General features: G+C 44.3%; 5 protein-coding genes across 7 annotated transcripts in view; 2 read left to right on the top strand and 3 right to left on the bottom strand.

The window, feature by feature from the left end:
- Window positions 1-256, top strand: part of LOC120031556 (transient receptor potential cation channel subfamily V member 6-like) — a 5,966-nt gene extending 5,710 nt beyond the window's left edge. Inside the window, exon 15 of the mRNA XM_038977360.1 lies at window positions 1-256. This exon is cut by the window's left edge and continues 18 nt beyond it. Coding sequence (XP_038833288.1) covers window positions 1-256 — 256 coding nt within the window.
- A 14,985-nt stretch (window positions 257-15,241) lies between these two features.
- LOC120031552 (transient receptor potential cation channel subfamily V member 6-like) lies at window positions 15,242-19,476 on the top strand. The gene is made up of 15 exons (XM_038977357.1): window positions 15,242-15,372; window positions 15,815-16,035; window positions 16,143-16,283; window positions 16,369-16,467; window positions 16,562-16,737; window positions 16,957-17,109; window positions 17,190-17,269; window positions 17,361-17,496; window positions 17,613-17,699; window positions 17,807-17,883; window positions 17,999-18,164; window positions 18,283-18,349; window positions 18,564-18,829; window positions 19,041-19,147; window positions 19,284-19,476. The coding sequence occupies exons 1-15, from the start codon at window positions 15,242-15,244 to the stop codon at window positions 19,474-19,476; spliced, it is 2,100 nt and encodes a 699-aa protein (XP_038833285.1).
- Window positions 19,477-23,531: 4,055 nt separating this feature from the next.
- Window positions 23,532-31,219, bottom strand: LOC120031085 (C-type lectin domain family 10 member A-like). Of its 3 annotated transcripts, none has more exons than XM_038976658.1 (7): window positions 31,065-31,219; window positions 25,850-25,954; window positions 25,432-25,470; window positions 25,108-25,392; window positions 24,740-24,891; window positions 24,473-24,570; window positions 23,532-24,343 (listed from the first exon to the last, which is right to left on the bottom strand). In XM_038976658.1, the coding sequence occupies exons 1-7, from the start codon at window positions 31,168-31,170 to the stop codon at window positions 24,217-24,219; spliced, it is 912 nt and encodes a 303-aa protein (XP_038832586.1). In that variant the 5' UTR covers window positions 31,171-31,219; the 3' UTR covers window positions 23,532-24,216. The 3 variants fall into 3 exon arrangements, with proteins under 3 accessions (XP_038832586.1, XP_038832585.1, XP_038832584.1); XM_038976657.1 differs by having other exon boundaries at window positions 25,108-25,189; window positions 25,229-25,470; XM_038976656.1 differs by having other exon boundaries at window positions 25,108-25,470.
- A 1,945-nt stretch (window positions 31,220-33,164) lies between these two features.
- On the bottom strand, window positions 33,165-36,056 carry LOC120031328 (gamma-aminobutyric acid receptor-associated protein-like 1). Its single transcript, XM_038977034.1, has 5 exons — window positions 35,806-36,056; window positions 34,689-34,778; window positions 34,271-34,349; window positions 33,929-34,047; window positions 33,165-33,662 (listed from the first exon to the last, which is right to left on the bottom strand). The coding sequence occupies exons 2-5, from the start codon at window positions 34,776-34,778 to the stop codon at window positions 33,597-33,599; spliced, it is 354 nt and encodes a 117-aa protein (XP_038832962.1). The 5' UTR covers window positions 35,806-36,056; the 3' UTR covers window positions 33,165-33,596.
- A 2,852-nt stretch (window positions 36,057-38,908) lies between these two features.
- On the bottom strand, window positions 38,909-59,756 carry LOC120031275 (trichohyalin-like). Its single transcript, XM_038976951.1, has 15 exons — window positions 59,225-59,756; window positions 54,140-58,381; window positions 52,751-52,799; window positions 52,395-52,444; window positions 43,085-43,485; window positions 42,754-42,914; window positions 42,457-42,609; window positions 42,197-42,326; window positions 41,999-42,073; window positions 41,810-41,899; window positions 41,522-41,664; window positions 41,218-41,361; window positions 41,041-41,111; window positions 40,832-40,936; window positions 38,909-40,641 (listed from the first exon to the last, which is right to left on the bottom strand). The coding sequence occupies exons 2-15, from the start codon at window positions 58,356-58,358 to the stop codon at window positions 40,499-40,501; spliced, it is 5,934 nt and encodes a 1,977-aa protein (XP_038832879.1). The 5' UTR covers window positions 58,359-58,381; window positions 59,225-59,756; the 3' UTR covers window positions 38,909-40,498.
- Between the last annotated feature and the right edge of the window lie 10,626 nt (window positions 59,757-70,382).

The following is a 70,382-nucleotide window of genomic DNA, read 5'->3' on the forward strand; positions in this document are numbered from 1 at the left end:
CCCACTGGTGCAAAAGATGCGTCGCTATGTGCAAGCCTTCTCTAAGGATGAGGACCAGAGCAAGGAGCGGGAGGAGACGGAGAACACTGACATGTCAAAAGGACCTGGAAGCCCTCTGATCAGACCCAAACACAGGGGTGGGATAGATGGAAACAGGAAGTCCCTGGCATGCTGGCAGATGATTCGCCACAGCGCTCTGGGTTTAGATGTGGAACAGGAAGAGCCTGAGGATGACCAGGAAGTAAGATACGTCTGAGGGTTAAGACAGCAAAACAGATCATTATATTGTTATTATATAATATATGTGTGATGCAATTATGTATGTATGCAGTATTATTTGTCGAAAACAAATGATTGTATTGTAGTAGCTAGTGTATATGGGCAAGACTGGGTTGAAATGTAGACTACATTAATTTTCAATCTTTTTGGACCATGTATGTCACTTTATCATTCCAAGTAAAGCACGTCAATATTTTTTTATTAAAGATGTTACAAGACAGTATATTAAACTTTATTTTTTACTGGAACCTTTTTTTTCAGGATTGTAAATCAGAACAGAAAACCTAATGATTGGTTAATGCACATAATAATGTAGATCATTATTACATTCAAAGTCATTAAAAAAACATCTCACCAAAACAAGCAAATAAGTGCAAGATATTAATCTTTAACATGTGCAAATTCTAACTGAAACTGGCAGGCTGACTTGATTGTTCTTCACAAGGCATAACTAACTGTAATGGGATTATATTTACCATCATTGGTTATACCTGGATGTCTAATGAATTATAACATAGACGTATGTCATAAAGTGTATAATCAAGGTTTAAAAGGCTATTGATAGAGATGTGTAATCGTGGTTTAAAAAGGCTATTGATAGAGATGTGTAATCGTGGTTTAAAAAGGCTATTGAAAGAGATGTGTAATCGTGGTTTAAAAGGCTATTGATAGAGATGTGTAATCGTGGTTTAAAAAGGCTATTGATAGAGATATGCAATTGTGGTTTAAAAGGCTATTGATAGAGATATGTAATCATGGTTTAAAAGGATATTGATAGAGATATGTAATTGTGGTTTAAAATGCTATTGATAGAGATATGTAATCATGGTTTAAAAAGGATATTGATAGAGATATGTAATCATGGTTTAAAAAGGATATTGATAGAGATATGTAATCATAGTTTAAAAGGCTATTGATAGAGATATGTAATCATAGTTTAAAAGGCTATTGATAGAGATATGTAATCATAGTTTAAAAGGCTATTGATAGAGATATGTAATCATAGTTTAAAAGGCTATTGATAGAGATATGTAATCATAGTTTAAAAGGCTATTGATAGAGATGTGTAATAATGGTATTAATTGTAAGCTACTGTGTTAGTGGGTTAAAAGAGTTGCCAATTAATGACCTACTCAACAGTTTAGATATGCAGATGAAAACTGCACACAACATTAATAGCAGGCTAGACCAAGGAAATGTGTCTGTAATTAAAATTCGGAACTGGGAAAACTGTACTTTCACTGTCTTTCTCTCTCATACACACACTCAGGGTGTTTCTCAATATACATTCTACCGTGCTCCACACCAACATGCTCCGAGTGCATTTCCAACCACATTCTCTTCGATACGTTTGTGAGGACGAGAGTGTAGAGAATGCATAAAACAATACATTTGAGAAGCACCCATCTCCCCCTACTGTATTACCTCACGCTTCACCTCCCCATTCACTGAACCTTCTTCCAGCCAGGACAATGGCAACAATAGACGAAACAAGATATACACAAAGCAAATATTTTACTTAATAATAATCAGCAAGATATGTGAATTGTAACAATTTAGCTAGCCAGCTAGTTAGAGTAATACAGTAAGATACATGAAAATATATGTATTTTGACGTAAATTTCTTTCTTTTCCTGGTCACTTACCTGAGGCATTCTCTGACTCTCGTCCACTTTCACCACTCTTTCCTCCTCTCAGGTGATTTCTTGCATCTACATGGTTCTTTCTCTCTGGGTCTTTCTATTTCCCTGGAAAGCCTATAAGCCCATCCAGTATCCTAAACTCCTGAATGTTACTTGTGTAGCAATTTCCTTACTCACAAATCCGAAGTGTTTACGACACTATATCAAATCAAATTGTATTTGTCATATGCGCCGAATACAACAGGTGTAGACCTTACAGTGAAATGCTTACTTACAAGCCCTTAACCAACAATAAAGTGTTAAGAGAAATTTGTGTTAAGAAAGACTTTACGAAAATAAACTGATGTAATAAATAAATTATAAATAAGAAAATAGAAAAATAACAAATAATTAAAGAGCAACAACAAAATAACAGTAGTGAGGCTATATACAATGTGGTGCCGGTACAGAGTCAATGTGCAGGGGCACAGGTTAGTCAAGGTAATTGAGTTAATATGCACATGTAAAGAGAGGTAAAGTGACTAAGCAAAGATAATAAACAGAGACAGTAGTAGCAGTGTAAAAATGGGGGTCGGGGGGGACAAATCAAATAGTCTGGATAGCCATTTGATTAGCTGTTCAGGAGTCGTATAACATGGGGGTAGAAGCTGTTAAGAAGCCTTTTGGACCTAGACTTGGCTCTCCGGTACCGCATGGTAACAGAGAGAACAGTCTATGTCTAGGGTGGTGTCACGACGTTCGTAATAATGATGGTCGGACCAAGGCGCAGCGTACTTCGAGTTCCACATATTTTAATGAAAGTGAAACTTAAGCAAATACAAAACAAAATAAAGAATAAACGAAACGTGATGACAATGCAGTGCGAACAGGCAACTAAACATAAACAATATCCCATAACTCACAGGTGGAAAAAAACTACTTAAGTATGATCCCCAATTAGAGACAACGATAGCCAGCTGCCTCTAATTGGGAATCATACCAAAAACCCCAACATAGAAAAAACAACCTAGAACCCCACATAGAAAATAGTCACGACCTGACCTACTCTACCATAGAAAATAAAGGCTTTCTATGGTCAGGACGTGACAGGTGGCTGGAGTATTTGGCATTTTTTAGGGCCTTCCTCTGACACCGCCTGGTATAGAGGTCCTGGATGGCAGTAGTTTAAGGCATGTAGTTGGTTTGGATAAATACACTTAGGGTATCAAAGAAGCCAATACATTTTAAAATGTAAAATCTTTCTTAGTCTCTGTAGCTAGTGCCACTCAAATACTAAATAATGCACCTAAACAATGTATAAAGTGATTCCTTCTGTCATTTACAAGTTGCACTTCCTAACTGATTTATCTTTTCCTCGCTCACTCTTTTATAAGAGACATTTCATCATTCCCACTCACCCTTGCCGAGTGTCAGACATGAATTTGAGTTATTTGTGGTGGGACATTTATGGAAAATAAGATTGACAAATTAATTGTACGGTACATCCAAACTGAAAATCTTTGAATCTCTACAAAATACATAAAAACTTTTCTTACATTCACAACTTTTAAAAATAGAGGATGAGATGGGGATAGTTTGTGATGTGACAATATACACACTGCAAAGGAACCTTGTTATTGTGCCTAAATAAAGATTATCACAAATGATTGACCTATATATGGTACATATTTGGTACACCTATATACCTGAATACACATACCAAACCATGGCATTTGGAAAGTGTTTTGGGTGTCTGGGTTGTTATGTATAATAGATGGACATTAAATATGTGGAAATAAAAATACTGTATGATATTCACATTCGGTTTAGAATATGTGCTTTGCTGTAGGTTTGGTTCGTAAGAAACCAAATGTACCATCTTTTTGTTAAAAGGAAAAACATACTCTGTCATAGATGGGTTAGCAGACAATGACACGAAAACGATGTGCACGCTTCAATGGGGCAGAAGTCCGTGTTTTGTTGTGATTCTGGATGGCCAGATAGCTAGCAATAATGACAAATTGAAATGTTTATATCGTAACACTAGATATTTTAACATCAAAGTTAATAAACTGCTCATCTCAACCTTGATTCAGGGGTCATTTTGTTTATGCTGTCGTATTATACTTAGATCCCTGTTTGTTTACCCATAGATTTTCCGCTGGTTAGCTGACGTTAGCTGACGTTAGCTGTCTGGCTAGCGAGAGAAGGTCATCTCGATCTAATTCGCTAGTCTTAGATATTCTAAATTGATTCTTGTTGGTCCGCCTATGTCCTTTCAATTTACCGCAGACTAGCTGGGGAGACAACCCTACCAAACGGCCCAAAGTAGCCTATGCTATGGCGATATCTACACCTACTTGGTGTAATCTCCAGGTTTGCATAAATATTCAAATGCAGAAGAATATTATAGCTGTTATATGGACGGATACAGCTCACGAGTCCTCAGTACAGTGGTGACCCGTCATTCATGTTTTGAGCCCCACATTTTTAGCAGAAAATAACTACAAATAAATGTGTTCTTTTTTTGGGCTTCCCCGTTTTGCATGTTATTTTGTCATTAATACGTGTCACATATCAGTTTGCAAATAATATATATCATTGAGTTAATGAAGCTGCATACAAACATGGTCTCTTTTTTGTTTTCTTGTGTAAGGCAGCTCCAAAATGCAGGTTTTTCAGCCGAGCTCAGTGCTTTCTGTGGTAATGGGGCAAGCCAGCAGAAAATACGGAGCGTTGCACCGTGATTGGCTCAGTGTTCTGTCACTCATGGGAACACTACGTCACCGTGAAGTCTAAGGGTAGACTTAAAAACTTCTAGCCTATTGGGTGCTGCCATAGAGTTACATTAGAAGTGCCCATCCAAGAAGGCTCAAGGTCATTGGCCACAGATAAAATGAAGTCAAATCAAGTTATATGTACAGTAGCTTTGATTAGACTGATCATGTCAACATCATACTTTAAAAATCTTAGCTAGCAGTCATCATCATGAATCAAGTAGACAATCTACTGGCAAATCCTTTTAAATCCTTGTCATATGAAGATAAATAATGAAGAGAAATTATAGATAAAACGTATCGGTGATCATCGGCCATTGAACATCAACATTACACAACAAGTTGGAAATCTCAAATTCAACAACGAGTGGTTTTGAAGGAATCAGTGACAGTGGCTGTGTGGTCCAAAAATCTGGGATTATCTTCTTGTGGCTGCAGGGGTAGTATTGAGTAGCTTGGATGAAAGGTGCACAGAGGTGCCCAGAGTAAACGGCCTGCTCCTCAGTCATAGTTGCTAATATATGCATATTATTATTAGTAGTGGATAGAAAACACTCTGAAGTTTCTAAAACTGTTTGAATTATGTCTGTGAGTATAACAGAACTCATATGGCAGGCAAAAACCGGAGAAAAAAATCCAAACAGGAAGTGGAAATTATTAGGCTGGTCGATTTTCAACCAAGATCCCATTGAAATTACAGCGAGATATGAATGAGTTTTCACTTCCTACGGCTTCCACTAGATGTCAACAGTCTGTAGAACTTTGTCTGATGCCTCTACTGTGAAGGGGGGCCGAATGAGAGAGGAATTAGTCAAGTCTGCCATGACCTGACCATGCTTTCACCATGCGCGTTCACATAAGAGGGAGCTCTGTTCCATCGCTCATCTGAAGTCAATGTAATTCTCCGGTTGGAACGTTATTCAAGATTTATGCTAACAACATTCTAAAGATTGATTCAATACATCGTTTGACATGTTTCTACTGACTGTTACTGAACTTTTGGACATTTCGTCAGCTTTTAGGGAACGCACTTCGTGACTTTGGAATTGTTTACCAAACGCGCTAACAAAAGTAGCTAATTGGACATAAATAACGGACATTATCGAACAAATCAAGCATTTATTGTGGACCTGGGATTCCTGGGAGTGCATTCTGATGAAAATCATCAAAGGTAAGGAAACATTTATCATGTAATTTCTGGTTTCTGTTGACTCCAACATGGCGGCTAATTTGACTATTGTTCTGAGCGCCGTCTCAGATTATTGCATGGTTTGCTTTTTCCGTACTTGTATTATCATCTACATTTATGATGAGTATTTCTGTTGAAACGATGTGGCTATGCAAAATCACTGGATGTTTTTGGAACTAGTGAATGTAATGTGCCAATGTACACTCAGATTTTTTTATATAAATATGAACTTTATCAAACAAAACATACATGTGTTGTGTAACATGAAGTTCTATGAGTGTCATCTGATGAAGATCATCAAAGGTTAGTGATTAATTTTATCTCTATTTGTGCTTTTTGTGACTCCTATCTTTGGCTGGAAAAATGGCTGTGCTTATTGTGGTTTGGTGTGACCTAACATAATCGTTTGTGGTGCTTTCGCTGAAAAGCATATTTGAAATCGGACACTTTGGTGGGATTAACAACAAGATGACCTTTAAAATGGTATAAGACACATGTATGTCTGAGGAATTGTAATTATGAGATTTCTGTTTTTTGAATTTGGCGCCCTGCACTTTCACTGCCTGTTGTCATATCAATCCCGTTACCGGGATTGCAGCCCTAAGAAGTTTTAAGGGGCTCTTTTCCAAGTTTAAAATGATAAACATTCAACATTGGCCATGCTGTTAATGAAGCATGATTTCAATTGATTAACAACTGTTAACTCGTAGTCAGGAATAAACGAGCTCTGACTGGGAAAATTTGTTTTGAACGGTCATCCAACTAGGAAATTGTAAATTCGGCCTCTTTCTAGAGCTACGACCTGAAGATAAATGACGTCACCATGATTCAACCTTGTTTTTTTCCAAGGTCCCAGTTGTTTTGAAAGCACCATAAATCCAGAGAACTTTGATGACAAAATTTTCCCACGAAAGTCCGCCGCGCCACCTTCCTGTTCAAGTGAGCACAGCACACCAAGTTGAGTCCAAAAATGTATTGTATGCTGCTGCATAAATGATGTAATATGCCAGGGATATATGTATACTGTAGCTAAGAAAGTAATACTAAGTGTATGTTGTGTAGTAAGATGTTAGTAGTCCATGTGCCTCACCCTAATAATTTGGTCTATTTACCCCTCTTAATTCCGCCTGCTGTTCTGACTTGGTGGTGCACATGTAGCCTATAACCTGTTTTATAGAAATGTAATCATCGAATACTGTAAGAGATTTCATTGTCTGCTTATATGCCCCCTGTATTTATCCTACGGTTCTGACTTGGTGTACAGGGAGAACACTATAAGAACGGCCCATATTCTGAATTGTGTCACTGTGTAACGACTTTCGTTGGTGGAAGGAGAGGAGGACCAAAATGCAACGTGGTACGTATCCATAATAACTTTTAATGAGAATGAATACAAAAAGAACAAGAGAATCAAAATGAAAACCGAAACAGTCCCGAATGGTGAAAACACTAAAACGGAAAACAACTACCCACAACCCATAGTGGGAAAACAGGCTACCTAAGTATGATTCTCAATCAGAGACAACGATCGACACCTGCCTCTGATTGAGAACCATACTAGGCCAAACACATAGAAATATAACGTATAGAACAAAACATAGAAAAACAACATAGAATGCCCACCCCAACACACCCTGACCAAACTAAAATAAAGACATAAAAAAGGAACTAAGTGTTAGGAATTTTTTTAATTAATGAGCATATAAAGGAATTATTAAATTCCCCTAACACTAAGGTCAGAACGTGACAGTACCCCCCCAAAGGTGCGGACTCCGGCGGCAAAACCTGAACCTATAGGGGAGGGTCTGGATGGGCATTTACCGTGGTGGCGGCTCTGGAGCGGGACGTGGACCCCACTCCACCATAGTATCGGCCCACTTATGTGGCACCTTAGAAGTGGCGACCCTCGCCACCGACCCCGGATTGGAGACCCTAGTAGAGGGCACCACTGGACTGAGGAGCGCCTCAGGACTGAGGGGCGAGCTCCGGACAGGAGGGCGAGCTCCGGACAGGAGGGCGAGCTCCGGACAGGAGGGCGAGCTCTGGACAGGAGGGTGACTCTGGCAGCTCCTGACTGACGGGCGGCTCTGGCAGCTCCTGACTGACGGGCGGCTCTGGCCTGGAGAGAGAACCTGGAGGGAGGAGACGGAGAGACAGCCTGGTGCGTGGGGCTGCCACAGGACCCACCAGGCTGGGGAGACCTACAGGAGGCCTGGTGCTTAGAGGAGGCACCGGATGGACCGAGCTGTGAGGGAGCACTGGAGCTCTGGTGCACAGCCTTGGCACCACTCCTCCAGGCTGGATGTCCATTTTAGCCCGGACCCTCCAGAGTGCAGGCACAGGTTGAACCGGGCTGTGAGTGAGCACTGGAGATCTGGTGCCTACCACTCGCACCTCTCCCATAGGCTCAATGCCCACATTCGCCCGGCACGAGCGGAGCGTAGGCATAGGACGCACTGCACCCTCCCAGTGCCCCGGAGACACAGCACGCAGAGCCGGCGCAGGATACCCTGGGCCGAAACGGCGTACCGGAGACCAGACACGCTGAGCCGGCACAACACGCCCTGGCTGGATGCCCACTTTCGCATGGCACTTGCGGGGGCTGGCCTATAGCGCTCCGGGCTATGAACGCATACTGGCGACACCGTGCGCTTAACCGCATAACACGGTGCCTGACCAGTAACGCGCTGCTTACGATAAGCATGAGGAGTGGGCTCAGGTCTCCAACCTAAATCTGTCACACTCCCCGTGTTCCCCCCCCCCCAAAAGTTGGGGGCTGCCTCTCGTGCCTGTCGCGCTGCCGTGCTACCTCCTCATATCACCGCCGCTCAGCTTTCGCTGCCTCCAGTTCTTCCTTGGGGCGGCGATATTCCCCAGCCTGTGCCCAGGGTCCCTTACCGTCTAGTATCTCCTCCCATGTCCATGAGTCCAGAATCCTCTGCTCCTGTTTACCACGCTGCTAGGTCCTTGGTGGGTAGTTCTGTAACGACTTTCGTTGGTGGAAGGAGAGGAGGACCAAAATGCAGCGTGGTACGTATCCATAATAACTTTTAATGAGAATGAATACAAAATACAAAAAGAACAAGAGAATCAAAATGAAAACCGAAACAGTCCCGAATGGTGAAAACACTAAAACGGAAAACAACTACCCACAACCCATAGTGGGAAAACAGGCTACCTAAGTATGATTCTCAATCAGAGACAACGATCGACACCTGCCTCTGAGAACCATACTAGGCCAAACACATAGAAATATAACGTATAGTACGAAACATAGAAAAACAACATAGAATGCCCACCCCAACACGCCCTGACCAAACTAAAATAAAGACATAAAAAAGGAACTAAGGTCAGAACGTGACACACTGTACATTTCAAAAGTGCTAAACAAATAGTTATATTGACTACGTACGTCCTAGCTCGCTCATTAATCTCTTAATAGAAATTACGTATTGCCTCTTATCCGCTTGTCATCCTCTTATGCCATAGTTTGTACATCTCAATTGTCATTAGAAACCACATTTGTTTAAGCAAGTCAGCCATATCAGCTATGTTTTTTTTTAAAGGCAGTAAATGAGGCTGAATGAACTGTTTCGCTGCCAGACAAGGCTCCGCTGATAGCCAGGTGTAGCAGTGGTAAGATGTTGGGACTGCTGTTGGGACAGCTTTTGTGTGCACCGTTTGTCACTGTTATAGTGCAATTCATGTATAGTTTAGTGGTGTGTTGTGTAGTGGCTTTGCTGGCATGCATCCCACTTTAAATTTGTTTTATCCCATCAAGATTTACATGCTAAAATCACCACTGCAATATCTCAAGCCATGCAACTCTTGCTGGCTTTGTCTCATGGCCATCTTTGTCCCATTCTATTCAATCAGCGTGACTCTTCTGCTGTAACGGCTTTCTTCCTGGGATGAAGGAGAGGACCAAAATGCAGCGCGGTTATTGTTCAACATGTTTAATAAGACGATAAACGATGAACATTAACAAATACCAAAAGTGAAAGCCGAGACAGTCCTATCTGGTGCAGACCACAAACACAGAGACAGGAAACAACCACCCACAATCCCCAACACAAAACAAGCCACCTATATATGATTCTCAATCAGGGACAACGATTGACAGCTGTCTCTGATTGAGAACCATATTAGGCTGGACACAGAAACAGACAAACTAGACACACAACATAGAATGCCCACCCCAACTCACGCCCTGACCATACTAAACAAATACAAAAACAAGGGAAAACAGGTCAGGAACGTGACATCTGCATTGTAACCAGTAGTGGGAAAAGTACCAAATCGTCATACAGGTGTAAAAGTCAATATACAATAATAGAAAATTACTCAAGTAAAAGTGAAAGTCACCCAGTAAAATACTACGTGAGAAAAAGTCTACAAGTATTTTGTTTTAAATATACTTAAGCATCAAAAGTAAAAGTATAAATAATTTCAAATTCCTTATATTAAGCAAACCAGATGGCATCATTTAAAAAAAAAATGTTTACGGATAGCCAGGGGCACACTCCAACAATCAGACATAATTTACAAACAAAGCATGTGTTTTTAGTGAGTCCACCAGATCAGAGGCAGGGATGTTCTCTTGATAAGTGAGTGAATTGGACAATTTTCCTGTCCTGCTAAGCATTCAAAATGTAACGAGTACTTTTGGGTGTCAGGGAAAATGTATGGAGTAGAAAGTACATTATTTTCTTCGGGAATGTAGTGAAGTAAAAGTTGTCAAAAATATAAATAGTTAAGTAAAGTACAGACACCCCCAAAAACGACTTAAGTAGTACTTTAAAGTATTTTTACTTAACACCACTGATTGTAACGGTGTATTGTCGATTATTCACTACTTGTTCTAATTCCTATTTTACATCAAATGCTCTCAGCCCTCAGATAAGGTTGTTTCACTCTACAGTATATTTATGTTATTATTTTTTTTTAAATACCCACCTACACTCCCCAACATTTGGGGGCTAAACAATTTTTTACTATTAAAATGTTTCTTTATTATTCAAAGTATTTTAGAATAAAAAATATATTTTGGGGGGCATATAGGCATGTTTTATTTTATTTGTTCATTTTTTATTTAACCTTTCTTTAACTAGGCAAGTCAGTTAAGAACAAATTCTTATTTTCAATGACCTACCAAAAGCCGAAAGGCCTCCTGCAGGGACGGGGGCTGGGATTAAAAATGTAAATAAATTAAATAAAAATATAGGACAAAACACACATCACGACAAGAGAGACAACACAACACTACATATAGAGGGACCTAAGACCTAACAGACCTAAGACAACAAATGTAAAACCATTGACAGCCATTACAAATAACTATCACACAATAGGGAAGCGGGAGCTAAAGGTTCATGTTGAATGACAACAAAGAGTTTATTGAAGAATCCCTACTGTTGACCAATCACAAATGAAAGTGCATAAACTTCGGCTCCGGACTTCAGCTTGCCTTCAGAAATGTTTGGTGTGCCCGAACAGCTAAAAATAAACTCACCAAAGTCCAAAACGAACAAAAACATCACAAAATGTCGCAATAATTTACAGTACCAGTCAAAAGTTTGGACACACCTACTCATTTCAGTGTTTTTCTTTATTTTTACTATTTTCTATGTTGTAGAATAATAGTGAAGACATCAAAACTGTGAAATAACACATATGGAATCATGTAGTAACCAATATACTGTTAAACATATCAAATTATATATATATTTTATATTTGAGATTCTTCAAAGTAGTCACCCTTTGCCTTGATGACAGCTTTGCACACTCTTGGCATTCTCTTCAAAGTAGCCACCCTAGCGGTAAGTCCTTGCCGTTAGTAGCCTATAATCAGTTGGAATACCAGGTCCGCATCTTACATCATGCTTCCCTGTTTTCAAAAACTGAATCTAAGGCTTTATTTAGAATGATTAAGACAGAAGCTTATACTATATTAATAAAACAAATGATTTGAACAACAGTGCAGAAAGTGTGGTTTCACATAAATAAAACTATTTTCTAAGTAATGTGCCTACAACAGGATTCAACCTCATACCCTCACATCCATGAATAGTTTCATAGTTCCCTACTCTACTTGCTAAGCTACCGATCAGGTGAACATTTTGGTACAAAATCCTAACTATATTTGCAAGTACGGTGTCCAGAAGAGGTCAGTGTTTGAAAGCAGCTTGGAATCGAAGAAAGCGCCCAAACCACTAAGAAATCAGTGTGATCACGCATTTTGCAACACACGGTTTGAAAAAGCATGTGACCAAACAATGCTTCGGGCATCATTGATGGAGTACTTCTGATAAAGTGATATAAGCATAAGCACACCGCTTTGAAGGTAGCTGCTTAGCGATTTTGATGCATGCCTCAGAGCTCCAGTTTTAAACGTAACATCACTACTTACCAGTACCACCCATGACTGTGTTGGCTAGTGACAGAGATGTGGCTGTTGCATTCATTCACGTTCAGTTCTGTGGCCTTCACCAAGTGAGATTCTAAGTGAATATGTTGTCATTGTTTCAGAAAATACATTACATATTTCATAAATCCTGAAACTCACATTAAGCTGGCTTGCAAAGTGATGTGTAATTCCTATTGAAATCCAGCCAGATGGGGATATACAACAACTGGAATATTTTAGTCACCCCCAACCTGCATTCAGAATGACTGACAGTGCTAGGGTTGGGAAGACTAAGATATGAGACTACCTTAAACATCTAAACTGGAACAACCATTTCAGTAATGGGTGCAATAAGTCCAAGTAACAGATTGGAATAGTTTAGAAAAAATGTATGTTATTTATATTTGAGTAGCATAAGATGAATTAATCAATCAATGTACATGAAAAACAAACATTTTGAAAAAACTATTAAAATAAAATCCACCTTCAATAGAGCATGCTGGAAAATATGATAATGATGGGCGCGGTTATGGTTCAACTCTGGTTATTAACACCAACACTGGGGCTCTTTTACACCACTGAGTGTTCGTTTAACTCTCTACAGTGTTATTTTAACTTTTGAATCAACACTAGAAATGTTACAATGAACAATCAACCCTAGTTAACACTGGCCAATTTGCTGTGTGCTATGAAAGGGACACATCTGCAGGTTTCCATACATTTCAAGAACCTTTTAGAATTCTGAAGAACTGTAGATGCCATGTCAAGAACCCCACACTTAACTCAAAGGTTCTTTATCGGACAAGAGTTCTCCAAGGAACCTTAAGAGCTAAAGAAGAACCATTTAAGAACCTATATATTTTTTCAGTGTAGATTGAACTAGATCACAGCCAGTCAAAAGTAGTTTCTATAGACCTGACAGGTAAGGTGTCTATAGGATCATACAGCTGAAACAGCAGATATATGTCCAGGTAGACAAGCTCACCTCAATATGTGTTTTTTGATTACACACCAGCATTGAGACAATTGAAAGGTAGACGACTTTCGAACCAGTTATCTGAACGGTTCACTGAGAATAAAGACCAAAAAGTGTTGACTGTCATGATGTTGACATTTTTTACATGGAGGTGATGCAGGGGCTGAAAATGAGCCATGTGGGAGACCTATGGACCGTGGACCAGTCTCAGGACATAAACCAGGTCAACTGAGTGTGGCGGTCAAGCGCAAGGCCAGAGCACTCTTTAGTGTTCGAGACATTTTAGCAAAATGTCAAACAGCCTTGGTATACTGCAGTAAATTATTCCAATAAAATGATGGATCTTTCCTAAAGATAATGCTCAGTTTAACTACTACTCCGTTCCACCATTTGTCCCCTCCCTCTCTCCTCCCTCCTCTCTCATCCGTCCATCCTCATCTTGACCTCCTCTCTTTTATCTCCTCCCTCTCTCATCTGTCTTGTCTGCATATATATAGATCCCCACCTGTGAATCCTCCTTCTGTTTCTCAAATCAGCTTGGTGTTACATGTTGTCGTGGTACCTGACTGTCAATTAGGAGTAAAGGACTAACTGTTTTCTTCTGTAAAAGGTAAGTGAGTCACTCCACCATTTTGGTGCCTTTTGAGAAGTGTAACTTGATAAAAAATATATATTTCACAAAATGTTAACATTCTGTCATAATATTTTTTATTTCCCATCTCAGTTGGTAAAATTAAATTAAAAATACTATACTAAGTGTCAAATAAAGTAACAGGGTTGACGATTTCATCTTAAATCAGCCATGAATCCCCTTGTGACAGGCAGAATTGAAGCTTGTTGTTTGCAACAGGGAGTGGCAATTGAATACAAGCTTCGAATAAAAGTGTAATTGTTAAAACAATTCTAGCCTGTCTACCTATGGGTAATAGTGTTGGCGTGTTGAGCTTGACCCGCTTAGTATTCCACCACAAAACAACATAAAATGGCCAAAAAGAGTAGAACCAGCTCACCTGCTTTTACACTATGATTTGACTATTAGATGTCAAATGTTTCATCAGAAAAAGATAATTTAAAAGGAACAGTTACCAATTTTGAATTGAGAGTTCAGTTCACACAACAGGGTGGACCTTAAAATGAGGGACAGACATGAAAGAAATAATCATTTTCAGAAATAACTTTGTCATGACTACAGTCATGGCGAAAATTTTGAGAAATGTTTGGGTTAAGTGGGTAGCAATCTTCCTAGAAGTCACATAGGGTGCACAGAGGGACATGTCAAAATACTGAATTTGGGCACTTTAGCAAGTCTTTATTCATATAAAAAATCTGATATATTGAATTCTCCATGTGGTATGTATTAAAGTGATAAGTAAAGGAGAGAATGGCCTTTCTAAGGCTATGTCCCAGATGGCACCCTATTCCCTGTTAAAGAGCACCACTTTAGACCAGGGGCCATAGGGCTCTGGTCAGGAGTCGTGTATTACATAGGCTATGGGGTGACATTTGGGATACAATCTTGGATATGTGAGCGGTTGTTTTCTCGAAGTGTATCAGTTCATTTTGTGTGTTGCTCAGCTGGTAGGACATGGCGCTTGCAACGTCAGGGTTGCTGTGGGTTTGATTCCCGTGGTGGGAATTCAGTACAAAATGTACGCACTGACTACTTTAATTCGCTAAACAGAACTGTTTAGAATAGGATAGAATAGAGAAAAACTACATTATTGTGGACATGACTGGAATGAGTAGGTCTGTTTCTGGTTCAGCTCTGGTCTGTGGGATGGTGCTGACCTGAACGATCTGTCAGTTAGTTTGCTGACAGCTCACACATTCTAGATTTGATTTGAGTCCCTAGTACATAAGGAGAAGGATGTATTTCTTTATGAGTTAAGTCTGATGGTAGAACATCTCTCTGTTTCTGACAATCAATTTCTCTCACACACATGCACGTCTCTCTCCTCCCAGCCGTTTCAAATAGACTCACCATATGAGAGGATGGCCCCACCCTTGGCAACATCTGCTCCAGGTGAGCTCAACCATTGGTGGAGCCAGCTTAGGTTCCGCCTCCAGAACAGGAAGGGGTGGAAAGAGACGCTGGATGAAGCTTTTTTGCTGCAGAACAAAAGGTGAGTTTCCTATTGGTGAGTTTCCTATTGGTTCCACTTCATTTCAACCCAATAAATCTATGTGATGACATTGAATCCACATGGAAAACTTATTGGATTTGGAAAAAGTCATCAAGATAAGGGCATTTCGTCTTTTAACCTAAATCCAATGACATGGCGAAATTTTTTGTTGATTTCCTGTTGAATTCACAATAGTAAACAACTAAACCAAATGTAAATCAAAATTAGACGTTGAACTGATGTCTGTGCCCACTGGAATGTGACATCAGAGCTCAGCATGTGAGAGAAGTCTGAGCTCAGAGATGATAGACAGTTTCCCACGGGGAATTACCAGCTGGAGGGACGTTCAAGTGGGTTTTTCACAGTCGTATACTGATAATTACGACATGTTATGAATGCAGTGTTTGAATTCTAACTTGCAGACACACTCTCTCTCCCATAGGACAAATGACATCCCTCTCTTCTTTGCGGCCAAAGAGAACAGTGCAGGTTGCATTAAGAAACTTCTGGACTGTGCGTCCACTAACATCTTTGAGAGAGGTGCTCTGGGGGAGACCGCGCTGCATGTGGCAGTTCTGAATGATAACATGGATGCTGCCGTAGCTCTGATGGACGGAGCACCTGAACTCATCAATGAGCCCATGACCTCTGACCTCTTCCTTGGTACATATACTCTCACACACAATGGACAAATACACTATAATATCATAAAACGCACACAGATATTCAATCACACAATCATATATTCTCTCTCTGTCGCTCTCAATCAGGCATGACACCTCTCCACATTGCCGTGGTGAATCAGAACGTTAACCTGGTCCGCAGTCTGATTGGTCGAGGGGCGGATGTGGCCACGTCCAGAGTCACAGGCCTGTACTTCAGGAAGAGAAGAGGAGGGCTGCTCTACTATGGTAAGATGACTGTTTGTGGTCCGTAAGGAGTAGAAAAATGCATTTTGGGAAATGTGGTTATGTGATTCCATTTTCTTTACTTTAGGTGAGCACATCCTGGCATTTGCGGCCTGTGTGGGGAATCAGGACATCATCTCCATGGTGATCAACGCAGGAGCTAGCACCAGGGCGCAGGACTCCATTGGTATGAAACATTCCTCTTTCTTCTCCTCGTCCTGCCCCTCCCCTCTCTATTCTCCCTTTTTCAGCAGTTTTATATCTCCCTCTCTCCCCCCTAGGTAACACAGTGCTCCACATCCTGGTCCTGCAGCCTAATAAGACTTTAGCATGCCTGGCGTTGGATCTGCTGTTGGCACACGACGTTGAGCTGGACCAGGCTGTGCCACTGGACATGGTGCCCAACTACCGTGGCTTAACGCCCTTCAAACTGGCTGCCAAGGAGGGCAACCTTGTGGTGAGGATGAATAGAGGGATAGAGAAAGAAACAGGAGACAATGTATGAGAGGAGAAGAGGGATAGTGTTTCCCCTATTATCTTTAACTTTACCTGTAGTCATAACCTTCTCCTCTGTAATATTCTTTATACAGCATATGTTGTTATTAGAATGTAATTAACCTACACATGAATTGTGCTGCATTTCTAGGTATCTAAGGTTTTTCTATCTCTCTCCCAGGCATTCCAGCACCTGGTCAACCGGAGGCGAGTCGTCCAGTGGAACCTGGGACCACTGACCTCTAACCTCTATGACCTCTCAGAGATCGACTCCTTGGTCGCCGACGATGACCTCTCTGTGCTGGAGCTCATCGTGGGCAGCCAGAGGAGAGAGGTACATTACAGAACACAAACATGATACGGTCTAATATACACTACGGGGAAACTGATGATGAGGATGATCTCTTCCCTCAGGCAAGAAGGATACTGGAAGTGACTCCTGTTAGGCAATTGGTCAGTCTCAAGTGGAACCTCTATGGAAAACACTACTTCAGGTAACCACACATACAGTGGATCATTTTCTGATGTTGTGTTTGAGATGCTGTCATTTGTTTATGTTTAATGTTATTATTGTGTTGTGTACAGGTTGTTGCTGCTGTTGTACCTCCTGTACATTGGGACCTTCACACTGTGTTGTGTGTATCGCCCCCTAAAGGACGCTCCAGAGAATTACACTGTATCTGACATGGACAAAACCATCCGCGTGCAGAAAACTCTGAAGGTGGGGGAGACATGAAGGCATCTTTATATGACAGCCTGTGTGCAAACCTCAATCAGAGGTGTTCATATGAACCCTTTGTGATCCACGTGCCCTGTTCTCTGTCCCTGTCCCTGTAGGAGAGTTATGTGACCTATGGGGACAACTTGCGTCTGGCAGGAGAGATGATCAGTGTCCTGGGTGCCCTGGTTATTCTGCTACTGGAGGTAAAACATACATCACCCAATAGTTTTACATGTCACTTATATTTACACTGTAGATTAGATCACATTATTGGCTGTCAATATAATCTGTGTTATTCCCAATCCCTAAGATCCCAGATATGCTGAGAGTGGGGGCCAAGCAGTACTTTGGACAGACGGCCCTGGGGGGACCCTTCCATGTCATTCTGTAAGTCAACCTTGGTGCCTATCTAGCCTTTATTACCTGCCTAGTGATGTTGTTGTGTTATGTCATGTCTATGTAGCATTTATAACCTGTGTAATAATCTGTGTTTCCTCCCCAGTATTGCCTATGCGTTCCTGGTGGTGCTGCTGTGTGTGTTCAGGGTCAGTGGGGTGCAGGGGGAGGCAGTTGTCATGGCTGTGTGTCTGGTGCTTGGCTGGAGCAATGTCATGTTCTTCGCCCGAGGCTTTCAGATGCTGGGGCCTTACGTCATCATGATACAGAAGGTATGTAAGGGAAGCAGACACACACAAGCATTAGCATGACGTTACTGTAGAATGTATGGTTTTGCTGTTTTGATTCCCATATTAAACTGTTGTGGTGTTTTGTCTCATTTCCTCCTAGATTATATTTGGAGACCTGACCAAGTTCATGTGGCTGAGCTTCATCGTGCTCATAGGGTTTTCCACCTGTAAGTACATTCTGTTTAAGAGAAACTGCATTAGCAGATCTAGACGTTTCAAATAAGCAAATTGCCGACAATTGTATAAAAAAAAAATATATATATTTTTTTATACCTTGGTTGTTGTTATCCCTCCCTCCCTCCCTCCCTCCCTCCCTCCCTCCCTCCCTCCCTCCCTCCCTCCCTCCCTCCCTCCCTCCCTCCCTCCCTCCCTCCCTCCCAGCCCTGTGGATGGTGTACATGACTCAGGACCCAGTCTCTCTACCTGCGTACCGCTCCTTCCCCATCACTCTGTTCTCCCAGTTTGAGCTGAGTGTGGGTCTGATAGACCTGCCAGTGGACCACACCATCACAACGCCCCCTATTGTCCATGTGCTGCATTGCACCTTCTCTGTGGTCTGCATGCTGCTGCTCAACCTGCTCACAGCCATGATGAGTGATACACAACGGAGAGTTGCCCAGGAGAGGGATGAGCTCTGGAGGACACAGGTGTGCCACACACACACACACACATTTTGACACACACACACACATACACACACACACTCAGGCACACACACACATAGTCTCTCCTATATCAAATCAAATTTTTACATACTCCATAAAAATAGCTTAAAACCATGATGAAAGTGTATACAGCATCCCAATCAGTGCCATTCTAATGATCCTTATGTCCTTTGTCCCTGCTCACTGTGTGTAGGTGGTGGCCACTACCCTGATGTTGGAGAGGAGGTTGCCCCGCTGCCTGTGGCCCCGGCTGGGGGTGTGTGGACTGCTCTACGGCCTGGGGGAGCGGTGGTACCTCCGGTAAGACAACAACACGTCATCTAATTGGCCTATTACTGTACTCTCTGTCTTAGGTGTGGTGGTGTTAACAGTGTTTCCCCATCCCTTCATATACAGGCTTTATATTATAATGGCTCTCTTAATGTCTCCATTGCAGGGTTGAGGATCGCAACGACCCACTGGTGCAAAAGATGCGTCGCTCCATCCAAGCCTTCTCTAAGGATGAGGACCAGAGCAAGGAGTTGGAGGAGATGGAAAACACTGACACGTCAAAAGGACCTGGAAACAGGAAGCCCCTGGCATTCTGGCAGATGATTCACCACAGCTCTCTGGTTTTAGACATGGAATAGAAAGAGGATGACCAGGAAGTAAGATAGATCTGTGGTTTAAGACAGCAAAACAGATCATTATATTGTTATTATATAATACATGTGTGATGCAAGCATGAATGCAGAGGCGTCATACCCATACGGGACACACACACATTTTGACACACACACATGCAAACACACACTCAGGCACACACATATAGTCTCTCCTACATACTCCATAAAAATAGCTTAAAACCATGATGAAAGTGTATACAGCATCCCAATCAGTGCCCCCTCCCCCATATTCTTCCTAGTAAGTGGTTCCTTCCTAGGTGAACCACTGAGCAAAGATATGTGTGAAGATAGTATCATTAGTGAAGGAGGAGAGAGAGTGTTTATTGACACACAGAGTTTCATCTGATTTTAGCTGTCGGTGATGGGCAGGACTGTTTGTAAATTAACCTTGTTGATTCCTTCTTGACGAATAAATAAAACAAGCATTAATGAAGTGCACCTTCAGAGGGGATGCTAATGACACTGATGAAGGCTGAAATGTTTGTCTATCTACCCACCCTTGAATTAAATAAATACTCAAAATTAACCTTGAATCTCTTTTTTGAGTGCGGACCAGCTAAACAATTTCGGAATTCTATTACATTTTGCTACCGGAACCTGTTCTGAGTGCCGTGGTCACAATACGTTTCTCTGTCATACTAGCCACCTAGCAATTTTATAAAGTTTGTTTTAGCTAGCCAGGTAGATGGGTTCCCAATCTCACAACCTCGTAACTAGCTACCTTGTCATTTTAGGCTATCAATTAAGTTAGAATTGCCTGTCTAACTATCTTAGCTGGCATGCTAGCTGGCAAGGTTGCTAGACTTTAGAAAATACAAAAATTGCTTTAATTCTTGTCTTATGATACAATACACACCACATGGCCAAAAGTATATGGACACCCCTTCAAATTAGACTATTCCAGCCACACCCATTGCTGACAGGTTTATAAAATCGAGCACACAGCCATACAATCCCCATAGACACAAATTGACAGTAGAATGGCCCGTACTGAAGAGCTCAGTGACATTCAATGTGGCACCGTCAGAGGATGCCACCTTTTCCAACAAGTCAGTTCATCAAATGTCTGCCCTGCTAGAGCTGCCCTGGTCAATTGGAAGCGGTGTTATTGTGAAGTGGGAACGTCTAGGAGCAACAATGGCTCAGCTGCGAAGTGGTAGGCCACACAAGCTCACAGAACAGGACCGCTGAGTGCTGAAGCACGTAGCGTGTAAAAATTGTCTGTCCTCGGTTGCAACACTCAATACCGAGTTCCAAACTGCCTCTGGAAGCAACATCATCACAATAACTGTTCGTCGGGAAGCTTCATGAAATGGGTTTCCATGGCCGAGCAGCCGCACACAAGCCTAAGATCACCATGCACAGTGACAAGCGTCAGCTGGACTGGTGTAAAGCTCGCTGCCATTTGACACTGGAGAAGTGGAAACGCGTTCTCTGGAGTGATGAATCACGCGTCACCATCTGGCAGTCCGACGGACGAATCTGGGTTTAGCGGATGCCAGGAGAACGCTACCTGCCCGAATGCAGTGCCAACTGTAAAGTTTGGTGGAGGAGGAATAACGGTCTGGGGCTGTTTTTCATGGTTCGGGCTAGAACCCTTAGTTCCAGTGAAGGGAAAGCTTAACGCTACAGCATACAATGACATTCTAGATGATTCTCTGCTTCCAACTTTGTGGCAACAGTTTGGGGAAGTCCCTTTCCTGTTTCCGCATGACAATGCTCCTGTGCATAAAGCAAGGTTCATACAGAAATGGTTTGTCGAGAAGGTGTGGAAGAACTTGACTGGCCTGCACACAGCCCTGACCAAAACCCCATCGAACACCTTTGGGATGAATTGGAACGCCGACTGCGAACCAGACCTAATCGCCCAACATCAGTGCACGATCTCACTAAAGCTCTTGTGGCTGAATGGAAGCAAGTCCCTGCAGCAATGTTCCAACATCTACTGGAAAACCTTCCCAGAAGAGTGGAGGCTGTTATAGCAGCAAAGGAGGGACCAACTCTAAATTAATGCCCCTGATTTTGGAATGAGATGTTCGACGAGCAGGTGTCCACATATTTAGGTCATGTAGTATACCAGTGTAGCAGTTGAACTAAACTCCTTAAGCATAAAAGTTTTTAAAGAATCAATGTGCATCATTAATTAAAATGACAATTGAACAGGTAAAGAGGCATAATAATTATGGCTCTAGATTGCAGGAAAGCGCTGTTTCAGGTGGGGAAAAAAATACGTTCTCCGTCTTCCGGAGGGGGGCTGACCCCCCACCCCTGCATCCTCATGTACTTCTTGCCCCTTCTAAAATAATGGGTGCATGGCGTCACTGGATGTACAGTACCAGTCGAAAGTTTGGACACACCTACTCATTCAAGGGTTTTTCTTAATTTTTTACTATTTTCTACATTGTATAATTATAGTGAAGACATCAAAAATATGAAATAACACATATGGAATCATGTAGTAACCAGAAAAGTGGTCAAATCAAAATATCTGTTTATTTGAGATTATTCAAGTATTCACCCTTTGCCTTGATGACAGCATTGCAAACTCTTGTCATTTTCTCATCCAGCTTCATGAGATAGTCACCTGGAATGCATTTCAATTAACAGGTGTGCCTTGTTAAAAATTTGAATTTGGAATTTCTTTCCTTCTTAATGCGTATGAGCCTATCAGTTGTGTTGTGACAAGGTAGGGGTGGTATACAGAAGATAGCCCTATTTGGTAAAAGACCAAGTTCATATTATGGCAAGAACAGCTCAAATAAGCAAAGAGAAACAACAATCCATCATTAGTTGAAGACATGAAGGTTAGTCAATCCGGAAAATCTTAAGAACTTTGAAAGCTTCTTCAAGTGCAATCACAAAAACCATCAAGCGCCATGATGAAACTGCCTCTCATGAGGACCGCCACAAGAAAGGAAGACCAAGAGTTACCACTGCTGCAAAGGATAAGTTCATTAGAGTTACCAGCCTCAGAAATTGCAGCCCAAATAAATACTTCACAGAGTTCAAGTAACAGACACATCTCAACATCAACTGATCAGAGGAGACTGCGTGCCTTCATGGTCGAATTGCTGCCAAGAAATCACTGCTAAAGGACACCAATAAGAAGAAGAGACTTGCTTGGGCCAAGAAACACAAACAATGGACAATAGACCGGAGGAAATCTGTCCTTGGTCTGATGAGTCCAAATTTGAGATTATTGGTTCCAACCGCCTTGTCTTTGTGAGACGCAGAGTAGGTGAACAGATGATCTCCGCATGTGTGGTTCCCACCGTGAAGCATGGAGGAGGTGTGATGGAGCTTTGCTGGTGACACTGTCTGTGATTTATTTTGAATTCAAGGCACACTTAACCAGCATGGCTACCACAGCATTCTGCAGCGATATGCCATTCCATCTGGTTTGCGCTTAGTGGGACTATCATTCGTTTTTCAACACACCTCCAGGCTGTGAAAGGGCTATTTGACCAAGGAGGAAAGTGATAGAGTGCTGCATCAGATGACCTCGCCTCCACAATCACCCGACCTCAACCCAATTGAGATGGTTTGGATGAGTTGGACCGCAGATTGAAAGAAAAGCAGCCAACAAGTGCTCAGCATATGTGGGAACTCCTTCGAGACAGTTGGAAAAGCAGTCCTCATGAAGCTGGTTGAGAGAATGCCAAGAGTGTGCAAAGCTGCCATAAAGGCAAAGGGTGGCTACTTTGAAGAATCTAAAATCTATTTTGATTTGTTTAACACTTTTTAGGTTACTACATGATTCCATGTGTTATTTCATAGTTTTGACATCTTCTCTACTATTCTACAATGTAGAAAATAGTAAAAATAAAGAAAAACCCTTGGATGAGTAGGTGTGTCCAAACTTTTGACAGGTACTGTATATATGCAGTTTTACATGTCAAAAACAAAATATTTGTACATGGGTAAGACTGGGTTGAAATGTAGACTAGATTCATTTTCAATTTTCTTGGACCATGTAAGTTACTTTATCATTTTAAGTAAAGCACATGAACACTTTTTATGAAAGGTTTGACGAGACAGTATAATAACTGATTCTTTATTACATGGACAAATTATATTAAACTTTTGTTTCTTTCAGGATTGTGAATCAATACTTAAAACCTAATGATTGGTTAATGCACATAATCATGTCGGTCATTATCACATTCAAAGGCATTAAGAAAAAATATAGAAAACATCTCAGCAAAACAAGCAAATGAGTGCAATATAGAGTGTTAATCTTTAACATTAGTGCAAATTCTAACTGAAACTGGCAGGCTGACTTGATTGTTCTTCACAAGGCATAACTAACTGTAATGGGATTATATTTACCATCATTGGTTATACCTGGATGTCTAATGAATTATAATATAGACGTATGTCATAAAGTGTATAATCAAGGTTTAATTAAAAGGCTGTTGATAGAGATGTGCAATCATGGAATAAAAGGCTATGGAATAGGAGTGAATGATAGATGGAAGTCTAAAGAGAATCCGTATTGACAGGTTTCTTAGTTGGAATATGGCAGTGGCCACCAACCCTGCTGACCTACATGGTGTACAACACTTAAATGATTCAGCTAATCAAGGTGATTCGTTGACTAGCTAAATCATGTGTCTTACTGCTGGGCTGGAACAAAAGCCTGTACATCGTATAGCTCTCCAGGACCAGGGTTGGTGACTGCTGGCAGATGGTGAAGTCTGTCCTTTAGCGCCCCCTCTGGCAGATGTAGAAGCTGTACTGGTCACATGATGAGGAGCTCCAGCTTCTCTCAGGAGGATCCCTTCCTGTCAGTAACCCACAATCCCCTTGTCTGTTGGATCCTGACCAGTAACTACCAATGAGAGGAAAGGGAACAGCTCAGTACTGTCCATACTAAAACATTACAATTGTTTTCATTTCTGGATAACAAAGTCTGTTTGCCGTCTTGTAGGCCAATAAACATCATCATCGGTTGTCTCACCTCTGTCCCAGTGCAGTGTTGTTGACCCAAACCCAGTTCCTGGTTCTCTGTCTCAGGCCGATCCAGTACATCAGGTTTCCCTTCTTCGTTAGAAAGGTCTGGGAGAATACACCGTTTTTATTGGGCTATTAGTAACCTTTGTCAATCCAACTGTTATGTATGATTGTCATACAATCACTGTTGCTTTGCTATCATCATTGCATGGTCACTGTTATACAAAGAAGAGAAACAAGAGGTAGAGAGGAGTAACAATTGTAGTAGAACCACCTGCACTGTTTTGTTTGTTATGATGGCCAGATCTGCCCCTCTCTTCTTACACTCGTCCCTGCTCTCGTCCCAGTTCATTCTGTCTCTGGAGAGGAAGTAGCAGGAGCTCTCAAAGTGCAGCCAGCCTTCATCACACATGTGGCAGGCAGGGACTGGAGGAAAGGAGAGAAATTACTCTTCAAGTACAACATATAGTTCAGTTAATACATGTAGGTTCAATAATTATTATTAGCATGGTATGAAGTCAAAGAGAAAACATTGTAGTGGTACAATACATCTCAAAGCATTAGATCGATACATCGACAATATGTAGAGCGATATAGTTTAACAGGTTACATTAGACTAACACACTACAGTAGTGGACTCACCCTGGCTCTGTTGTTGGAAGTATTGTGCTTGGCATGTCTTCAGGCTGCACACCTCAGTGGACTGGAACCTCTCCTCTTTAGCCTCAATCCCTTTTTCAGTCACACTCCCCTTCTCTTTAGCCTCAATCCCTTTTTCAGTCACACTCCCCTTCTCTTTAGCCTCAATCCCTTTTTCAGTCACACTCCCCTTCTCTTTAGCCTCAATCCCTTTTTCAGTCACACTCCCCTTCTCTTTAGCCTCAATCCCTTTTTCAGTCACACTCCCCTTCTCTTTAGCCTCAATCCCTTTTTCAGTCACACTCCCCTTCTCTTTAGCCTCAATCCCTTTTTCAGTCCCATGACAGACTTGAGGCTGTAATGGAACTAGAGAATAATGAAGAAAGAAAGAATAAGAGAATGGAATCATATTACACATTTGTTTTATTCTTTCTTGCATAGAAGGCTGTTTAAACCAACATGCTGGATATTCTATCAAAATAAAATAAAATAAAACAATTTTATTTAACCAGGCAAGTCAGTTAAGAACAAATTCTTATTTACAATGACGGCCTAGGAACAGTGGGTTAACTGCCTTGTTCAGGGGCAGAACGACAGATTTTTACCTTGCCAACTCGGGGAATTGATCTAGCAACCTTTTGGTTACTGGCCCAAAGCTCTAACCACTAGGCTACCTGCCACCCCTAAAATGAGTATTGCCTGTTTCTAAATCACTATTCTAGAATAAAATGTCTATGATACTCACATTTGACACAGAGGATGATGATGACGAGCAGTAGAACCAGACAGATGACAGACAGTAGTAAACACACTGCGCGGTACAGACCAACGTTCCCCAGGACCTGCAGGTCTAGACAAGGAAAGAATAGTCTTAAGGGCCATCCACACCAAAGACGATAACTATAACAATAACAATAACATTATACACTGAGTGTACAAAACATTAGGAACACCTTCATAATATTGAGTTGGACCCCCCTTTTGCCCTCAGAACAGCCTGAATTCGTCGGGACATGGACTCTACAAGGTGTTAAAAACATTCCACTGGGATACTGGCCCATGTTGACTCCAACGCTTCCCACAGTTGTGTCAAGTTGGCTGGATGTCCTTTGGGTGCTGGACCATTCTTGACACACAAAGGAAACTGTTGAGCGTGAAAAACCCAGCAGCGTTACAGTTCCAGACACACTCAAACCGGGACGCCTGGAACCTACTACCTACCATACCCCGATCAATCACACTTAAATGTTTTGACTTGCCCATTCACCCTCTGAATGGCACACATGGCCAAAAGTTTTGAGAATGACACAAATATCGTGGCCAAAAGTTTTGAGAATGACACAAATATTAATTTCCACGAAGTTTGCTGCTTCAGTGTCTTTAGATATTTTTGTCAGATGTTAATATGGAATACTGAAGTATAATTACACGCATTTCATAAGTGTCAAAGGCTTTTATTGACAATTACATGAAGTTGATGCAAAGAGTCAATATTTGCAGTGTTGACCCTTCTTTTTCAAGACCTCTGCAATCCGCCCGGCATGCTGTCAATTAACTTCTGGGCCACATCTTGACTGATGGCAGCCCATTCTTGCGTAATCAATGCTTGGAGTTTGTCAGAATTTGTGGGGTTTTGTTTGTCCACCTGCCTCTTGAGGATTGACCACAAGTTCTCAATGGGATTAAGGTCTGGGGAGTTTCCTGGCCATGGACCCAAAATATTGATGTTTTGTTCCCCGAGCCACTTAGTTATCACTTTTGCCTTATGGCAAGGTGCTCCATCAGGCTGGAAAAGGCATTGTTCGTCACCAAACTGTTCCTGGATGGTTGGGAGAAGTTGCTCTCGGAGTATGTGTTGGTACCATTCTTTATTCATGGCTGTGTTCTTAGGCAAAATTGTGAGTGAGCCCACTCCCTTGGCTGAGAAGCAACCCCACACATTTATGGTCTCAGGATGCTTTACTTTACTGGCATGACACAGGACTGATGGTAGCGCTCACCTTGTCTTCTCCGGACAAGCTTTTTTCCAGATGCCCCAAACAATCGGAAAGAGGATTCAACAGAGAAAATGACTTTACCTCAGTCCTCAGCAGTCCAATCCCTGTACCTTTTGCAGAATATTAGTCTGTCCTTGATGTTTTTCCTGGAAAGAAGTGACTTCTTTGCTGCCCTTCTTGACACCAGGCCATCCTCCAAAAGTCTTCGCCTCACTGTGCGTGCAGAAGCACTCACACCTGCCTGCTGCCATTCCTGAGCAAGCTCTGTACTGGTGGTGCCCCGATCCCACAGCTGAATCAACTTTAGGAGATGGTCCTGGCGCTTGCTGGACTTTCTTGGGCGCCCTGAAGCCTTCTTCACAACAATTGAACCGCTTTCCTTGAAGTTCTTGATGATCCGATAAATGGTTGATTTAGGTGCAATCTTACTGGCAGCAATATCCTTACCTGTGAAGCCCTTTTTGTGAAAAGCAATGATGATGGCACGTGTTTCCTTGAAGGTAACCATGGTTGACAGAGGAAGAACACTGATTCCAAGCACCACCCTCCTTTTGAAGCTTCCAGTCTGTTATTCAACTCAATCAGCATGACAGAGTCCTCCAGCCTTGTCCTCGTCAACACTCACACCTGTGTTAACGAGAGAATCACTGACATGATGTCAGCTGGTCCTTTTTGTGGCAGGGCTGAAATGTAGTGGAAATGTTTTGGGGGGATTCAGTTCATTTACATGGCAAAGAGGGACTTTACAATTAATTGCAATTCATCTGATCACTCTTCATAACATTCTGGAGTATATGCAAATTGCCATCATACAAACTGAGGCAGCAGACTTTGTGAAAATTTATATTTGTGTCATTCTCAAAACTTTTGGCCACGACTGTACACAATCCATGTCTCAATTGTTTCAAAGCTTAAAAAACGTTCAAAGCTGACAGCCGTTTTGCACTGTTTCACTGTGGTTTTAGTCATCAATCTAGCAAGAGGTCAATGTTTTATTAATGTAGTAATGATAGTCAAAATCTGTTAAATTTGTGAATGTCTAAATCAACATTTGGGCCATTTAAACAGCTTGCGTCCCTCCTATAGACAAGGGGAGAAGGGCCATGTAAATGGCTCGATTTTGTCATTCTGAACATATGCAATGTGTCTGCCTCCGATGCAAAATGTTTGACTTCCACACAAAATTACTTCTTTACTTATTTTAGGTTTAAGGAAGTGTGTAGGTTGCAATCTTTATCATAAAGCTATGAAAGTTATGTATTTAGATCCGCCTGCTCGAGACAAATTCAGCGATTGCTTTGCCATGTCTGTGCCATGAAGCAGTCAAGCTGGATAAATGTTTTCCTAAGGACCGCACCTTTGACCTAACGTTGCATTGTAGTGATATAAATTGATGTAATGATGCAGCCGACCACCAGAGGGAGGCAAATAGCAGTTTATTCGACAGAGGATCTTGACAAGGTCCTAGGAACCTTTGTCTTCTGACTTATAAAACGATGGGAAATCAATAAAATAAGTCACGTAAACATACATATGTTTTAAGTAATTCTAGTGCCCGATTTGGAAAGAGCAGGTGTTCCTAATGTGTTGTACACTGTGTATAAAAATGAATACATAACTTCAATAACCGCTAATAAGCCTTGCATTTTGAATGCCTGTTTCATTCTGAAATAATAATAATCTAGCCTAGGCCATTTCGATCAGTAATGGGTCTTTTCTCGACAGTTTACAAGGTTCCCGAAAGGCACATTAGCAGGCCAGTCAGAGTGTTTATTTTGTCAGGATGTATTGGCATTAACATATACAGTACCTGTCAAAAGTTTGGACACACCTACTCATTCAAGGGTTTTTCTTTATTTGTACTATTTTCTACATTTTATAATAATAGTTAAGACATCAAATCTATGAAATAACACATATGGAATCATGTAGTAACCAAAAAGTGTTAAAGTAGCCACCCTTTGCCTTGATGACAGCTTTGCACACTCTTGGCATTCTCTCAACTAGCTTCATGAGGAATGCTTTTCCAACAGTTTTGAAGGAGTTGAGCACTTGTTGCTGAGCACTTGTTGGCTGCATTTCTTTCAATTTGCGGTCCAACTCATCCAAACCATCTCAATTGGGTTGAGGTCGGGTGATTGTGGAGGTCAGGTCATCTGATGCAGTACTCCATCACTCTCCTTCTTAGTCAAATAGCTCTTACACAGCCTGGAGGAGTGTTGTGGGTCATTGTCCTGTTGAAAAACAAATGACAGTCCCACTAAGCGCAAACCAGATGGAATGGCGTATCGCTGCAGAATGCTGTGGTAGCCATGCTGGTTAAGTGTGCCTTGAATTCTAAATAAATCACAGACAGTGTCACCAGCAAAGCACCCCCACACCATAACACATCCTCCTCCATGCTTCACAGTTGGAACCACACATGCGGAGATCATCTGTTCACCTACTCTGCGTCTCACAAAGACAAGGCGGTTGGAACCAAACATTTCTAATTTGGACTCATCCTGACCAAAGGACAGATTTCCACCGGTCTGATGTCCATTGCTCATGTTTCTTGGCCCAAGCAAGTCTCTTCTTCTAATTGGTGTCCTTTAGTAGTGGTTTCTTTGCAGCAATTCGACCATGAAGGCCTGATTCACGCAGTCTCCTCTGAACAGTTGATGTTGAGATGTGTCTGTTGAACTCTGTGAAGCATTTATTTGGGCTGCAATCTGAGGTGCAGTTACCTCTAATGAACGTATCCTCTGCAGCAGAGGTAACTCTGGGTTTTCCTTTCCTGTGGCGGTCCTCGTTCGAGCCAGCTCCATCATAGCGCTTGATGGTTTTTGCAACTGCCCTTGAAGAAACTTTCAAAGCTCTTGAAATTTTCAGGATTGACTAACCTTCATGTGTTAAAGTAATGATGGACTGTCGTTTCTCTTTGTTTATTTGAGCTGTTTTTGCAAAAATTTGGACTTGGTCTTTTACCAAATAGGGCTATCTGCTGTATACCACCCCTACCTTGTCACAACACAACTGATTGGTTGAAATGCATTCAAAAGGAAAGAAATTCCACAAATTAACTTTTAACAAGGCACACCTGTTAATTAAAATGCATTCCAGGTGACTACCTCATGAAGCTGGCTGAGAGAATGCCAAGAGTGTGCAAAGCTGTCATCAAGGCAAAGGGTGGCTATTTGAATAATCTCAAATATTACATATGTTTTGATTTGTTTAACACTTTTTTGGTTACTACATGATTCCATATGTGTTATTTCATAGTTGATGTCTTCACTGTAGAAAATAGTAAAACATAAAGAAAAACCCTTGAATGAGAAGGTGTGTCCAAACTTTTGACTGGTACTGTACCATCGGAAAATATAGCCTTATACTGATATGCGCTGTTTGTCATGGATCATCATTCTCCCGAGTCGTCCTATATCAGCAGTGGTGAAAAAAAGTACTCAAATATCATACTTGAGTAAAGATACCTTAATAGAAAATGACTAAATTAAAAGTGAAAGTTAATCCAGTAAAATACTACCTGACTAAAAGGCGAATAGTATTTGGTTATAAATGTACTTAAGTATCAAAAGTAAAAGTATTAATAATGTCTATTTCCTTATATTATGCAAATCAGACGGCACCATTTGTATTACATTTTTTATTTGCGGATAGCCAGAGGCACACTCCAACATGAATTTACAAATTAAGCATTTGATGTTTTATCGTCGGAGGGGCTGGGGGAAAATCGCTCTGAAAGTGACCGAAAACGATAGATAGATCTCGTTATCCACTGTTTTTGTAGTTATCGTTGTAGTGTGAACGCGCCTGTTCACTTGAATTAGAACGATTTAAATGGTTTGATGTTATAGTTCGTTATAGGTATCGTTCTTGGATGGCCCTGGCTTTGTTATGTGGCATATGGCACAATCAGACATTTTATAAGCAATCACTACGAGCAACAAATGAAATCCTGCTTACCTTTCTCTTGCTGCTCCTTCACTTCAACCGAAAACGTTGCGTTTGCCTCATGTGGTAATTTGGCATTCACTCCACTTCCTGCAATACGGCAAAACTTGATATACATTGCTGCTGTTCCTGACCCACCGACTGCGACTGTAAAGTACTGTGAAGGCTAAATGCACTGTGGTTTTAAAAAACCTCCCTCTCCGTCTCTATAGCAACGTGCCCCTTTTAGATTTATAATTAATTCCTGTAACACAATACTCAGTCTGTCCCAAAATCCTTTTGCTGCTGCTGCTACTCTCTGTCTTTGCTGTGTGTGTGATAGAGACAGAGTTCTGTACAACTGTCTGGAGAGATATCTAGTCCTTGGAGAGATGAGAAACACAGAACAACTGTCTGGAGAGATATCTAGTCCTTGGAGAGATGAGAAACACAGAACAACTGTCTGGAGAGATATCTAGTCCTTGGAGAGATGAGAAACACAGAACAACTGTCTGGAGAGATATCTAGTCCTTGGAGAGATGAGAAACACAGCAAGGCTGAATGGACAACATTAGATTGGGCTTCTGCTTGGAGATCTGCTATTATCATGTCTCAGCCTTGATTGTGAGACAGACAAACAGGTCCTTCCCTGCCAGATGGCTTTCATTATGTTACAAGCTAGATAATATTCTCCCCTAAAACGAGGCATTTTGGAACATTGCCATTCTGTTTTTGTTATAACAATCTCACCTGTAACATGCAAACTGCAAGCTGCACACCACACACAACATTAATAGCAGGCCAGACCAAGGAAATGTGTCGTAATCAAAATTCGGAAATGGGAAAACTGTACTTTCACTGTAGTACTGACCACTATTTTTCTCACTCACACACGCTCCTTCAGTCTCTCTATATTCCTCTTTTTCCTCTATTCTTCCTCTCTTGCGTATTAAAGTACAAATAAGGTTTTTTACTTTAATAGGACATTTTAGACCTCCATTTATTTAGGATTAGTTAGACATATGTAATAATATTATAATTATAATATTTGGGGTTTAGGCCAGGTATCTGTAAAGCACTTTGTGATATTTGCTTATGTAAAACAGGGATTTATAAAATGTATTTAATTGATAAAATTTGATGAATAATATAATAACTGTGCTGTAGCCTCCTGTACCTGATGTACCTGGTCTGTCTCTGGCACCGGGCTGGCCAGGAGAAGCTTCAGCATAAATGTCAACCGATGAACTCTTCAGTTTGGAGTAGACTGTAGATTCAGCTTCCTCGACTGACAGACATGCAGACACACAAATAGGTTATGTGGAAGCTTAGGACCAAATTAATCATCTCAGAACACAAAAAAAAGCATATAGCCTAAGATTTTTTTTTTTTAAGGATTGAACCTACAGTAGGAGAAATGAAAATATGCTGATGTATTCCCGAGGAAGGTGGTGCAAATTTACCCCAGTAGCTCAAGTTTGGTGATGAAGATGTTCTCTTTCTTTACCTGAGGTCTCCAGCATTCTCTGACTCTCGTCCACTTCCACCACTTTCCTCCTCTCGGGGGATTTCTTGCATCTCCATGATTCTCTCGTTTTCTGTCTGGGTCTCGAACTTTCTATTTCCCTGGAAAGCCTATAAGCCTGTTCAGCAAAAACTCCAGAAAGTTACTTGTAGCAAGTCTCCCTCACACAAACCAAATATGTCCATTTAAATTCTCTCCCTTAGTCTCTGTAGCTAGTGTCACTTGAATACAAAATAAACAATGTGCAAAGTGATCCCTCCTGTCATTTACAAGTTACACTTCCTCACTGATTTATCTTTGGCTCACTCACTCTTTTTTTATAAAAGATGATTCGTCATTCCCACTCGCCATTACTGAGTGTCAGCAATTTATTTGAATTGGGATATTTATGGGAAATGAGATTGACAAAATTAATTGCACAGTATATCCAAATGTAACATCTTAGAACTTTTGCAAAAGACAAATACATGTCTTACATTCACAACTTGAGATGGGATGAGATGGGGACAGTTTGTGAAGTGACAATATTGTGATGTGACAACACACATGCGCACACAAACTTGCTTGAATAAAACGTTGTTTTTTTAAATGACAAAACGCAGAACTAGCAAACCATGCATTTTGAATTTTATTTTCCACAAAAATTCATGATATTAATTTACAAAAAAAATACAATTTGCATTAAATACAGATGGCTGGCTGAGAAAGAAAGATAGAAATAAAAGAGCTTTCCCCTTAACACTCTTCTTTTACTGAAATCTCTTTTTCACTCCCCCCATTTCCAACTACCCCGTTACTTTTCAAATTCAGAATGCCTTACCATGGTTGAGAGTATACTGACACAGAATATGATCACCCCAAAAATACTGACAAAATGTATACAAACCTTACCCACTAACTCTCCTCCCCACCCTCTCTCCTCCCCACAGCCATCTCCTAAATACTTAAGAATAATAGTGGTGAAATATTACAAAGAGCTCTCTCCCATCTCCTCTCTTCATCTCCTGTCTTTCTCTCTCTTTCCTCCTTTTTGTCCCGTCTCAGGCACCGTAGACACTCTCGTTACTATAGGTCATGTATAGGAACAGGTCCTCTTCATGGTGCTCCTGTGAGGGACCGGGGAGGACAGGGACAGGGAGGGAAATAAGGATTTAAAATGGCAAAAGCAGAACTGTTGATAATAACTGAAGTATGTACACTGAATAAAACATGATATTGTAATTGTTTATAACATAGGCAAAACCCACGCAACACAATCTCAATGTAATGGAGTTGTGTCACTGATAGTGAGGGAATGCCTGGCATCTGGATCTGGTGTTAGGGGGTCATGGGGGTAGGATAAAAGGTTGTGTCAGTGTGCGTGTGTGTTTACCTCATAGACAGCAGAGAGAGGAGAACTGGATGGGGGAAGGGAGTTGTTGACGAAAAAGAAGAGAGCCTCCTCAGGCCTCATAGACACACGCTGTCGGATCAGGAAGCACAGTTGACCCACTGAGAGAGAAAAATAGAGAGATGGTCAGACAGGGACTTACAGAACAAAACTAACACATTATCTAGACTTTCATTTCAAAAGAAGAGGAAGAGTGGCACAATAGTGGAGAAAATAGGGAAGGTGGAGAGAAGGAAGAGAGGGAAGGGAAGAGGGTGAGAACAAGATCATGAGTTGGGAGAGAGTTAATAATTGTGAGAAAGACAGACATCTCGTCAGTTTCACCTGTGAGGTCAGAGGGCACGAGGTACTTCTTCTTGTCCAGGTCAGGAGCTCTTGACCTGGCAGCCCTCTCCACAATGATCTGGTTTAGGAGGGAACACAGTACTTGGTCAGTAATTACACACTGCACCATCATGTCCCATTCAACTGGAACCAAGAAACTTGGCATGCAAGGTTAACATCTATGTATTGAACCCTATCTGACCTTAATAACACCTTACTAGCTTCATTTCCCTTCATCCTATGCCAGGATCACTTATCAGCTGATAAAAGGGATGGATAGGGTTTTAGGCCCTGAAAATTCATTCACAATCATATGAGTGTGATGTCCTTTCAGATCAGTGGCCAATGGTCATAAGAGAAAGGAGTTAAGGAGAGGAAGCTATCCAAGACTACTGCCATTTATTCTGTTCACACTCACCGGTATCTTGTCGGGATGCTTGGCTCGCACCCTCTCACCCTCTGCCCTCCTCACCTCCAGTGGTACAGAGCGCTGGTACTGACTGTCCATCTACAGAGACACACAGGGACGGGTCAACAGTGGTTAACATTTGATAATACATCATATATGGATGCACCGTTATCATTGCAACACCACTGCATCTGTATATTGCTGTTGTTTGCAGTTGTGCAAATAATAATGCAGGATAAAATATGTTAAGTGATACGCTCCAAACAACACCTATTCTAATATGTATAGTCAATTTAAAAGTCAAATATAGCCTAGCCAGCTCTGACTGTATGTGTGAAGACTGGAGCCACTTATCAGCTGTAAACACCACCCTGTCTTGATGTCAAGGTACACATGACCATGACGACATAATGTATCAGGTACACAAAAGCAAACTCGTCAGGGAGAGTCGGATAGGCTATTTTATTAGGTCTTGACAACTCAATCATTTAAATCATGTATTGTATGTAGACGGGCCTACAATGTTTATAACGTTTCTCTATTTTATTTAAACTTTATAAATGTGATATCCATATAGTCTTATATTTGCACTTGTTGGTAAACTAAATATTGAGATTAGATATGAAAATGTACAACATAGCCTACATTGCGTGAACACACTGGCTTGCTTTCTAGTGGATACATTAATTAGCTACACAGCTTATTTACAAACATCGTGTGACAGCCAAGGTAACGTTAGCTAAAATGTATGATCATAATAGCTACAGGTTGAATTCTGCACAGCCCTGTTTATATCACAGCCAACTACTGTATCCTACTGTTGTGGTTTTTCAAACAATGGCAAAGTGGCCACGTCATTATTTACAGTTTTGGGCTTGGTCAGCTGAGCAGGCGAACCTTAACGTCAGCTACCTACAGTAGCTAGTTTACTTTGCAAGAAGATGTTATGGCTAATCCTTATCGCTGGATGAAAAACGTATTCACATTGGCATCCAAAAGAGAGCCAATACCTACCAACAAATCTTTCAAAGCCAATGAGTTATTACTGATATTTTTTGCGAGATTGAGGAATATGCTGCGCGATGTCAAAGCGAAGACAGGGAATATTAAACAGTCAGACACTCACCTTCTTTGGAAACACGTAATAAAAACAAATACAAGTGAAAATTCCACACCGATCTTTCCCACCGACTCTTCACGTAACCAACGCTATCATATAATGAGTAAGACGAACAGTAATTTTGTATTAAATTATTTAAACGAAATATATTCTTAAATAGCGGACTGTTCTAACTAGCTAGCTACTTCTTGCCCCAGAAACAACAACAAATACAGTCACGCCCAATTTGAGTGATTTAGACCAACGAACGTCCTTCGCGCTGATGGGACAAAGTTTTTAACCACTCGGGCAGAGTTGGGGGACGGCGTTTACGTTTGTTTACAATGCTCCCATTGGAGTAATAGTGCTGTTTCCCGCCCCCCTGGCTCGGTTTTTGCTTGAATTACGTTTTAGTCAACCAATTAAATTGTTGAAAAACGGGGCCAGGAGCTGTTTCATCTACGTGCCAGACGCTGCATTCATGCCAAACGTTGCATACAATTTGTCCTGTAAAAAGTACACATTAAGTCAGGGCTGTAAACGGATCGAAGCGAAAGCAACGCGAACTCTTTCAGTGGAAATGGAGTCCCTAGAGAAAGCAAGAACAAGATGGTTGTCAGGAGTAGTGCAGTATTATCATAAGGAAACGTATACTTGAAAAACGGCGGAGGAATGGAGGGAAAAGGAGAGGGAGATGAGGGTGAGCTTGAGTCGTATAAAAATGGTGGAAAAAAGGAAGATGGTTTGTTAAAGAATGGTAGAAAGTGTAAGCAGAGGGAGCTGAAGACAGGAGGAGAAATGGAAGTGAATGAGGGTGAAGTATCGGAGGTGGTAGGTGTGGTGAAGTTATCAGAGACCGAGGTATGCACCAAGGATCAGGAAAAAGAGGAGTCTGTGACAAGAGTGAAGTTTATAGAAAAAGTGGACTCTTGCCTTTTGGCTGATCCATTTGTGGTTTAACAGTGGTTGAAAAAAGAGTTGGGTACTGTGAATCGGTGAGGGTAACCAGAAGTGGTCTAGTGATAATTGTTTGTGTTTCTGTTGGTCCGAGGGAAAATGCGCTCGGAATAAAACAAACGGAAGCAAGAAAAGTGAATTGTTTCGCTCTCAAGAAAAGGGCACCAATGATTGGAGTGATTCCTGGGGTAAGGAGGAAGGTTCCTAGGTGTGTGTTACGGATACAAGTATCCTGTGTGTATTTCTGTTCTCTCCTCCCCTACTCACAGGTGACAATCATCATTCCCCAATCAGTCGCTAATCAGAAGACACCTTCTCCTTTTCTCCTACCCAATCACAGTCCCTTTCCCTTGGTTTAAAACCCCTGTCAGTTGTTTTCTCTGGAACTCAATCTCTCTGTCAATGCCATCTGTCTGTAGATCTCTTGTTTGGTTTGCATCTACATGTCACTTTGTCCCCACCTGTGAGTATTGTATTTGTTATGGTGTTTGAGTGTTTGTTTGATGGTGGGAAAAGGGGGTAACCAGACAAGTCGCCCATGGGCATACACTACCCGTAGGTAAACTTTGTTAAACACACTAGTTAGAACTGGGTGGACCACCCACTGTATTTTTGGTTAGTTAGTTAGCTGTTGTTGAAATAGGCTATTCTAGCTTAGGGGTGTTTTTGAATGCTTATTGTTTCATTCCTTGGGTCCAGCTCAGCCCCTTTTCCTGCCCCCCCCCCCCCCCCCCCCATTACCGTGTGTTTGTTAATAAACCCTGAGTTTGACGGTAAATTTAAGTTGTCGTGGTTATTTCGTTCTCACCGTTACTTTGTCACTATTACACTTTGCATGAGTTATGTTACGGGTCCCATTACCATCCCCCCTAGACTGTCGAGCCAAAGGGATTCGTAACAGTGTGAGACGTGTGCAGAAGGGCATGAGACAAAAGAATGTGTAGCATTGGGGAAAGTGGTGTTATGTGTTAATTGTAGGGGTGCCCATGGGGCTGGGGATCAGAAATGTCCCGTGTGAGAGAGGCAGGTTGAGGTTTCCAGGGTTAGAGTAGAGCAGAAGTTGTCATATGCAGAGGCAGTGAAGAAAGTAGAGGAAGATGGGTTAAGGGGGAGGAGTGGTGAGAGTGGTAGAGATATACCAGTACAGAGGGATAGGCCAACAAGTGATATATGTTTCAGTAAGATTGGATTTTTTGCATTTATAGCAATGGCTATCAACTGTACTGCAGGGATGGAATGGAAGTTGCAGAAAATTGAGGTTGTGGTGGCAGCTGCAGAGAGGTATTTGGGTGTGCGAGGTTTGACATCAGAAGAGTTACAGGGTGTGTTAAGTGGTAATGCCCCAATCTTTTCAGGATGATGGAATGAGGTAGGAATTTATAAATGTAATTAGTGGAGTAGGGGGGTGTCAAATTTATTTTATACAATTTTGAAATGAGTGAATTGTGAGTAGTGTTTTTTTTTTTTTAAAGCAACACATTTTTAGCACTCAATAACACTGAGGTATGGAGACGTTGTGTATTCCCACAACCAATCAGGAAGTGGGTGGTTCTGTCCTCCTTACCGTCGCTGCTCTGCTGGTGGACGAGAATGACCTCCGCCTTCTCCAGGGACAGCTCATCTGGTTGGTGGGCAACGAAGGCTCGGATGCACTGCATCTGTGTGAAGTCTGTGAGTGGGAGAGAGGGTCAGAGGTCAAATACAGCAGGGTCAAGATGTCCCCATTGTCTGGCCATGCTAGGCTGGATGGCAATATAGCAACTTTCAACCCACCTTGTGCTGTAGAGTAGTCAATAACAGGATGGGGCCTGGAGACAGCTGAGATCCAACGCAGTTTATAATTTTGAAATGAGTGAGTTGGTGAGTGTAGTGTTAGATTTATTTAGTACATTTTTATTTTTTAAGCAAAGTATAAGGGAGTTGTACTCCAGTCTAGTAGGTGGCAGTAATGCAACAAATTGGATGCCAACCGCCATTAAGCCTCATAGAACAAGAAGGGCTGTAAACGTAGTTGTGTTCAGTCCTTTGACCAGGTTCTACGATTGATTTTAGCCCTCAAGTCCGTGGCGTAGGCCAAGTTCTCCTGCTGTTCCGATTTCACTGTTTGCTGTCAAAAAGGAAAAAAGTATTTCACATAGGCCTACATTGATTTACAGGTGGAGGACAAGTAATATTCATGAGTATCGTCATTTATTTCCAAAGCATACTTTCTCAGTCTCCTCAACACAGACAGAACAGCTTATTTTGATCATTGCACCTCTTTTGCCATAAAATCAAATTGTGTAGGCTACATGCACAGTCCTGGAAATGTATTGCACTTACAGCCCTTTCAACATTCTTAACAATGTGCATCTCTTTATCTCATAGTCTTCTGTATCTCAAAGGGGATTAAGTATCCTTGCCTGGCTACTCAAACTCCTTGCTCCAGCCAAATGCTACGCCATGCTCACAGACATTAGTTTCTTCTCCGGATCTGAATCTGAGTACCTCCCTGACGATTTCTAGAAAGCAAACACATTCTGATTGGTCCCAGAAACCGATGGGTTGGGCCAGATCCAGAGCACACGTCGGTAAAGGGGCGTTTAAAACATTTGTCATTGGCTTTGATACTCTGATTGGTTAAAGATGATCAAATCGCTGATTAATTTGATTTGTACAACACCCCTCATTTAGACGTCACCACAAACGACTTCAACGATGGCAGTCTTAGACTGAAGTATGTAGTGAACATAGAGCAGCGGAAGTATTCAATTTGAGCCGTCAGCCAATAAGTACCCACCATAAAAGTAATTTATGAAAATCTTTGTAATATACACAAATAATAGATTTCCCTGAATATATAGAACCATTTTGTTCAAAGACAATAACCTCTATTGCAAAACACTGCCAACATGTCTTTTTTTAGTTTTTGTACTTTTTACCCCTTTTTTGTGATATCCAATTGGTAGTTACAGTCTTGTCTCATCACTGCAACTCCTGTACTGACTCAGAAGAGGCGAAGGTCGAGAGCCAGGCATCTTCCAAAACTGCTTGCTTAACCCAGAAGCCAGCCAATGTGGAGGAAACACCGTACAATTGGCAAACGAAGTCAGCGTGCAGGAGTCACTAGAGCACGATGGGACAAGGACATCCCAGCCGGCCAAACCCTCCCCTATCCCGGACGACGCTGGGCCAATTGTATGCCGCCTCATGGGTCTCCCGGGTCACGGCCGGCTTTGACAGAGCCTGAGATCGAACCCGGGTCTGTAGTGAAGCCTCTAGCACTGCAATGCAGTGCCTTAGACCACTGTGCCACTCAGGAGGCCCATACCATGTCTTTTTAAAGTCCCCAAGTAAAGTAGTTATGGAGAAACTTCTGTCCTTCTCCGGGGCCACAGGTCCTCAATCCACTGATGTTCTTAGATGGCTGATTTCCAATAGATCCTGTAACAGTCCATCGACATTCATTGCCAGGGTTTGATTTACAAGGCTACCCTAGACACTCCCAGGCACCTCCAAACCCCTCCAATCATTTACGTTGACACTCCTGTAAGTGTTAAAGGTATTCATGTCAGTCCAGTGCCTCTCTCTAAGGCACCCCCTCTAACGCCATTCATCCCCTTGCCATTCATCCCCAATAAGCAGGGTGAGGCCGGGAGGGACAACTCCAGTCTGAAACACTATGTTTCATCCACTGTCCAAATCCACAGCTCCACAGTAACTAAACCACATTGATACACAGTGACTAGGATTCCCCCAGCGCAGTCAGGCAGTGGATGGTTTGTCATACGGCAGCCGTGGCTGTCGTAATTTTTAGAGCGTCCAGCAGGTTGCGCTGTCGGACCCTGAGGCTGGCTATGGTTTCCAAATGGGACTCAGGAGTCCATCCTCTGTGTCTGTCTGACAGCCTGGTCCCCTCCACCCAACCTGAGGAATGACAGATAGAGGGAGAGAGAAGCGGGGAGGGGGGGAGGAAAGAGGAGGAACAGAAGGGAAAGAGTTTTAACAAAAAGCAACTAAAAAAGCAACACATTTTTAGCACTCAATAACACTGAGGTATGGAGACGTTGTGTATTCCCACAACCAATCAGGAAGTGGGTGGTTCTGTCCTCCTTACCGTCGCTGCTCTGCTGGTGGACGAGAATGACCTCCGCCTTCTCCAGGGACAGCTCATCTGGTTGGTGGGCAACGAAGGCTCGGATGCACTGCATCTGTGTGAAGTCTGTGAGTGGGAGAGAGGGTCAGAGGTCAAATACAGCAGGGTCAAGATGTCCCCATTGTCTGGCCATGCTAGGCTGGATGGCAATATAGCAATTTTCAACCCACCTTGTTCTGCAGAGTAGTCAATAACAGGATGGGGCCTGGAGACAGCTGAGATCCAACGCAGTTTATCACCTCTGAAAGATCACAAGAAAACACTTTTTACACACCTGTGGATTAAACTACTCTCATTCTTTGTAACACACACACAGGCTCACACACACACAACCCTCTCTGTCTTACTGTGTGTCGGTGCTAAGTAGCAGGGCTTTCTTGTTAAGGTGGAGGCGGAAAAGGTTCTTCTCTAGAGAGTGCAGTTTGACCCGACAGTTCTCAGCTCTCAGTTCTGACACTGGAGCATGGTCTATCACCGTGAACCTGCCCCCTCTAGAACGAGGGAGGAGAAGAGGAGAGGAATGGAGAGTTAATAATGCCCAATGATGAGAACATTGAAAAACTTGTCAATAAAAAGTAATATTGGTCTAGATTTCCTAATGCTTGGTTTGCTTTGGTTGTTGTGTGAGTGTGTTTGTCTGAAGGGACTCACTCTTTGTTCAGCGACAGCAGCAGGTAGTCATTGAAAAGGTGAAGGTAGACACTCCTCTCTGTCTCCTTCAGAGAGAAATCCATCATCTCAGTCACCGGTCCCTCTCTCACCAGCCTACGAGACTGACTGACCAGGGGGAGAGTCTACAACACACACACATAGGTTAAACTCGGTTAAAGCTTGCTGCTGTACTTGTATTGTGACTTGTTATTGTGATCAGTTCAACACATATGTTCAAGGGACAGAATGTAAAGCAGGGGATCATGGGAGATGTAGTTTATTACACACCCTGCATTCAAAGTCCACTCTGGCACTGAGAGAGACCAGCGACTCAATGCTCTTCATTTGAGTAATACTGTCATTGCTCTCCTGGATCAACTGAAGGACCGAGGGAGAGAAGAGAGATGGTTAACAGTTATCTCTTGGCTACATCATGTAACAGCACCACCAGGAGGAGGGGGGGGGGGTGTAACATACTCTCTCCAGTAGCTTCATAGCTTTGATGGCCTGGACCTCCTCCTCTGTGCCTTGGGCTGTTCTCTTCACAATGTTCTGAGGCAAAAATACAGAGAGAAATGGAGAGAATGAGAGAGATTGAGACGAAGAGGATTATAAGGAGTCGCATACTTAGATTGTGCACTTAAAACATACACACACACAGCCACATAAACAGACCTGCACAAGGAGTTTGATTCTTGTGATCCTCTGGAAGGGGAGGATGAGGAAGGAGCGAAGAGGAAGACGCTGACACACTGGACTGCGTTCCAACTTCTCCACTACCCGCCTGAACCCATGGTTCTCATCCCTGCAGGGCAGACAGAGAGAGAGAAAGAAGGTGCTGTTTGTAAGTCAACGTAAACACGTATAAACGTGCAGTAATACAAAGAGTGTCAGAAAGAGTCTGGCCAGTCAGTGAACCCTGGGGGAGGACTCACATGAGTCTCTGGTAAGTGGCATCCTGATATGATTGGTTGGTGAGGTAGGGCACGTAGACCTTCTTGAAGCGTTGACAGTGGCGAGCAATGATGTCGCACACGGTGAAGTGCATCATATCAGATTCCACCCTCTCTTCCAGCTTCGACAGAAAACTACGAGAACAACAAATACAGAGAAGGACTATGAGGTAAACGTTGACAGAAAAAAGATAAAGAGGGGCATAGAGAGACACCGTGACATTCAGCCTGTGGGTTTGCTAGTTTGAGGAGCAAACAAATAAGTCCCAGTCCTCTCACCTATGGCTGATGGCTCGAACATCAGCCAGCCTGGAGAACAGCCAGCTCCTGTCCTGAGTAGTCAACAGCTCCCCGAGCTGCTTAGACTTGACAAAGTGATCCACCACAATATCCAGACTACGACAGTACGACGCTTCTGAAGTTACAACCTCAAACTGCACCTGACAGGAAGAAGAAAGGAAGAGGAGAGGGGGAGATTACAAGCACTGTTCCAACTACCCCAAGGACCCATAGATCCAGGCTCCAGAAAATCAACATTAGCTACTAGGCCCCTGGCAAATGTCATCATCGACATCGCTGGTTGAAGGGTCAACTGTTTGTTTTTGTTTACCTCCTGCAGGCGTCTCTGGTCGTCAGTCAGCTCCCCAAACTCAGCACTGGTCCTGACCTCAGGGATCTCCTGCCACAGGCTGGGGGACTGGGTGAGGGAGATGGAGAGGCGGGGAGAGGGAGGCCTGCCTGGGGGTGCCTGGGGCGGCTGTGGTACGGGCAGGAACTTGGCACTGGTGCCACTGGAGGTAGAGCCAGAGTGGGACAGAGAGTGGGGGTGGATGACTGGGGGGAGACGGGGTAAGGGCCGGAGGGCCGGAGGGAGCGAGGGGGCCAGGGAGGAGGGTACAGGGGACAGGTGGACAGGGAGCTCCTCGTAGATGGAGAGGGCGTCAGAGCAAGACTGACTGAGGATCTCCCTGTTCTGAGCTGTCTCACTGTACTCCTGGTAGAGCTGGGAATCTGAGAGGGGGTGAGGGAGAGGAGGGAGAGAAAAGAGGGGAGGTGGAGGGGAGGCAAATAGAGGTGACGAGAGAGATGAGTAGAGTAAGAGAGAGAGAAAAGTTAGACAGGGACAGAATGGGTATAGATGAAGAGGACAAGTGAGAAAGAGGCAGAGAAAGAAAGCAAAGGAGAAAGTGGAAGACAGTAAGAGGACAGTGAGAAGAAAAACAGAGTTAGGGGGAGAAATAACAAGAGAGGGAAAGGTAGAGAGAGACAGAGAAGTGGGTTAGCCAGAGTATATGGTTTGCATTTTACACTTCTTGGAATGCTATGTTGTAGCAGCAACAGTTGGTATTAATTGGCGTTAAGAGATATGAATACCTGCACAAACCTGACTGTGGCCCTGGAGCGCACGCACACACACACACACACACACACACACACACACACACACACACACACACACACACACACACACACACACACACACACACACACACACACACACACACACACGACTTCCCCATTCCATACAATTTCACCATGACTCATAGATCTGCAAACCTGCTGCCATTTTGGTATGTTTAAATGATTGGGTTGGAAAATTGAACTGAAAATGAAATCCTACAGTTTATAGGTTCCATGGAAGAAACCTACAACATGTTTGAGCTGGAAAACAATCTGGGAAAATAGAGAAAGGGATCAAGCACACACTGTATACATGAGTAAGCCATTCACAGGAAGAAGTCTGTCTTGGGACTCACAGTATACTGCTATACTGTCATATCTAGTCCCAGTTTCAATCTGTCTGTGGACACGTTTGTTTAACAGCACCCTTACTGGCAGATGATATCTGTCTGTGGAAGTATCTTGTTTAACAGCACCCTTACTGGCAGATGATATCTGTCTGTGGAAGTATCTTGTTTAACAGCACCCTTACTGGCAGATGATATCTGTCTGTGGAAGTATCTTGTTTAACAGCACCCTTACTGGCAGATGATATCTGTCTGTGGAAGTATCTTGTTTAACAGCACCCTTACTGGCAGATGATATCTGTCTGTGGAAGTATCTTGTTTAACAGCACCCTTACTGGCAGATGATATCTGTCTGTGGAAGTATCTTGTTTAACAGCACCCTTACTGGCAGATGATATCTGTCTGTGGAAGTATCTTGTTTAACAGCACCCTTACTGGCAGATGATATCTGTCTGTGGAAGTATCTTGTTTAACAGCACCCTTACTGGCAGATGATATCTGTCTGTGGAAGTATCTTGTTTAACAGCACCCTTACTGGCAAATGATATCTGTCTGTGGAAGTATCTTGTTTAACAGCACCCTACTGGCAGATGATATCTGTCTGTGGAAGTATCTTGTTTAACAGCACCCTTACTGGCAGATGATATCTGTCTGTGGAAGTATCTTGTTTAACAGCACCCTTACTGGCAGATGATATCTGTCTGTGGAAGTATCTTGTTTAACAGCACCCTTACTGGCAGATGATATCTGTCTGTGGAAGTATCTTGTTTAACAGCACTCTTACTGGCAGATGATATCTGTCTGTGGAAGTATCTTGTTTAACAGCACCCTTACTGGCAGATGATATCTGTCTGTGGAAGTATCTTGTTTAACAGCACCCTTACTGGCAGATGATATCTGTCTGTAGAAGTATCTTGTTTAACAGCACCCTTACTGGCAGATGATATCTGTCTGTGGAAGTATCTTGTTTAACAGCACCCTTACTGGCAGATGATATCTGTCTGTGGAAGTATCTTGTTTAACAGCACCCTTACTGGCAGATGATATCTGTCTGTGGAAGTATCTTGTTTAACAGCACCCTTACTGGCAGATGATATCTGTCTGTGGAAGTATCTTGTTTAACAGCACCCTTACTGGCAGATGATATCTGTCTGTGGAAGTATCTTGTTTAACAGCACCCTTACTGGCAGATGATATCTGTCTGTGGAAGTATCTTGTTTAACAGCACCCTTACTGGCAGATGATATCTGTCTGTGGAAGTATCTTGTTTAACAGCACCCTTACTGGCAGATGATATCTGTCTGTGGAAGTATCTTGTTTAACAGCACCCTTACTGGCAGATGATATCTGTCTGTGGAAGTATCTTGTTTAACAGCACCCTTACTGGCAGATGATATCTGTCTGTGGAAGTATCTTGTTTAACAGCACCCTTACTGGCAGATGATATCTGTCTGTGGAAGTATCTTGTTTAACAGCACCCTTACTGGCAGATGATATCTGTCTGTGGAAGTATCTTGTTTAACAGCACCCTTACTGGCAGATGATATCTGTCTGTGGAAGTATCTTGTTTAACAGCACCCTTACTGGCAGATGATATCTGTCTGTGGAAGTATCTTGTTTAACAGCACCCTTACTGGCAGATGATATCTGTCTGTGGAAGTATCTTGTTTAACAGCACCCTTACTGGCAGATGATATCTGTCTGTGGAAGTATCTTGTTTAACAGCACCCTTACTGGCAGATGATATCTGTCTGTGGAAGTATCTTGTTTAACAGCACTCTTACTGGCAGATGATATCTGTCTGTGGAAGTATCTTGTTTAACAGCACCCTTACTGGCAGATGATATCTGTCTGTGGAAGTATCTTGTTTAACAGCACCCTTACTGGCAGATGATATCTGTCTGTGGAAGTATCTTGTTTAACAGCACCCTTACTGGCAGATGATATCTGTCTGTGGAAGTATCTTGTTTAACAGCACCCTTACTGGCAGATGATATCTGTCTGTGGAAGTATCTTGTTTAACAGCACCCTTACTGGCAGATGATATCTGTCTGTGGAAGTATCTTGTTTAACAGCACCCTTACTGGCAGATGATATCTGTCTGTGGAAGTATCTTGTTTAACAGCACCCTTACTGGCAGATGATATCTGTCTGTGGAAGTATCTTGTTTAACAGCACCCTTACTGGCAGATGATATCTGTCTGTGGAAGTATCTTGTTTAACAGCACCCTTACTGGCAGATGATATCTGTCTGTGGAAGTATCTTGTTTAACAGCACCCTTACTGGCAGATGATATCTGTCTGTGGAAGTATCTTGTTTAACAGCACCCTTACTGGCAGATGATATCTGTCTGTGGAAGTATCTTGTTTAACAGCACCCTTACTGGCAGATGATATCTGTCTGTGGAAGTATCTTGTTTAACAGCACCCTTACTGGCAGATGATATCTGTCTGTGGAAGTATCTTGTTTAACAGCACCCTTACTGGCAGATGATATCTGTCTGTGGAAGTATCTTGTTTAACAGCACCCTTACTGGCAGATGATATCTGTCTGTGGAAGTATCTTGTTTAACAGCACCCTTACTGGCAGATGATATCTGTCTGTGGAAGTATCTTGTTTAACAGCACCCTTACTGGCAGATGATATCTGTCTGTGGAAGTATCTTGTTTAACAGCACCCTTACTGGCAGATGATATCTGTCTGTGGAAGTATCTTGTTTAACAGCACCCTTACTGGCAGATGATATCTGTCTGTGGAAGTATCTTGTTTAACAGCACCCTTACTGGCAGATGATATCTGTCTGTGGAAGTATCTTGTTTAACAGCACCCTAACTGGCAGATGATATCTGTCTGTGGAAGTATCTTGTTTAACAGCACCCTTACTGGCAGATGATATCTGTCTGTGGAAGTATCTTGTTTAACAGCACCCTTACTGGCAGATGATATCTGTCTGTGGAAGTATCTTGTTTAACAGCACCCTTACTGGCAGATGATATCTGTCTGTGGAAGTATCTTGTTTAACAGCACCCTTACTGGCAGATGATATCTGTCTGTGGAAGTATCTTGTTTAACAGCACCCTTACTGGCAGATGATATCTGTCTGTGGAAGTATCTTGTTTAACAGCACCCTTACTGGCAGATGATATCTGTCTGTGGAAGTATCTTGTTTAACAGCACTCTTACTGGCAGATGATATCTGTCTGTGGAAGTATCTTGTTTAACAGCACCCTTACTGGCAGATGATATCTGTCTGTGGAAGTATCTTGTTTAACAGCACCCTTACTGGCAGATGATATCTGTCTGTGGAAGTATCTTGTTTAACAGCACCCTTACTGGCAGATGATATCTGTCTGTGGAATTATCTTGTTTAACAGCACTCTTACTGGCAGATGATATCTGTCTGTGGAAGTATCTTGTTTAACAGCACCCTTACTGGCAGATGATATCTGTCTGTGGAAGTATCTTGTTTAACAGCACCCTTACTGGCAGATGATATCTGTCTGTGGAAGTATCTTGTTTAACAGCACCCTTACTGGCAGATGATATCTGTCTGTGGAAGTATCTTGTTTAACAGCACCCTTACTGGCAGATGATATCTGTCTGTGGAAGTATCTTGTTTAACAGCACCCTTACTGGCAGATGATATCTGTCTGTGGAAGTATCTTGTTTAACAGCACCCTTACTGGCAGATGATATCTGTCTGTGGAAGTATCTTGTTTAACAGCACCCTTACTGGCAGATGATATCTGTCTGTGGAAGTATCTTGTTTAACAGCACCCTTACTGGCAGATGATATCTGTCTGTGGAAGTATCTTGTTTAACAGCACCCTTACTGGCAGATGATATCTGTCTGTGGAAGTATCTTGTTTAACAGCACCCTTACTGGCAGATGATATCTGTCTGTGGAAGTATCTTGTTTAACAGCACCCTTACTGGCAGATGATATCTGTCTGTGGAAGTATCTTGTTTAACAGCACCCTTACTGGCAGATGATATCTGTCTGTGGAAGTATCTTGTTTAACAGCACTCTTACTGGCAGATGATATCTGTCTGTGGAAGTATCTTGTTTAACAGCACCCTTACTGGCAGATGATATCTGTCTGTGGAAGTATCTTGTTCGATTTTACTGACTTTTTCATTTCAAATTTCAAGGAGCGTAGTTAACCTAGAAATACATGTGCCTTCACAGATTCCATACCTACATAGCCATAAACACAGACTAGCTCGCTCTGCTCATTGTAGCATAAAAGGTGCTATTGAACTAACATTATTATCATATTATTACATATAAAATACATTTCAGAGAAGTGGATGTGTGAAAGTGGATGTGAGTGCCTCAGGGATGAAGGAGAGAAAAGAGAGGCAGCGCAGTAGAGGTAGAGGTAGTGCAGTAGAGGTAGAGCAGTAGAGGTAGAGGTAGAGCAGTAGAGGTAGAGCAGTAGAGGTAGAGCAGTAGAGGTAGAGCAGTAGAGGTAGAGGTAGAGCAGTAGAGGTAGTGCAGTAGAGGTAGAGGTAGTGCAGTAGAGGTAGAGGTAGAGGTAGTGCAGTAGAGGTAGAGGTAGTGCAGTAGAGGTAGTGCAGTAGAGGTAGAGCAGTAGAGGTAGAGCAGTAGAGGAAGAGGTAGAGCAGTAGAGGTAGAGGTAGTGCAGTAGAGGTAGTGCAGTAGAGGTAGTGCAGTAGAGGTAGTGCAGTAGAGGTAGAGGTAGTGCAGTAGAAGTAGAGGTAGTGCAGTAGAGGTAGTGCAGTAGAGGTAGTGCAGTAGAGGTAGAGCAGTAGAGGTAGAGGTAGAGCAGTGGAGGTAGAGGTAGTGCAGTAGAGGTAGAGGTAGTGCAGTAGAGATAGAGGTAGTGCAGTAGAGATAGAGGTAGTGCAGTAGAGGTAGTGCAGTAGAGGTAGAGCAGTAGAGGTAGAGGTAGAGCAGTAGAGGTAGTGCAGTAGAGGTAGTGCAGTAGAGGTAGAGCAGTAGAGGTAGTGCAGTAGAGGTAGAGGTAGTGCAGTAGAGGTAGAGGTAGTGCAGTAGAGCAGTAGAGGTAGTGCAGTAGAGGTAGAGCAGTAGAGCAGTAGAGGTAGTGCAGTAGAGGTAGAGGTAGTGCAGTAGAGGAAGTGCAGTAGAGGTAGAGCAGTAGAGGTAGTGCAGTAGAGGTAGAGGTAGTGCAGTAGAGGTAGAGCAGTAGAGGTAGTGCAGTAGAGGTAGAGGTAGAGCAGTAGAGGTAGTGCAGTAGAGCAGTAGAGGTAGTGCAGTAGAGGTAGAGCAGTAGAGGAAGAGGTAGAGCAGTAGAGGTAGAGGTAGTGCAGTAGAGCAGTAGAGGTAGTGCAGTAGAGGTAGAGCAGTAGAGGTAGTGCAGTAGAGGTAGAGCAGTGTAGAGCAGTAGAGGTAGTGCAGTAGAGCAGTAGAGGTAGTGCAGTAGAGGTAGAGCAGTAGAGGAAGAGGTAGAGCAGTAGAGGTAGAGGTAGTGCAGTAGAGCAGTAGAGGTAGTGCAGTAGAGGTAGTGCAGTAGAGGTAGCGCAGTAGAGGTAGAGCAGTAGAGCAGTAGAGGTAGAGCAGTGTAGAGCAGTAGAGGTAGTGCAGTAGAGGTAGAGCAGTGTAGAGCAGTAGAGGTAGAGCAGTAGAGGTAGTGCAGTAGAGGTAGTGCAGTAGAGGTAGAGCAGTGTAGAGCAGTAGAGGTAGAGGTAGAGCAGTAGAGGTAGTGCAGTAGAGGTAGAGCAGTGTAGAGCAGTAGAGGTAGAGCAGTAGAGGTAGTGCAGTAGAGGTAGTGCAGTAGAGGTAGAGCAGTGTAGAGCAGTAGAGGTAGTGCAGTAGAGGTAGAGCAGTAGAGCAGTAGAGGTAGTGCAGTAGAGGTAGAGCAGTGTAGAGCAGTAGAGGTAGAGCAGTAGAGGTAGTGCAGTAGAGGTAGTGCAGTAGAGGTAGAGCAGTGTAGAGCAGTAGAGGTAGTGCAGTAGAGGTAGAGCAGTAGAGCAGTAGAGGTAGTGCAGTAGAGGTAGAGCAGTGTAGAGCAGTAGAGGTAGTGCAGTAGAGGTAGAGCAGTGTAGAGCAGTAGAGGTAGTGCAGTAGAGGTAGTGCAGTAGAGGTAGTGCAGTAGAGGTAGAGCAGTAGAGGTAGAGCAGTAGAGGTAGTGCAGTAGAGGTAGAGCAGTAGAGCAGTAGAGGTAGAGCAGTATAGGTGGTGCAGTAGAGGTAGAGCAGTAGAAGTAGAGCAGTAGAGGAAGAGGTAGAGCAGTAGAGCAGTAGAGGTAGAGCAGTAGAGGTAGAGCAGTAGAGCAGTAGAGGTAGAGCAGTAGAGGTAGCGTAGTAGAGCAGTAGAGGTAGTGCAGTAGAGGTAGCGTAGTAGAGCAGTAGAGGTAGTGCAGTAGAGGTAGAGCAGTAGAGCAGTAGAGGTAGAGCAGTATAGGTGGTGCAGTAGAGGTAGAGCAGTAGAGGTAGAGCAGTAGAGGTAGTGCAGTAGAGGTAGAGCAGTAGAGCAGTAGAGGTAGAGCAGTAGAGCAGTAGAGGTAGAGCAGTAGAGCAGTAGAGGTAGAGCAGTGTAGAGCAGTAGAGGTAGAGCAGTGTAGAGCAGTAGAGGTAGTGCAGTAGAGGTAGAGCAGTAGAGCAGTAGAGGTAGAGCAGTAGAGGTAGAGCAGTAGAGGTAGTGCAGTAGAGGTAGTGCAGTAGAGGTAGCGTAGTAGAGCAGTAGAGGTAGAGCAGTAGAGGTAGTGCAGTAGAGGTAGCGTAGTAGAGCAGTAGAGGTAGAGCAGTAGAGGTAGAGCAGTAGAGGTAGTGCAGTAGAGGTAGAGCAGTAGAGGTAGTGCAGTAGAGGTAGAGCAGTAGAGCAGTAGAGGTAGAGCAGTATAGGTGGTGCAGTAGAGGTAGAGCAGTAGAGGAAGAGGTAGAGCAATGGAGGAAGTGGTAGAGCAGTAGAGGTAGAGCAGTAGAGGTAGTGCAGTAGAGCAGTAGAGGTAGTGCAGTAGAGGTAGAGCAGTAGAGGTAGAGCAGTAGAGGTAGAGCAGTAGAGGTAGAGCAGTAGAGCAGTAGAGGTAGTGCAGTAGAGGTAGAGCAGTAGAGGTAGAGCAGTGGAGGAAGAAGTAGAGCAGTGGAGGAAGAGGTAGAGCAGTAGAGGTAGAGCAGTAGAGGTAGCGCAGTAGAGCAGTAGAGGTAGAGCAGTAGAGGTAGTGCAGTAGAGGTAGAGCAGTAGAGGTAGAGCAGTAGAGGTAGAGCAGTAGAGCAGTAGAGGTAGTGCAGTAGAGGTAGTGCAGTAGAGGTAGAGCAGTAGAGGTAGAGCAGTAGAGCAGTAGAGGTAGAGCAGTAGAGGTAGAGCAGTAGAGGTAGAGCAGTAGAGGTAGTGCAGTAGAGGTAGTGCAGTAGAGGTAGTGCAGTAGAGGTAGAGCAGTAGAGGTAGAGCAGTAGAGCAGTAGAGGTAGAGCAGTAGAGCAGTAGAGGTAGAGCAGTAGAGGTAGAGCAGTAGAGGTAGTGCAGTAGAGGTAGTGCAGTAGAGGTAGTGCAGTAGAGGTAGTGCAGTAGAGGTAGAGCAGTAGAGGTAGAGGTAGAGCAGTAGAGGTAGTGCAGTAGAGCAGTAGAGGTAGAGCAGTAGAGCAGTAGAGGTAGAGCAGTAGAGCAGTAGAGGTAGTGCAGTAGAGCAGTAGAGGTAGAGCAGTAGAGGTAGAGCAGTAGAGGTAGAGCAGTAGAGGTAGAGCAGTAGAGGTAGTGCAGTAGAGGTAGTGCAGTAGAGGTAGTGCAGTAGAGGTAGTGCAGTAGAGGTAGTGCAGTAGAGGTAGAGCAGTAGAGCAGTAGAGGTAGTGCAGTAGAGGTAGAGCAATAGAGGTAGAGCAGTAGAGGTAGAGCAGTAGAGCAGTAGAGGTAGAGCAGTAGAGGTAGAGGTAGAGCAGTAGAGGTAGTGCAGTAGAGGTAGTGCAGTAGAGGTAGAGCAGTAGAGGTAGAGCAGTAGAGCAGTAGAGGTAGAGCAGTAGAGCAGTAGAGGTAGAGGTAGAGCAGTAGAGGTAGAGCAGTAGAGGTAGAGCAGTAGAGGTAGAGCAGTAGAGGTAGTGCAGTAGAGGTAGAGCAGTAGAGGTAGAGGTAGAGCAGTAGAGCAGTAGAGGTAGTGCAGTAGAGGTAGAGGTAGTGCAGTAGAGGTAGAGCAGTAGAGCAGTAGAGCAGTAGAGGTAGAGGTAGAGCAGTAGAGGTAGAGCAGAGATACTCACTGTAAAATTTGGAGTTCCTCCTAGCCATTCTGATGGTATCCGTGACATTCCTGGACAGAGGGAGAGGCTGGAGTCAGGTCAGGGAATCGTCCACACTTCATCTACAGAAGTAGTGTTGTACATTGTATCTCTACTATTTGAACTCAGGTACTAACTAACACAGCCTAGTGTTTAGGTTAAATTGCAGGCAACAGATCTAACTGTACATATTGCATGCATGACATCAAAAGACTGACTCTATACATGGCAAGTGGCCATAAAATATGACAATGTAATAAAACACACAGTCACTGTGGTAGCCCAGTGCACTAACATGACATATGCCCCCTCCCTCCTCCCTGCTATCTTCTACTCACCTCAGGTCCACGTCTCCCCAGTTGAAGCTCACCTCCTCCTCCTCATCATCTGGAAGCAGAACATATTGGTTCCAGTGTAGTCCAGAGAGATAGAGCAACATAACCCAATAATGTAATATACTGTGGCTGAGAACAGCTCAGCCCAATATGGCCTACAGAACAGAACAGGCAGAGCTGTTTTGGTTACAGAAACAAGGATTGGTTTGTTTGCAAAACTCCCCTGGCTGCGCTCCTCTCTAGGTGGTGTGCTCTAAACAGAACTACTGAACTGAAGACAGAGCTGGGATAGAATGGCTAGAAGAGTCATGGAGGAGGAATGAGTTCTGGTTCCAGACAGTCTAACCTTGCCTATTTATTGCCAGATTCTGGGATTGCCACACTGTCCCCACATCCACTGTCGTCCTCCCTTTCCCCCGCCTCCTTCCCCATTTCAGTGACTCAAAAACACTACATTAATTACTTTTGTATATACTACAGTTATTTTACTACAGTATTTATACTATAGTTAACTGTAAATACTACAGTATACTACAGTAAATACTATAGTATTCCAGTATTCTGCAAAAACGCTACAGCGAATACTACAGTAAAGTCTGCAAAAACACTACAGAGAATACTTAAGCAAATAGGCCCGATGGGTAGTGGTATATGGCTAATATACCATAGCTAAGGGCTGTTCTTATGCACGACGCATTGAGGAGTGCCTGGATACAGCCCTTAGCCGTGGTATATTGGCCATATACCACAAACCATGAGGTACCTTATTGCTATTATAAACTGGCTACCAATGTAATTGGAACAGTAAAAAGTACTTTTTTGTCATACCAGTGTGAGACAGTCTGGTATACCACGTCTTTCAGACAATCCGCATTCAGGGCTCGAAGCACCTGGTTTATAATATAGTATTTATACCATAGTATACTATAGTATTTTTTCATGTGGTTATCAATAACTAAGAATTAACGTTTGTTTATATAACTGTCTTCAAATTAAAAAGTTTGAACTCTTCTGTCTGGCATTCTAAAAGGTTTGGTTAGGTTGACAAAATGAGATGATTTGAGATGATCATGAAATTAGTTGAGTAATAAGATCATAATTAGGATATTCTAATGTTAATCTGTGTTAGGTGTTGAGTATTAAGACCATAATTAGGATATTCTAATGTTAATCTGTGTTAGGTGTTGAGTATTAAGACCATAATTAGGATATTCTAATGTTAATCTGTGTTAGGTGTTGAGTATTAAGATCATAATTAGGATATTCTAATGTTAATCTGTGTTAGGTGTTGAGTATTAAGATCATAATTAGGATATTCTAATGTTAATCTGTGTTAGGTGTTGAGCTGCTTTTCTCTTGATTTATTCCTCCTTCTCTTTCTGTCTGTCTCACCTGACGCCTGGAATATTCTTGTTCTGCGATCCCTCGCATCTTCTCTTCCTTCTTCTTCTTCCTCGTTTCTTCTTTCTGTTGTCTTGCGGAACCCCCGCCTCCGAAACTGAACATCGGTGCCCAAATCTTGGAAACTACAAGTGCTCTTCACCCCCCCTCCTCCCGTTTTTTTACTCTCTTCCTTGCCCTCCCTCATCCTCTCTTCTTCCCCTCCTACCCTCTTCTCCTCCTCCCTTTCCACTTTCCTCTCCTCAGTCGCCTCTCCCACTTTCCCAATGTCCTCGGTCCCATCCTCTATCCTCCTTTCCTGCTTCCCCTCTACCACACTATTCTCTTCCCCCTCTCCCACAGTCCTCTCTTTCTCCCCTTCTTCCTCCGTCTTTTCCTCTATGGGGGTGATAGGTTGTTCTGAATCAGTGTTGTATATAAGGCTGGGGCAGCTGGTTGGTTTGTACAGGGTGTTGCTCACAGAGAGAAACAGATCTTCCTCTTTCTGGGCATTCGCTTCTTTCTCTGCATCCAGTATATGAACCTCGTCCCCAACTTCGACCCCTTTCTCTATCTCACCCTCAACCTCTGTCACCATCTCTACCTGGATATGTATATGACTGTCTGTTTGTCTGAACGTACACACATTGTTACCCTCCACTTCCTCTCCCTGTCTGTCTGTAGGTGTGTCACCATGAGTATTGTATAGGGTCAGGGCAGAATGCATGTCTATGGGTTTGCCATCACCAAGCATAGCTGTGAAAGCCTCAGCATGCATGTCTGTTAGTTTCTTCCCTGTACCTCTCTCATCCTCCACCTTCCCTGGCTCTGCCTCCCGTTCAGCCAGCCTCGCCTCCACCGACTTCCTCCCACGCTTCGTCCTCTTCTGAACCGTGGCGTAGACGGTTGAGGCTCCTCCCCCCTCTGGCGTCTCATCCTTTTCTTCCTCTAGCTCCTCTTCTACCCTCTCGGTCCCTCTCGCAGTCTGGCTGACCTCTTGACCTCCCTGTGACTCTGGCTGGGGGTTGCCAAGGGCGTGTTCCTCCGAGCTGCCAAGGATCTCGCTCAATACGTTCTTGGCCCACTTCATGTGTGAGGCCTGGGAGTGGCGCTTGGCCTCCTCTTCTGTGCTCCAGGCTCCCCTTATACAGATGGCCACAGCTTCCTCTGGGCTCATCACTCCAGGGTCATTCTGGTCAGAGGTGGCTTGGTCAACTACAGGGATCCCATGGTGGTGGTACTCTCCACTGGGATGTGAAGATGGACCTATCTCTGGTTCTGTCCTCCTACTGTCTGTTGGGTCCCTCTCTCTTGTTTCTCTGTACTCTTTATGTCTTTCTCTCCACTCTTTGAGGAGTTTTTCGGTCTCAGAGTTCCTCCTTTGCTCTATCTCAGCGTATGGGTTCTCCTCCACGACCTTCAGTCGTTCTCCGCTCTCTCGTTCTAGGGTGGTGTGACTGACGTCCACTATGGAGCTCTCTTCTGTGTCTGTTCTCTCCTCCTTTGGCACATGGATCTCATCCCACACTATTTTTCTCTCATCCTCTGCCCCTTGGTCTCCATCTCTGGAAGGGTTCTCATGAGGGAGGTGTGTGATGTCACCACTGTCCCTATGACCATATCCAGGATTTTGATTGGTCCGCTCTGATTCCATGTCACCCAAGACTGCTGTCTGATTGGGTTTTGACCTGGGCAATGTTTGTCCAATCACACAGAACACATAGGTGGGTTGCTTCTTCACCTTTCCGTCATTCACCTCTCCCTCCACTGCATCATCTTTTTGCTCTAACTGCTCTTCTGTTCTTTCTCTCTCTCTTTCATGTCTTCTCCCTCCACCTCTCTCCATCTCTCCCTCGCTCCCCTGAAAGCTAACAGGTTGCCAGGTAACATGGTTAGCAACCCCAACTTCCAAGAATTCCTTGCAGTCCTCAAACTCCTCTTCTCCACCGCTGGACACAGTGATAAAGCCGTCCTCAGAGGAAGGGATTCTATCTCGCCCTCCTTCCCACTCTCTCTCACTTCCTCCATCACTCTCGAAGAGTGCATATCTATCACTTCCTCCTTCTTCCTCTCTGTCACCCTCTGTGTTATCTGTCACATTCTCTCTCTCCGTCTCCCTGTCCCTCTGCCAGCGTTCCTCTCTCTCTCCATCGCTGTAAGTCTGGTGTTCCTCTCCTCTGCTATAACTCCTCCAGGCTTCTGTCTCATCATCTTCATCTACATTTAACCCTCTCTCCAAATACATCTCCCTCCCTCCCTCCCTCTCAGTTTCTCTCTCTTCGTCTATGGACTTTCTTTGTTCCACTGACCTATCCTCTTGTCCTTCTCCCTCTGTCTTCCTCTCTTTTTCTCTGCCTGTCCTTTGTTCCATGGATCTGTCCTCTTCTTCACTTCTATCTCTCCATCTGTTAGTGTGCCTATCTCTTTCTCGCTCTCTAACCTCATCCTCTAAAGAGGAGTCTTTGTTATATCTGACCTTCTGTGGTAATAACCACATCCTCCGCTGCTCAGGGCGCTTTGGTATCGTCTCCTCCTCTCCTTCTCTCCCCCTCACTCTATCTGGTCTCTCTCTTTCACTACACTCTCTCTGTCCCCTGTCCACATCTCCCTCTGACTCCTTCTCCTCATGACTTTTTCTTCCTCTTCTCCATTTTCTTTCCCTCTCTATGTCACTTCTCCATTCTCCGCTGCTCTGCACTCGTGGTGGCACCCTTGGGGCTGTCTCACTCGGCAATCGACTAGCTCCGTCTGCTCCTCCCTCCCTTTTGGGATCTGTCTCTCTGTCCTTCTTCTCCCTGCGCCTCCTCTCCTCATCCTCCCCCTTGGAATATCTCTCCCTCTCTCTGAATCTCTCTCCATCCATCCTCTTCCCTCTCTCTCCTGTTACATTGGGCTGTGTTTTCTCCCCATCTTTCTCCGGATCCCTCCTTTCCCTTGGTCCGTCCTCTCGCCTGCCCCCTTCTCTCACCTCATCCCTCTCTCTCTCCACTTCCCTCACTTTTCTCCTGTCCCTCTCTCTGTATCTCTCCATGTCGCTCTTTCCATCCCTGTCCCCTTCCCTCACTCTCTGTCTATAAGCATCTCCCCTTCCATCCCTCTCTCTGTATATCTCCCCCCCTCTCCATTTCTGTCTCTCCTTCTCTTTCTCCCTCACTCTATCCCATGCTGCGTTCCCCTCATTGTCCCCCTCACTTTTACTATGAGGATGTTTCAGTTCTCTTCTGTTGTCATCCCTCACCCTCTCTTTCCACTTCTCTCCATCACTGTCTCCCTCACTCCTGGTGTCCCTCTGTCCCTCTGTATTTCCTTCCCTCCTTCCATCCCCGCCCTCTCTATCCGAATAGTTCTGTGAATTTCCCTCTCTTCTTCTAACCTCCCTTTCTCCCTGCAGGAGTTTTGACCTCTCTCTCTCTCCATCCATATACCTCTCTCTTTTGCTCCATAGGTCATTGCCCTTTGAATCCCTTTCTCTTCTCCTCTCTCTGAAATCTGGCTCCGCTTCCCTTGCTCTCTCCCTCCGTCTCAATGTCTTATCCTCCATGGGCCTCCCTCCATTTTTCTCCCCGTCCTCCTGTGCCCTGATTCTCTCCTTCTCCCTCTCCCTCTCTCTGTACCTTTGGAAGTCCCTCTCTGCATCTCGATACCGCTGTATCTTTGCTGCTGTCTCTCGTTCTCTCTCCCAGTCATCCATCTCTGTTCCCTTCTGTCTCTCCAATTGTCTCGCTCCTTCTTTCCCCACATCTTCCTCCACAAATGCACTCATTCTTCTGTCTCTCTCTTTGCTATGTTTTATCATTCTAGGAAACGTGTCTCCTTTCTTTCTCTCCTTTTCTCTGTCTCTGTCGTTCCTGATCTCCAGATTTGAAGTAGGTCTTCCATTGGCATGTCTCTCTCCCGCTCTCCCCCTTTCTCTCTCTCTCCATTCCCTTTCCTCCTCCCTCCCTCTGGATATGGGGGCACACTCCTTCTCTCTGTTCCTCTCTCTTGGTCCGGGTTCCATCTCTTTTCTTCTATTTCTTGTTTTGTCCTTCAATCTCTCCATTTCTCTTTCTCTCCTCCATTCCTCCTCTCGGATCCTCTCCCTCTCTCTGTCTGTCCGGGCCACAGTTCTAGGTCTGGAACTTGTTTCGCGGGAGATCTGGCTGATTGGCTGAGGGTTCCGATAGGAAGCGCTTTGATTGGATGGATCAAATGTGTCAAAGGGAGTCAGACTGGGGCGTTTGGTCCCCATGGTAACATACTTTTTTTTAGAACCTGAAAGATGGTAATATTCTCTCATTAATGTATAATTCATCACAATCTGGACATTCTGCAAGGATACTGCTACAACCAATAGAATCACTTGAAGTAGCGACACTTTCAATCACTAAATGGAGATAAAGGAATGTTGAGATGAATGAAAATGGAAGGTTAACAACAGCATTAGGACTATTGTGGCCCTCGAACACTGAAGCTGAATAGTGGCCTAGTGTCTTTACCAGCCCTGACCAATGCTTCACTATTTATTTATTCAAATGGGTAGTAAAAAAAAATGTAAATTACAAAAAGGTGAAAATACTGTAACTATAATACAACACAAGTCCAATGTGTTATAACTGTGGGTGTTATGATGATAAGAATCACAGGCAACAATGTGTTTATGCGATCAGTTTGAGACCACAGCATCACAACCTTTAGTCAGACAACACTTAATAGCCAACCCTGTAATTCAATACACTTGAACTCAATGGGTTCTACTGCTAACTGCTTGAGTTAATTTAAAGGGAAAATCCACTCAAAAGCTATCTTTTCCCTTTAAGCTTGGAGCGCCAAGTATCTATACAACAACAGAGCCAACAGCAAAGTGTTGTAGATAAGGACAGAAACAGCCCCGCAGATTATGTGACACCTGGGAACACTGATTTATTGAACGCAGCACAGTCCACATAACATCGCTCAACACACCAACTAACCCTAAAACAGGACTCACTTACACACAATGAAAACACACATGTAACACATAAACCACTAGACAAATTAGCCATGAATCAATGTTAGAACTGTAGAATGACTGGTAGATCAGTAGAGAAACACAGTAAAGAGATCTGAGGGACTCACCTGAGTTTAGTACGCTAGGGAGGTCTAGTCTCCCTCCTCTCTGCAGCTCTCAGTTAGTTCAGTAGTGTGAACTAACAAGGATTGCACAACACAAGCAATCCTACCTCTCCAGATCTGCTGGGGGGGGGGGGGGGGGGGGTTCAGAAAGGCGAACAAAGTTCTATTTCAACATTAATCCAATCCTGACCCTCTGTCTCTCTCCGCATCTGTTTTCTTCTCGATCTGTCTGTCAACCTCTCCCCTCTGCTCTTCTCCCTTTTGCTGTTTCACTCCTCCTCCCTCCTTCCCTGCTCAAATTCCCAAACAAGTCTGAACAGATTTACACTTATCTTCCCCCTCCTCTTTTTCTCTCTGTCTTGTCTTCACAGCCACTGTTATTGAACAGAGGAATCTGGACAAAGCAAACGAAAGGCCGCGGACTGTATCCCACAAATCAATCTGTTCTCCTTCCTCCCACACTGACGTGATCAGTTACTGTTGACCCCGAGATAAAGCTCGCTGACTCATTCTCTCTCTCTCTCATTCTCTCTCTCTCCTGCTCCATTCCTCTCTCACCAAATACAGGAAGTACACCTCCTGGGTGTCTCTCCTTTGTCTGTGATTGGTTGATGCAGGATTGACGGGTGTGTCTGCATAGCACACTTAAGGCAGGTAAGGGTTGTAGATTCTAGAATCAAGGAAGGGGGAGGGGAGGCAAAGAGGAGTGAGAACACACTCACACTGCAACTCAGCAAACAAACCACCAACACAGCAGGCTTATAAAAACGTCCCTAACATTCCCTGGAGAAGTAGTAAAGTGGGAAAGAACTCCAAGTTCCACAGAAAAGGAAAGCTAGTTCTTCAGATCACAGTAACAGGATTGGGCAATGACAGAAAAGGAAGAGGGACTTATATATATATGTCAGCTGTACTGTCAGTGCTGTTAGGGCCAGGAGTTTACCCAGACCACGTGACATGATTAGGAAACCTTGGGGCCCGAGTCATTACAAATACCAGTGATTTAAGTATGTAAACAGAGTATTTTTATTAACCATGAGGAATTACTGGAATCTGTAAGATCACTAAATAATATAAATCCATTAGATAATGTGTCAGATAGATGTATTGTAATGCTCCTTTCCGCTGGTATTTTCTGGGCTGGGGTTCAATGAGGGTGGAGTGTCAGAGTGGAGGGAAGCTACACTCCCTCAGGATGGGAGACAGCAATCAATGGCAATTGAATGATGAAAATAATTTTTTGGGGAAAGAAACTAATCATCGAGTCTGTTGAAAAATATTTGTGGAGAAGCAACTATATTTTTACATCTGTCTGTTCCACCTCTAAATAATCCTATTGTAACCTCATCCCAAGATCAAACATACCTGGAGTGCATGCACTCTGTTTAAACCAATAAATGAAGTGGTGGGCTACCTCTAATCCTTTCATGTAAATGCATGAAGGAGGATGCTAATTAGGTTACAGTGACAATCAGACAGAGAAAACAGGTTTGGGCGATATCACCATCACCACTCCACACAGTGATCATTGAAGAAGCGTTGTTGATCCTGGAACATACTTTTGTCTATTCCATTGTGAGCTTGATTTAACTCTTGTTTTTCTTAAAACTGCATTGTTGGTTAAGGGCTTGTAAGTAAGCATTTCACTGTTGTACTCGGCGCATTTGACAAATACAATGTGATTTAATTTGAAGCTGTGCATTGCTGAAGCCATCAATGTCGTTTCACTGATTTACACTGGCTAAAGTAATGGGAAAACACGAGAGAATCGCAAGGGTTTAAATTCGGAACATCACTTACTGTGTGATGTTTGTTCGTTCTTGCCACCCTTACCAAGAACTTCCCAACTACAAATTCCCAAATCAGCTGACAGGGTTGTGAAGCCGTCAAGGGAGGAACATGACCACTACTGTGCTGCTTCACAGCAAGCGAAACGAGGAATCAGGAGAAAGAGAGCGTGTTGTTTGAAATGGAAAAGCGTTGCGGTAGCTTTGATAAAGAAGATCATCAAGACATAACAGCTGCTTTACAAGTGGGATGCACTGTTGAGTGCTACATCCAGAGGGTTTGTGCTGAATGTACAGAGATTGTGACAGACGGTTAAATGGCGTACCTTGACAAGGCAAGAGCAAGATGTATGTCAGAAGTGTAGTATTATCAAATGACATTTTATTTGTCACATGCGCCCAATACAACAGCTGTTACCTTACCGCGAAATGCTTAATTAAAAGCCCTTAACCAACAATGCAGTTCAAGAAATAGAGCTAAGAAAATATTTACTAAATAAACTTTAGTAAAAAGTAGCACAATAAAATTACACAACAATAACGAGGCTATATACAGGGGGTACCAGTACCGAGTCAATGTGCAGGGGTACAGGTTAGTCGAGGTAGTTTCCACATGTAGGTTGGGGTAAAGTGACAATGCACAGATAATAGACAGCAAGTAGCAGCAGTGTAAAAACAAATGGGGTCAATGTAAATAGTCCGGGTGGCCTTTGCTGAACAATTAATCAGTCTTATGGCTTGGGGGTAGAAGCTGTTTAGAAGCCTTTTGGACCTAGACTTGGCGCTCTGCTACTGCTTGCTGTGCGGTAGCAGGGAGAACAGTCTGACTTGGGTGACTGGAGTCTTTGACAATTTTTTTCTGCCTTCCTCTGACACCACCTAGTATATAGGTCCTGGATGGATCTGGGTCCCATGCCAAATCTTTTCAGTCTCCTGAGGGGGAAAAGGTGTTGTCGTGCCCTCTTCATGACTGTCTTGGTGTGTTTGGACCATAATAGTTTGTTGGTGATGTGGACACCAATGAACTTGAAACTCTCAACACGCTCCACTACAGCCCCTTTGATGTTAATGGGGGCCTGTTCGGCCTGCCTTTTCCTGTAGTCCACGATCAGCTCCTTTGTTTTGCTCACATTGAGGAAGAGGTTGTTGTCCTGGCATCACACTGCCAGGTCTCTGACCTCCTCCCTATAGGCTGTCTCATCATTGTCGGTGATCAGGTCTACCACTGTTGTGTCGTCAGCAAACTTAATGATGGTGTTGGAGTCGTGCTTGGCCACGCAGTCGTAGGTGAACAGGGAGTACAGGAGGGGCCTAAGCACGCACCCCTGAGGGGCCCCGGTGTTGAGGATCAGTGTGGCAGATGTGTTGTTGCCTACCCTTACCACCTGGGGGTGGCCTGTCAGGAACTCCAGGATCCAGTTGCAAAGGGAGGTGTTCAGTCCCAGGGTCCTTAGCTTAGTGATGAGCTTTGTGGGCCCTATGGTGTTGAACGCTGAGATGTACTCAATGAACAGTATTCTCACATAGGTGTTCCTTTTGTCCAGGTGGGAAAGGGCAGTGTGGAGTGTGATTGCGATTGCGTCATCGTAAGGAGACTTATACCTGGAATACGGAGGAGAAATGGAGGGAAAAAGAGAGGCAGAAAAGGTCTAAGAGAGGGAGGGAGGAAGATGGTGAGCTTGAGTCGGTTAAAAATGGTGGAAAATGGTGGGGAAAATGGTGGAAACTTTTGTTTTGATGTTGAGTCTTTGCCCGACAAAGTGACGTTAGGATATATAAGTTATCCTGTATGAGCTTTTGTGTGGAATACATTACGTTGTTACAGGTGTCAAGCTTATGGGCATGTGGCAACAGTGTGTAGGAGGAAGGTTCCTAGGTGTGAGAAGTGTGCAGAAGGGCATGAGACAAAGGAATGTGTAGCATTGGGGAAAGTAGTGGTATGTGTTAATTGTAGGGGTGCCCATGGGGCTGGGGATCAGAAATGTCCCGTGCGAGAGAGGCAGGTTGAGGTTTCCAGGGTTAGAGTAGTGCAGAAGTTGTCATATGCTGAGGCAGTGAAGAAAGTACTGTAGAGGAAGATGGGTCAAGTGGGAGGGATCCTAAGAGGAGTGGTTCTGAGTAGAAGATCTGTACCAGTACAGAGGGATAAACCAACAAGTGATATGTTTCAGTAAGATTGGATTTTGGTGATTTATAGCAATGGTTATCAACTGTACTGCAGGGATGGAACGTATATTGCAGAAAACAGAGGTTGTGGTGGCAGCTGCAGAGAGCTATTTGGGTGTGCAAGATTTGATGTCAGAATAGTTACAGGGTGTGTTAAGTGTTGGTGTCCCATCCTTTCAGGCTGTTGGCTTGAAGTAGGACTAAATATATTTAAATAGTGGAGAATGGTATTTTTAGAAAAAAAATTGTACTTTTTTTTGTGAGTTTAATGTTAGATGGTAGGGTATTTGTTCGTTTTTTTCCCAGGCAAAGTATTAAGGAGTTATACTCCAGTCTAGTAGATGGCGGTAATGCAACATTTATTGGATGCCAACCGCTGTTAGACTTAATCGAAGAAGAACAGGGTCGTGAAGAATCAACTAGTTCCACTCATTACAACTACAGTCACTTGCTTTGGCAATGTTAACTTATGTTTCCCATGCCGAAGGAGGCCAAGATGGCGGCTTGAACAGACGCTTTTTTATCGAGCTCCGAACCAGACTTCAGAAAGATTGTGAGGAAAAAAAACAAGTTTGCAGTCACTACTATTACTGTTTTTATTTGTTCAAGATATAAGAACTTTCCTGTGACTGGAATAAGAATTGGATAATTTATTTTGGCATGTCCATGCGAAATCGTGACAAAAAAGAAAGGAAGAAGCTAGCCGTTCTATTGCTAATCAACAAGAGAGAAACGTGCTTATAGACAACTGCCATAACTACGCTTGCCCTATGGATACTATCATGCTTTCGAATGCTGTTGAAGATGACGAATTCCCCTCTTTACCGGTTACTCCGTGCAAACCTCCACCCTCCAAAAAACCCAACATGAACTCTGACATCGTGGCTACCCTCTCCTTACTCATCAACTCCAGGTCTGACGCCATTGAGAAAATGGTTGGCGCGAACACCATGGTTATCGAAGGCATGAAAAAGACTGTGGAGTTTGCATGTGGTGAAATCAAGGATGTGAAAACGAGTGGCAAAAGTTGAAAAAAGTGTGGAAAAGAATAACAATGTCTACCATAGACGTCTCACTGATCTGGAACAATACACAAGAAGCTGGAACCTGAGACTCTACGGCTTGCCAGAGGTGGCGAATGAAGATGTGCGAGGAGAGGCTATCCGCATCTGCCAAGAAGTTATGCCTGCAGAGAACAAAGTTGGTGATACCACCGACGTTGTGCATCGCCTCGGCAAGAAGCAACAGCAAAACGATTCAAGACCAAGGGGTATCATCATCCTCTTCACTGCCAGATTCTACAGGGATGCTGTCTGAAAAGCTGCTAGGAAGAACGCCTTCCTTCAGAGCCATGGTATGCGTTTCGCCGAGCATCTCAGCCCGGAGGACATAGAAAGAAGGAACAAGTTGTGGCCAATGATCAAGAAAGCACGAAATGAGGGAAAGGCTGCTTACTTCGGCGGAGGACGAGGCTTCATCAACGGTTCAGAAATCCATATTCCTCCCTAGAATCTCACCAGAAGGAACAGATTGATGGTTTCGGCCATGGTATTCTCATTTTCCCTGTATTGATTAACGTTACCTAACAAGCATCAGGTGACTATTTTTATTATTTTGTTCTTGTATGACCAGAAGGCCTATTTTGTTTACAAACTTACGAAGAAGACTGAAAGTTGTATTTATTTTTTATGTATACAGCAACTAAGATACTGTTTTAAAGGGCATACAGGTCTGCTCTGACTTTACACGGTTATTGTTCTATTTAGTTATTAATACTTATTTCCAAGTGAAAAAGGTCTTAGGAACATGTATATGTAAAACATTTTTTATTCATTTTGTTTATGATCAGTTTTCACCTGCGCTAAAATAGTAGGTACCCTTTTATTTAAATGATTATTTTGTATTTTATTTCTCAGAATAGTTCCTGATGACACTAAAGAGAGTTTTTAGTCTCTCTTACTACATAGAACCCTTGGTTTGGTCTTGAACATCATTTTCTGTTGAGTTGAATTTCAAAAGCTGGATAACATCCAGCTCAGAGTTTATGGAATAAGCTATTTTCACTTTAAGTTGACTTAAATGGTGCAGATCTCGGTTCCTTATCGCTTACGTTCCTAAGTTTGACTCTGTAACGGCTTCCGTTGGTAGGCAGCTCCTGACTAGCCGGCGGCTCTGGCAGCTCCTGACTGGCGGGTGGCTCAGGCAGCTCCTGACTGGCGGGTGGCTCCGGCAGCTCCTGACTGGCGGGCGGCTCCGGCGGCTCCTGACTGGCGGGCGGCTCCGGCGGCTCCTGACTGGCGGGCGGCTCTGGCGGCTCCTGACTCGCGGGCGGCTCTGGCGGCTCCTGACTGGCTGGCGGCTCCTGACTGGCGGGCGGCTCTGGCGGCTCCTGACTGACGGACGGCTCTAGCGGCTCCTGACTGACGGACGGCTCTAGCGGCTCCTGACTGACGGACGGCTTTGAAGGCTCAGGCCAGTGCGGCGAGGTGGAATAGCCCGCACTGGGCTGTGCTGGCGAACCGGGGACACCATGCGTAAGGCTGGTGCCATGTACGCCGGCCCGAGGAGACGCACTGGAGACCAGATGCGTTGAGCCGGCTTCATGGCACCTGGCTCAATGCCCACTCTAGCCCGGCCGATACGTGGAGCTGGGATGTACCGCACCGGGCTATGCACACGTACAGGAGACACCGTGCGCTCTTCCGCATAACACGGTGTCTGCCCGTACTCTCGCTCTCCACGGTAAGCCCGGGAAGTTTGCGCAGGTCTCCTACCTGACTTCGCCACACTCCCCTTTAGCCCCCCCCCCCCCCCCCAATACATTTTTGGGGTTTCCTCTCGGGCTTCCTTGCCAGCCGTGTTCCCTCGTAACACCAGTTCCCTTTCGCAGCTACCTCCGCTCTCCTAGCTGCCTCCACCTGTTCCCATGGAAGACGATCCCTTCCAGCCAGGATCTCCTCCCATGTGTAGCAACCCTTTCCGTCCAACACGTCTTCCCAAGTCCATTCCTCCTGACATCGCTGCTGCTGCTGCTGCTGCCGCTGCTGCCCGTTACCACGCTGCTTGGTCCGAGTTTGGTGGGTGATTCTGTAACGGCTTCCGTTGGTAGAAGGAGAGGAGGACCAAAGCGCAGCGTGGTATGTATCCATATTTATTAGAATACTTCTTCAATACGAATAAAACCAACGGAGCTACAGTCCTGAACTAGAGAACATAAAACACATGAACGCACGAACAGGAACAATCACCCACAAACCAACAGTGAAAACAGGCTGCCTTAATATGGTTCCCAATCAGAGACAATGACAAACACCTGCCTCTGATTGAGAACCATATTAGGCCAAACAACAAACCCAACATGGAAACACAAAACATAGAATGCCCACCCAGCTCACGTCCTGACCAACTAAACAAAGACTAAACAAAGGAAATAAGGTCAGGAACGTGACAGACTCATCCTACTACAGTTTATACTTTTATATAATCTTTGTTGTTTTGTCTTTGTCTATAGTTTCTCTTAATGCTAGGGGGTTTCGGAAGAATGTGAAGCGCAAGGCCTTATTTTTATTTGCTAAACAGTTTCGAACAGATTTCTGCTTTTTTCAAGAGTCTCACTCGTCACAGTGGGGCAACGATATTTGGCTTTCCCATGGATCTGAACGCTCCGCTGGTATCACTACAATGAAAAATACCTTTGGTGGTAATATTCTACGCTCGGAATGTGACCCCTTTGGTCACTTTATTTGTCTTGTGATCAGTTACAATGACATTACGCTCATTACTGTAAACTTCTACAGGTACAACACCAAACATGAGAATGATGAGTTGCTTGAATCTATAGAGAAACATATACTTCATTGTTATCTAAATTTCCAAATTTGTTATTATTGATAGGAGGGGACTTTAACATTACTATAGATAATTAAACTGATAGATGGCCCCCAGGTAGGCCAACCAATCAGAATTTGGGTTTAATTATTTTTATGGAAAAGTTTGATCTTACTGATATATGGAGAGAGAGGTTTCCGGCCGACAGATCTTTCACTTGGAGTAACAAAACAGGTTCCAGACAATCCAGAATAGATTTTTGGCTTATATCCAAATGTATTGATGATGAGTGTGTTACTACAAATATTTGTACTACTCCCCTCACAGACCACAGGGCCATTTACATTGATATCAAAATGTTTACCCCTGATACTAACCTTGGTAGACCAAACTAAAATAAAGACATAAAAGGAACTAAGGTCAGAACGTGACAGTACCCCCCCCCCCCCCCCCCAAAGGTGCGGACTCCGGCCGCAAAACCTGAACCTATAGGGGAGGGTCTGGGTGGGCATTTACCTGGAGCTCTGGAGCGGGACGAGGCCCCCACCATAGTCTCGGCCCACTTCTGTGACACCTTAGGAGCGGCGACCCTCGTCACCGACCCTGGATTGGAGACCCTAGTAAAGGGCACCACTGGACAGACGGGCGGCTCAGGACAGACGGGCGGCTCAGGCGGCTCAGGACAGACGGGCGGCTCAGGCGGCTCAGGACAGACGGGCGGCTCAGGCGGCTCAGGACAGACGGGAGCACCTATAGGGAGGAGACGGAGAGATAGCCTGGTGCGTGGGGCTGCCACAGGACCCACCAGGCTGGGGAGACCTACAGGAGGCCTGGTGCTTGGAGGAGGCACCGGAAGGACCGGGCTGTGGGGGAGCACTGGAGCTCTGGTGCGCAGCCTTGGCACCACTCCCCCAGGCTGGATGACTACTCTAGCCCGGACCCTCCAGAGTGCAGGCACAGGTTGAGCCGGGCTGTGGGTGAGCACTGGAGATCTGGTGCATACTACGCGCACCTCCCCCTTAGGCTCAATTCCCACATTCGCCCGGCACGAGCGGAGCGCAGGCATAGGACGCACTGCACCCTCCCAGCGCCCCGGAGACACAGCACGCAGAGCCGGCGCAGGATACCCTGGAACAAAACGGCGTACCGGAGACCAGACATGCTGAGCAGGCACAATACACCCTGGCTGGATGCCCACACTCGCATGACACTTTCGGGGGGCTGTCCTATAGCGCACCGGGCTATGGGCGCGTACTGGTGCGCTTACCCGCATAACATCGGGGGACCCTTACCACCGACCCCGGACCGGGGACCCTCGCAGCGGGCCCCGGACAGGAGGGCGACTCTGGCTGCTCCGGACAGGAGGGCGACTCTGGCTGCTCCGGACAGGAGGGAGACTCTGGCTGCTCCGGACAGGAGGGAGACTCTGGCTGCTCCGGACAGGAGGGAGACTCTGGCTGCTCCGGACAGGAGGGAGACTCTGGCTGCTCCGGACAGGAGGGAGACTCTGGCTGCTCCGGACAGGAGGGAGGCTCTGGCTGCTCCGGACAGGAGGGAGGCTCTGGCTGCTCCGGACAGGAGGGAGGCTCTGGCTGCTCCGGACAGGAGGGAGGCTCTGGCTGCTCCGGACAGGAGGGAGACTCTGGCTGCTCCGGACAGGAGGGAGACTCTGGCTGCTCCGGACAGGAGGGAGACTCTGGCTGCTCCGGACTGGAGGGAGACTCTGGCTGCTCCGGACTGGAGGGAGACTCTGGCTGCTCCGGACTGGAGGGCGACGCTGGAGGCTCCGGACTGGAGGGCGACGCTGGAGGCTCTGGACTGGAGGGCGACGCTGGAGAATCCGGACTAGAGGGCGTCGCTGGAGGCTCCGGACTAGAGGGCGTCGCTGGAGGCTCCGGACTAGAGGGCGTCGCTGGAGGCTCCGGACTAGAGGGCGTCGCTGGAGGCTCCGGACTAGAGGGCGTCGCTGGAGGCTCCGGACTGACATCCTTCGTTGGAGGCCTCGTGCCATAACTCCTCACTGGAGGTTCCGTGCCATGGATCCTCACTGGAGTCTTCGTGCCATGGATCCTCACTGGAGGCTTCGTTCCATGGATCCTCACTGGAGGCTTCGTGCCATGGATCCTCACTGGAGGCTTCGTGCCATGGATCCTCACTGGAGGCTTCGTGCCATGGATCATCACTGGAGGCTTCGTGCCATGGATCATCACTGGAGGCTTTGTGCCATGGATCATCCCAGGAGGCTTCGTGCCATGGATCATCACAGGAGGCTTCGTGCCATGGATCATCACTGGAGGCTTCGTGCCATGGATCATCACTGGAGGCTTCGTGCCATGGATCATCACTGGAGGCTTCGTGCCATGGATCATCACTGGAGGCTTCGTGCCATGGATCATCACAGGAGGCTTCGTGCCATGGATCATCACAGGAGGCTTCGTGCCATGGATCATCACAGGAGGCTTCTTGCCATGGATCATCACTGGAGGCTTCGTGCCATGGATCATCACTGGAGGCTTCGTGCCATGGATCATCACTGGAGGCTTCGTGCCATGGATCATCACTGGAATGGAGACACACACAGGAGGCCTGGCTCTGGGAGAAGGCACAGGACTCACCAGGCTGGGGAGACATGCAGGAGGGTTAGGGCTTAGCACAGGCACAGAACTCACCAGGCTGGGGAGACATGCAGGAGGCCTTGTCCTTGGCCGAGGCACCGGATGCACTGGACCGTGGAGGCACACTGACGGTCTCGAGCGCAGAGCTAGCACAACTCGTCCTGGCTGGATCCCCCCTGTAGCCCAGCAAGTGTGGGGAGTTGGAACAGGCCGCACTGGGCTGTGCTGGCGAACCGGGGACACCGTGCGTAGGACTGGTGCAGTATACCCCGGGCCGAGGAGACGCACTGGAGACCAGATGCGCTGAGCCGGCATCATCCCTCCTGGCTCGATGCCCACTCTAGCCCGGCCGATTCGAGGAGCTGCGATGTAGCGCACCGGGCTATGCGTGCGCACTGGGGACACCGTACGCTTAGCCGCATAATACGGTGCCTGCCCAGTCACTCTCTCGCCACGGTAAGCACGGGGAGTTGGCTCAGGTCTCCTACCTGAGTCCGCCAATCTCCCTGTGTTCCCCCCCCCAAAAAATTCTGGGGCTGCCTCTCGTGCCCGTTACCCCGAGCCAATTCCTCGTAGTGTCGCCGCTCCGCTCTAGCTGCCTCCAGCTCCTCTTTCGGACGGCGATACTCCCCCGGCTGTGCCCAGGGTCCCTCGCCGTCCAAAATCTCCTCCCATGTCCATGAGTCCAGATAACGCTACTGCTCGATACCACGCTGCTTGGTCCTTGGTTGGTGGGTAATTCTGTAACGGCTGTCGTCGGAAGAA

The sequence above is a fragment of the Salvelinus namaycush genome, chromosome 37, assembly GCF_016432855.1.
Source record: "Salvelinus namaycush isolate Seneca chromosome 37, SaNama_1.0, whole genome shotgun sequence".
NCBI classification, from domain to species: Eukaryota; Metazoa; Chordata; class Actinopteri; order Salmoniformes; family Salmonidae; genus Salvelinus; species Salvelinus namaycush.

Bases quoted from the DNA above. Each gene is read 5' to 3' on its own strand.
- LOC120031552 (XM_038977357.1), top strand. From the start codon at position 15,242: ATGGCCCCACCCTTGGCAACATCTGCTCCAGGTGAGCTCAACCATTGG. The intron at 17,270-17,360 runs GTAACCACACAT...TGTTGTGTACAG, and splicing joins TATGGAAAACACTACTTCAG to GTTGTTGCTGCTGTTGTACC. The intron at 18,165-18,282 runs GTATGTAAGGGA...ATTTCCTCCTAG, and splicing joins ACGTCATCATGATACAGAAG to ATTATATTTGGAGACCTGAC.
- LOC120031085 (XM_038976656.1), bottom strand. From the start codon at position 31,170: ATGTATATCAAGTTTTGCCGTATTGCAGGAAGTGGAGTGAATGCCAAA. The intron at 25,955-31,064 runs GTAAGCAGGATT...TTCCTTGTCTAG, and splicing joins GAAGGAGCAGCAAGAGAAAG to ACCTGCAGGTCCTGGGGAAC. The intron at 24,344-24,472 runs GTGAGACAACCG...TCTCATTGGTAG, and splicing joins AACACTGCACTGGGACAGAG to TTACTGGTCAGGATCCAACA.
- LOC120031328 (XM_038977034.1), bottom strand. From the start codon at position 34,778: ATGGACAGTCAGTACCAGCGCTCTGTACCACTGGAGGTGAGGAGGGCA. The intron at 34,350-34,688 runs GTGAGTGTGAAC...CTCCTAAACCAG, and splicing joins AGCATCCCGACAAGATACCG to ATCATTGTGGAGAGGGCTGC. The intron at 34,048-34,270 runs GTGAAACTGACG...TTTCTCTCTCAG, and splicing joins CGTGCCCTCTGACCTCACAG to TGGGTCAACTGTGCTTCCTG.
- LOC120031275 (XM_038976951.1), bottom strand. From the start codon at position 58,358: ATGGGGACCAAACGCCCCAGTCTGACTCCCTTTGACACATTTGATCCA. The intron at 43,486-52,394 runs GTGAGTATCTCT...ACCCCCTCTCAG, and splicing joins GAGGAACTCCAAATTTTACA to ATTCCCAGCTCTACCAGGAG. The intron at 40,642-40,831 runs GTAAGGAGGACA...GTCATTCCTCAG, and splicing joins CCACCAGCAGAGCAGCGACG to GTTGGGTGGAGGGGACCAGG.